A 71,365-nucleotide genomic window follows, 5' to 3' on the forward strand; every position below is an offset into this window, starting at 1 on the left:
AATATTTCCAACTTTTGTGTGTTTGATGCTGCATGCTATTGACTAGACAAGATCAAGTGCAATTAGTAGCTTTTCTCTCTTTTTCATCTTTTCTTTGGTGGAATTGCTTTTCGTTTCCACTAATCAGCCTGAGTGGATGCAAGATAACACCTTTCTCTATAGCTCAGATTGCAAAGTCGTCTTCATGAAAGTTTTTCCTTATCTTGTGAACTACAACATATCCAAATTTGAGATCCATCGGAGTAGTACAACTTCAGAAATTCAAGTATGATGAGTAACTGTTCATCAATGTTCTGTTAATCCGTCAGACTTGTTGTGAGCTTCGAAACTCCATTTTCTCTTGTTCAGATCAACATACTTTCTTCATCGAAGTTGTTCCCTAACTTGTGAACTACAACATATCCAAATTTGAGGTCCCTCGGAGCAGTATAACTCCAGAAATCTAGGTATGATGAGTGACTGTTTATCATTTGTCTGTCAACCCGTCAGATTTGTTGTGAGCTTTGAAACTCTATTTTCTCTTGCTCAGATCAGCATGCTTTCTTCATTGAAGTTTTTCCTCAGCTTGTGAACTACAACATATCCAAATTTGAGATCCCTCGGAGCAGTATGACTCCAGAAATCCAGGTATGATGAATGACTGGTTATTATTTTTCTGTCAACCCGTCAGATTTGTTGTGAGCTTCGAAACTCCATTTTCTCTTGTTCAGATCGGTATACTTTCTTCATTGAAGTTGTTCCTCAGCTCGTGAACTACAACATATCCAAATTTGAGATCCCTCGGAGCAGTATAACTCCAGAAATCCAGGTATGATGAATGACTGGTTATTATTTTTCTGTCAACCCGTCAGATTTGTTGTGAGCTTCGAAACTCCATTTTCTATTGTTCAGATCGGCATGCTTTCTTCATTGAAGTTGTTCCTCATCGTCTCTTTCATAACATATCAAAAATTCAGAATGAACTAATGGTTAAATATTTCCAGATCGTCGAAACATCACAGCAGCTTCGAAATCTGCAAGAATCCGACTGTCATGTTTGGAGCTTCAACACTTTAATTTCCGTCGCTCAAACAGAAATGGTTCCTTCTTGAAAGTTGTTCATATGCTCAAGAACTATAGGGTGTCCAAAATTCAGCTCCATTGGAGAAGAGCAGAGGTTGCAGAAATTTGATAGATGAAAGGAGGCGGAAGAGGGAGAGAGAGAAAAAGTCTCTTGGGTTGGATTTCTATTTTGGGGCAGATTCCAATTTTTGTAGCACCTTCATTATTGATGAATTGCTTGTACTTTTGTCCATTATGAAACTTGGGACTTTGGCTTGTTGTTGGATCTATTATAATATGTTTGGGAACATATATAAGTGAATAAATAAGAAGGAAAATTTTGGGCCCTTGTGGGTGTAAAACAAAAAATGTTTATGTTTACCCAAGTGTTTTTGTACAAGTTCAAGGGCATCTTGGGTTTTGTGAACAAAATTTGTTTATTTGGAGCAAGGTTTTGTGTTGAAGCTTTGTAGGTGAAGCGTTGGTGTTGAAGCTTTCTAGGTGAAGCTTTGATGGTGAAGCTTTGTAGATGAAGCTTTGTAGATGAAGCTTTCTAGGTGAAGCTTTGATGGTGAAGCTTTGTAGATGAAGCTTTCTAGGTGAAGCTTTGATGGTGAAGCTTTGATGGTGAAAGTATGTAGAGGGAGCTTTCTAGGTGAAGATTTTTTAGGTGAAGCTTTGTAGGTGAAGCTTTTTTAAGTGAAGCTTTTCGGGTGAAGTTTTTTTTTTTTGGGTGAAGCTTTGTGGGTGAAGCTTTTTAGGTGAAGCTTTGTGGGTGAAGCTTTGGAGGTGAAGCTTTGGAGGTGAAGCTTTTCGGGTGAAGCTTGTTGGGTGAAGCTTTTTAGGTGAAGCTTTGTGGGTGAAGCTTTTTAGGTGAAGCTTTGTGGGTGAAGCTTTGGAGGTGAAGCTTTTCGGGTGAAGCTTTTTGGGTGAAGCTTTTTAGGTGAAGCTTTGTGGGTGAAGCTTTGGAGGTGAAGCTTTTCGGGTGAAGCTTTTTGGATGAAGCTGTTTTTTTTTTTTTTTTTTTTTTTTTTGGCGCTTGACACGGTCTTCATTTGCTTGTTTTGTAGTGACTGTGGAAGACGGATTGCTTTCTGATTGAGAAGGGTTCTGGCATCGCTTGCTATGAATGTAAAAGAGTGAGGGCTGAGTTGGCTAAATTACCTCTTTATTGAATTCATTGCCAAATGGCCTTCATTACATAGGATGCCGAACGGCTATAGCTCAACACTTGTACATCGTGAGTCTATTTGTAGTAGTACTTCAAGTGATCAGCGTTCCATGGATGGCCAAGGGTCTTGCCATCAGAGCTTCTAAGTGTGTAAGAGCCAGGGCGACTGATGCCAATGACTTCATACGGTCCATCCCAGTTTGGACTAAGTGTGCCTTCACTCGGGACTCTGTTGCAGAGTAATCTTTTCTTTAAGACCCAGTCTCCTATTTTGAAAGAACGAGGCTTGACCCTAGAGTCATAATAGTTGGAGATGCGCTGCTTGTAGGCGACATTCCTCAAGTGAGCTTGGTTTCTGTGTTCCTCGACTAAATCCAAGTTGAGGGTGAGTTGTTTGTCATTTTCACTTTGAATGTAGTTCTGGACTCGGAATGTTGCTTGCTCGAGCTCAACAGGGACAACCGCCTCTGTGCCAAAGGCAAGTGAGAATGGAGTTTCTCCTGTTGAAGTCCGATATGAAGTGCGATATGACCAAAGAACTTGGGGTACAAATTCTGGCCAACAGCCTTTAGCTTTGTCCAAGCTGGTTTTCAAAGTGCGCTTGATTATTTTGTTGATGGCCTCAACTTGTCCATTAGACTGGGGATGAGCTGGAGAGGCAAAGCATAAGTTGATGTTGAACTTAGAGCAGAACAACCTGAACTTCTTGTTGTCAAACTGTCGCCCATTGTCAGTGACTATCGCATTGGGAATGCCGAATCTACAAAGGATGTTCTTCCACACGAAGTCTTCTATCTTTGCCTCAGTAATGGTTGCCAAGGGTTCTACTTCGGCCCACTTTGTGAAGTAGTCCACTGCAACGACTGCGTAACAGACTTTGCCCTTCCCTGCCGGCATTGGGCCGATCAAATCAAGTCCCCACTGGGCGAAGGGCCAAGGGCTGATCATAGGAGTAAGAGGCTCTGGAGGGGAATGAGGAATAGTTGCATATCGTTGACATTTGTCACATGAGCGGGATACTTTGATGGCATCCTGGTGGAGTGTTGGCCAGTAATATCCTTGGCGAAAAGTCTTGTGTGCTAGGGACCGAGATCCAGCATGATCTCCACAGACTCCCTCATGTATTTCCCGAAGGACGATTTCCGCCTCGGCAGGCGTAAGACACCTTAAGTATGGCAGGCTAAAACCTCGCTATTGTGGCGATACCCTTGACGCGGGTTTGACCCACTGCATTGACTGCCTGGGGGCGAGCGCTATTGTGGCGATACCCTTGGTTATCGGGATAGTGTCCCTTACTCTTTTTACTGAAAGGAGAGTGGTGAGGATGGAAATCCTTCCTCTTGCCTTGAAATTGATATGTCTGTTGATTCGGTGAAGCATTATGCAAGGCATGAGGAGGTGCCACTGCTGTTTGGAAAGTCGAGGTCTTCTCATTTAGGTGAATCTGGCTTCCACCTCCCATTTGTTGATAAAGGATGGTTGTAGGGGGTTTCTCCTGATATGTCTTTGCCTCGGCGGAGGCATGGTTATAAGCCTGCGCCATCACCTCAGAGTAAGTCTTCCAAGTATTGGCATTGATCATGTATTTAAAGAAACAATCACGTAGGCCTGCCGTGAAGGCTTTGAGGGCAGTCTTGTCGTCTGCCTCGGCACACCGGGAGTATTCATGGCTGAAGCGGCCAACATACATACGTAATGACTCGTCTGGCTTCTGGCGGATAGTGTACAAGTCATCTGCAGAGTGCAAGCGATCGGTTTGGAAAATGTGTTGGGAAACAAATAGTTTCCTCAATTCCTCAAATGAGTCTACCGTCTCAGGTGTAAGACGACAATACCAATTTAGAGCTCCACTAGAGAGGGTGGAGGGGAAGAGAAGACATCGCTCTTCGTCGGTGTGCATCCGGTATGCCATGGTGGATTCAAAGAGGTTAAGGTGCTCAATCGGGTCCTCTTTTCCAGTATAAAGTTGCAAGCCAAGCTTTTGCTTTGTCTTTGCTTGAAGGGGGGTGTTGAGGATCCTCCTTGTAAGAGGGCCAGGCCTGGGTTGGTTCCAGTCAGGTATTTCAGCCTGACGTTCAGCCTTCAACTTGTTTACTTCCTCAAGAAGTTGTAGGACAAGGGGGTCCTGAGCGGAGTTATGTGTCACTGGAGCTTTCTTTCGTAAATCTCCATCTCCTCTTGGAATTAGGAAGGTTTGATCAAGGGCATGTGATTTTTCCCTGGACTCGCTGTACTGGCTTCCTGGGTATGTCTGTCGGAACACCTCTGAGTCCCCTGTACCCTAATGTCTCTCTGGGACTTGTTGCCCCTTCCCCAAATTGGTGGCCGGCTTGGGCCGTGGCAGGGGACCGAGTCTCTCAGAAATCCTTGGGTCATTAATCTTTGAGCTTATATGGATGGAATTCTCTCGACGTTGCTTCAGGAAATCCCGACAATCGCGAAAGACGGCTTTCGATCCTTCTGCCCCTTCAGCAAAGAGGTGTCTCCCTCCACTTCTCATGGTTCGGGTCGAAGCAACTGGGTTAAGAGAAGCCTCATGTTGATTATCAAGTCGAGGGGTAATCTGTTCCCTATCAGGGATATCTATGTCGAATGCATGTGACCCTCCATGTTGGAGGGCACCCAGTTGATGGTTGACTTCCACGGGGGCAACAAGCTCGCGTGTCTGAGCTTGCCTAGCTTTGTGGAGTGTCTCGAAGAGCTTCTCATATTGCTCCTGGAGGACCTCATTCCTCATTGCTATCTTGTTGTTCTGAGCTTCCAACTCATCGATTTTAGCTTGAAGAATAACTCGTTTTCCTTCCTTCTTTCGTTGTTTCGCACTATGTGCAAGGGGGGTGTCATTCTGTGTGCTGTGGCTTCCTTCGCTTCCCATGCTGGAGAGGGATGCCTGATCAAAAGAAAGTGTACGAATGATAGAAACCAGCTTGACACAGCTGAAGAGAGTAGGAATAAGTGTCGTTTCCCACAGACGGCGCCAAATGTTGATGCACAAAATCAGCGAAGACTTTGGTACAACAGAAAGTGTCAGGTTTTGTGACCTTCGCTTGGTTGCTTGGTTGCTTCAGTCACTAGTGAGGATAAGTACGTAAATGAATAGAGACAGAGAAGCAAACACAGGATGTACGTGGTTCACCCAGATTGGCTACGTCCACGGAGTAGAGGAGTTCTTATTAGTAGTGAAGGGCTTACACAAGTACAAAGGATCAAGCTCTCAATTTAGTGAGTTCTTGTGAATGATTTAACACAAAATGGCATTAGGCAATATTGTGGGGGAATGACCCCTATTTATAGAAAAACTTGTAGCTTTGTCACATTGACATGTGTCATGTTATGATTGGTTCTTGATGTTGACACGTGCTGCGCTCTGATTGGCTTCTAATCTTGACACGTGTCGAGTAGTGATTGGCCTCCTGGTCGGAGGGGAACTTTTCTGGGTCCTTGACAGTATAGCGTTGGCCGGTGCTCGGTAGTTTCGGGATTGGTCAAGTATGGTACAAACATACACTATCTCGGGGGCCCAATCGAGAGTGTGCACTGCCTGAATGCTCAACTTGTGGCTGCTTTCCAAGACGCTGCTTAAGAGGCTCTTCGTCTGCCCTTGTTCTACTTCGGGATATTTCATCGTGGACTCATTGGATCTCAGTGCGTTGCAAAAGTTGATTCACCAAGGTTGTTTGTTGTGCAAGGGCGCTCGTCAATTCTATGACTTGTCGGGACAAGTTTTGTTCGCCATTCGGATTGGAAGAACTTGGATTGAATGCACCTCCTTGAACAATAGAAGGGTGGTTGACTCCAAGTGCAAGATTTGAGTTGAGGAATGTCAAATCTGCGAAGAAATGTGGTGAAAACGCCTCAGCCTCGATGATTGGTCTGGATGGTTGAGATTGTCTCGGGCCGACTTGGGCATCTTAGGAAGCCATGAGAGCAGGCTGGGATGTAGGAGTAGGCTGGATCGCTGGAGCAGGTTGGGCTACGGAAGCAGGCTGGATCACGGGAGCAGGCTGCTCAGTGCGTGGTGCATGCGAATGCGAGGCTTGGGCTTGGGTCTATGCAAACTTGGATGGCACGGCTTGGGCCATGGTGGAACCTCGTGGTAGTGGTGCCACTCTGTTTACGACTGTATTTTGCCTCGTGGATCTCCGCAATCACATTTCTTGAGTATTCGAATTTTCACTTGTGGTATTTTCTAAATTTCTAGCAATTATATTTTTCTTATACGTTTTATCAAAGAACCTTTGCAAGTAAAAAAATCTAATAATAAGAACGTATGAAAAATATTCAAATGGACTAGAAAATAGAGAAAAAACCTTTTTGTGCGAGAGTCTTCTACGAGTATGGATTTCAACTCTCAATGAAAGCACCAATTTGTGGATGCAAATTTTCTCCTCCTCGATCTTGGACGATTTTGCACCTACAAAACAACTAGCGCCTTAGGTTAAGGCCAAAAGCCTCACGCGCCCACGATGAATGGGGGGGCTTTGGCCGAAGAACCTCCGATGCCAAAGTTAGAATTTTAGAGAGAAATAGTTTTAGAGTATTTGGGATTTTTTGTAAGAGAATTGGAATGAATATTTGGTGAAAATAGGAGCCTATTTATAGGGCTAGGTTGGTTCACTTTAGAGAGGAATGTGGCCGGCCACTTAGTAGGGTTTTTAGGTTTTGTTTTGGTTTAATTAGGCAATTAATTGGCTAATTAAACATAAAAGGAAATGTTTAGGTGGTTATGGAATTTTATTGGCTAATAAAAAGGAAGAAATGGTGAAAAAGGTAGAAAAAAGTGATGGATTAGGTTTTGAAATGGGGATAGCCGGCCCTCTAGTGACTTTTAGGTTTGAATGGGTGTTTCAATTTAATAATTAAGGGATTGATTAGGTAATTAATTCCTTAATTAGTCAATTTTTAGGAAATATGAAAGGAATATATTATTTAGCTAATTGATTAGCCAAATAATGGAATATAAAACATATTAAATAAATTAGGTTTTGGGAATTACCTTATAGAAAGGATTTGATGAAATAGGCTTTAAATTGTTACCTATTTTGGGCACTTTTGACTTGGTTGAAAGATGATTGCCCACTGCTCGCGCGTAGGAATCCCGGTATGCCTCAAGGGTATTTTTGTCCTCTTTTGTCCAAAAATCCACGTGGCGCCTAGTTAATGAAGCTAGTGACAATATATGTAACAAGGACATTTTCTTATTAGGATCTTTGTGCAGAATCATTGGAGTGTTTTTGTGCAAATACCATACTGAATGTTGTTGTCGATATTGAACTTAAGTTTGTTCTATGGTCGCCTCTTGCTGATTTTTTGGTCTCTTTCACATTGATAGCCATTAGTTATGCCTCTAATCTAGAAATTCATTGCAAATCTACACATATTGACCAAAAAATAAAAAATAAAAAAAATAAAAAAAATAAAAAAATCTTTTTTTTTCGGGTAGCTTTAGTTGTTTTCATGTCGCACATAGAAAGTGTTGGTTGTGGGATTTGCGCACAACTTAGAATCATGATGTAGTCAACTAGGGTTTTAAAATATTTTAAAAGACTTTAGAATCATGATGTAGTCAACTAGGATTTTAAAAGATTTTAAAAGAATCCATTCAAATACAAGGGTAGTCAATTAAAGGATTTTAAAAGACTTTAGAATCTTGATGTAGTCAACTGAGATTTTAAAGGATTTTTATAGAGTCCATGCAAATCTATAGGTATTAAAAAATTCATAGATTTTGAATGATTTCTTTCAATAAGAGATTTTGTAGGATTTGAAAATGGATTATAAGCATAACAAAATCCTACCTCCATCCCTAGGATTTCTTTTCAAACCCCTCACTCTTTCTCTCTCTCTCTCTCCATTCTGTAACTCAATCTTTCTTCCTCACTCTCCATTTTCTTTCAGACATAGAACTTGCCAACCTAATTTCCTTTCACGTTCATCTATAACCGTCCTAGTTGCAAACTTTAATTTTTTGAATTGTACAATATTTTTTGAATTTTTTATTGGGAACTTTAACGAAAAGCTCTCGGTACTATTCACTTTAACGAAAAACCATATTTTTACACTAAAAAGTCAATCATGGTACTATTCACTTTACCCTTTATTTGTCATTTTCATTAGAACTCAAAAATTTTAAGCCATTTTCATTAGTTTTCCTTTTTTTATTTCCTTTATTTTAGACCGTGTAATAGTATTTCTTGTAATGCTTTGATGGGAAGTGTTAATAACCACTAGCAATTCTTCTAATGATTATGTGTTCTATCTGAATGTGTTAATTTTTTACCAAGTTAATTGAACGCTTTGAAATTACTACTAAGAATCTTATTACCAATTCAAGCTTTCTGTTTTTCTTCGTGTAATCATGTTATTGTAAGGGTCAAGCATCTTCCAAAGCCTATTTATATTGGTAACTGTACTTATACTAAATAACACATTATGAACTAATCAATTGTTGAGGAAAAAGGGTTATTTTTTAGACATTTGATTTAAGAAGCACTACTTGTTTTGATTAGTTAAAATTATTTTTCATAAAGAAATCACAATTCAAATGAGAAAAGAAAAGAAAATACATATTTGATTGGTTTATATTTCCATATCAATATACTTATGCTTACGTTTTTTTTTTTCTTCAGATTGTACACTGAGAAAAGAATTTATGTTGTAGGAGTCAAAAAAGAAATCCTAAGGAATCCATAATAATCTGTCAAAATCCATATAGAATTGTAGAATATATTAAAATCCTTTGAAATCTGTCACTTAAAAAAGTCCATTAAAATCCTCTGAAATCCAAATTGACTACACCCCCCTTAGTTGTTTTCATGTCGCACATAGAAAGTGTTGGTTGTGGGATTTTCACACAACTTTTCCTGCATGAGTGATGAACTCTTGTTAATTTGAAAGTGCCTTAGCAAAGCTTTGGATAAGCTCTTAAGCTCTCTTACAAATTTGGTTGATTTCAAGCGTGCCACTGTTGGCCAAGAACAACAGATTGTTTGTCTAATAGGTCATTTGCTTTCGCCACAAGTAAACTGGCCTTCTTATCAAAAGATTGTTCTTATGGAGGGGTTAAGTCCATATTTAAGTTCTTTTTTATGCCTTGATGATAATGACTTTATATTTTTTTTTTGTATAGAATGCCAACACACTGACCACAAACTTATCAAAGATGATCCAAACCAGTTTGCAATCCTGGTAAGAAAGTAAAGACAGGAAGCCGAGTAAAGAATAAGTGAAAACTGAAAGAGAAGTGCTTGTGAATACTTAAGAAATGTTAACCAAAAGGACATTAAATAACATGAAATGATAAAAACTTGAAAGTAAATGATAAATCCAAGACATCGGGCAAAGTTTAAACCTATTAAAGTAAGTTCAGATGCATATCAGGCCAATTGTTCCAAATATAAGGATTATTTTGAGAAGGGAATTTAATACAGAAAAATCGATCTACAAAGGGAAGTAGCAGAACTATAAATACAAATGAATGTTTGAACTACAAAGGGAATAAGTAAAAAGTAGGTTGCAGAGTTTTTAGAAGTCTTTTTGTAAGATTAGTTGAGTGCTCTCTTTCTTCAATGCCTCTGCCGTCTTTTTATAGAAATTGCGCCTTTCTTTCAAAGTAAGTTCTTAGTTCAGGTCCAAGTGGTTGATGTGATTTTGTCCGAGGATGAGCTTCCCACTTGGATACTTGAGCTTTGATGCCCTTGTATTTACGATTTTGTTATCGGACGGGTACTTGATGAACCACCCAAACATGCCACGTCAAAAGTACTTTAAAACTTTGGGTTGATTACTGTTGATCTGTGTCAAAATTAAATACCCAATAGGCAAACCAAGCGAATTTGGAGAACCGTGATTTCGAAGGTGCGGACGGAGCTTTACAGACGGTATCTTTCTCACATTAAGTGTTGTGCTTGTATGATATTTGACATATGAATAACAATCGTAGTTTCTGTTTCTCTTTAAGAATATTCTCCGCAATTGGAAGCAAGCTTATGAGTGCCGAAAAGTCAACACTTATGATTGATTTGCATCAAGTAGGGATGGCTCAAATAGGGTTCCGTGTGCTAAATTGTAATCATATTGTGTGTGATTAGTAATTTAGGCATCATTCTTAGTGCTAAGAGTATTTTAAGAAGGCAGAGTACTTGTTACTGCAAGAGGAACAACGGGAAAAGGTCTTTGTGCCTCGTGGATGAATTTGGTAAAGGTATTCCTTCAGAAGCTTGGTGGAACCATAAACTACTTGGTTTCACATGATGACCCCCAAAGGGTTGCAGTGCTGTACAATGAGAATGTATCATCTATGGGTCAGCAATACTTACCAGGTTTTAATCCCAAAACTGAATATGTGGTTCAGATTATAGAGTAAAACTGCCTCTACGAAACCATGAGATGGAATGCGGCAATTCCATACTACGCCGGAATAACATTTTACTTTGTTTTTTCTTTCTTCTTCATTTAAATGCAGATTGTAGTGGACAAGATGCTGGCATTTGATCTTCACAAACGCGACATAAGTTTTTTCTGATAAGAACATGAATCAGAAATACATTATTTAAACCCGAAAGTTGTATCTTTATCCTTTTTTTTTTTCAAGAAACTTTTTGCTTTGCTTTGCAGAAAATTTTCCCAAGAATGAGTGCAGGAAGATTAAGAGAAAGGTTGAATCATTGGGCCATTTACTTCTTTTATCACATTTTCTCCTATTTATATAACTCAAATTGATCGATTTTGATATTATGTGAAGCGGATGATGCTGGAATATAATCGTTTCCTTTGCTTTTCGAAATCTGTCATGGTGCTTTGCTTCTTTTGTGATGGTACAGACAGAATTTCATTGATTCACTCTTTAATGCACATGAACTTAATTATCCCAAGTATAACCTCCTAAGAAGGCCAATCTATGCACTATTAGACACGCTAGTTACACGGTGACTATTATATCGAGCAGCCCGAGTTTTTATAGAGCAATTAACTCCTTCACAGTCATTGGGGATGAGTATTCTGAAGGGCCATCAAAAAGTTTATCCGTTATGATGCCATGAGTTGCCTGTGTAGGATGGTAAAAATCCCAGAAGACATGGTCCCTCCTGTTGGAGCACAAAGATGAAATTGGTGTGCAAGGACCCTTGGCATTACGCTTCCCAATCCCACAGCATGCAGCTCCAACCTCTGTAAATCCTGAAATCGAATAATAAATTTTTGGTTTGTCAGTTAACTTCAAATTCTTCCTTTAGTTCTTACAAAGGTGGGAAAATATCTAGCTTATCATGAACCGCATATGTTCAAATTGACGGTTTGACGACACATGCTAGACGGAATGGCCATAGATTGTTTGCGCTTATAAAGAAGAAAATGAACATATGAGTACCGTAAGAAGCGGGGTTTTGAACGATGTTAGTCAAGACAGTGTAAGTGTCAAAGAGGGTGTAGCTTATGCCCAACGCCGGTTTCAATTGCTGCAACATGGACTTAAGGGCTTCGTTGTACATGACAGACAATGAGTTTGCACCATCATTGCACTCTCCTGTACTTGAATTCCTTTGCGACGGACAGCATCCAACCGGCCCAGTCCCGATGACTACAAATTTTTGCGCTCCTAGAGCATGTATTCTCTGCCGAACAACAAACAAAGCAAGAAACACGTTGAGCATTGAAGTGCAACAGAAGTTTCACCATGCAAACATGGAGCTAAGGTAATGCGTGCTTGTTACCTGTAATTGTTCCTTTAGATTCGACACCATCAAATCCGCGTACTGCTGAGGTGTGTATTCATTTTGGAGTTTGGGTTTTTTAACGTAGTCGAATATGTCATTGCTTCCAATCACAATTAAAAACAGAGATTTTGAAAGATGGTCATTGGCGCCCTTGGATCCTAATTGTAGCCCAATGTTTTGATGCACTTCTGAGTAGTAGTTTACTTGGTATGACAAAGGTATCGACTGACGCTGTGACAACAAGAGCAATATATATAGGTCAGGCATTAATCGTTGGACAAAGCTATTCTATTTGTCCTTCACAACTCAAGTCACATCATAAAGCGTTATATTCAAAAAAGATATATTTTTAGTGATAAACATATTAGATTTCTCATGTTTAGATTCTCTTAGCATAGCTTCTTGTTTAAAAGTAAAATTATAATGCACACTACCATATAATATTACTATTCTATTCAAATTATAACGTAAATAGTAACACCGTGTCACAATGTTCTTACTACATAAAAATTTCTCCTGATTTTGCGGACTTCACTTTGAACCACATAAGGTGTTGGTATAGAATAACACCCAACTTTTCTTTTAAAAGCTTTTCACTAACTTTCACAAATAGGGTTAAATGGATCCCACCCAGCTAATATAAAAAAAGGAATTGGGTTCTAAAGCATTTTTAGTGGAACGGAATATACTACAAGTGCTGAAGAAAGAGTGATTTTTCTTTTGAAAGAGTGCTGAAAACATTTCACTTACATATTGTTCATCTGAGCCGTTGAAGATTCCAGCTCCTCCGGAGGCGAAGCTAACTCCGTTGACGAAGGATGCTTTTTGCTTGTTGGACTTGGAAACAAGCGACAGATATGGTGGCGATGTTGGTAACCCGACTTTCTCAGCTGCCAAACAAAATATAACAAGATTGTATACTACATACCGTAAGTGCCTCTCGTTCTCTCAACATGCATAATGTCACTAGTCATAATTATAAGCTGAAATAATATTAAACCTACCAATAAAATCTGCAGAGTTTTTTCCATTGCCAAACCTCCCAGTTGCTACTTTGTCAGGATAATCAACCCCATTATGAGGAAAATTTGCCTTGACGACAGAGATTTTTAGGTAATCGTTGTTACCAACGTCGATTAACGAGTCTCCAAACACATATATGGCCGGAACCATCTGAGCTTCTGAGAGAGTGACGAAGAAACCAAAAGTGACGAGAGAGAAGACGACGACGAAGAAAGCCTTAGGCAAAACATTAGTGTGACATTTAGCCATGGTTATGGACAAACTGTGTGCAAAAGCTCCCTCAAAATTTGGTATGCTATGTTTTTGTGTGATAGTTTTGAGGGAAATGAACAAATCGGTGTCCTCTTATAGGGGGGATAAGTTGATGAGTTACGTATGAAGGAGACATTTTTGCCGTGTGGGCTCGATCAGACTTTATAATTTGTTCTTCAACTCTTGTTTGTCTCTTCCCAAAAGATCAAACTTTTGTCATTGGAATTTACTTTTATTAATACAAGTAATGTCTTTTGAATAACTAATCCTTTTTTTCTTAATTTAATTGTTAGAACATCTCGTTACCAGTTTCATTAATCATGATCGTCTATCACCATTGATCATTCTCATCATTCCTTGATTGTTCTTTTGGTTAACTACCAATTTCTCCGTTGATTTATGTTGGAGTTTTGAGCTCCCTTAAGTCCCACATTGGGGAACTCAAGGGAACTTGAGGTCCTTATATTAATTTAGTCTCCTTTATTAGTGATTAGATGTTTGACCATTTGAAATGAGAATTGAGGTTTGGGCCACTAATTGTGTGGGTTAAGTTTGATGATTATACCATAATATTAATATAAATTAATATCAAGTAATCAAGACAAGGCCTGCCCTTGGAGCACCTGGGGCCTATGAATTAAAATTAATCTGATCAATTAGTTTTAATTTTGAATTAAGTTTTAATTAAATTAATTAAAAACGTTTTGATTAATAGACACAACTCTTTGGAAAGAGTTGTACACCTTCAGATACATCCAAAAGGTATTTGAAGAGGTATGAAAGAGCCTATATAACTAGAGTCCTCAGTTCCATCGAAAATTATCTTTTCTTCCTCCTTTTATTCCGTACAAAATTCCCAAAGAGTTAACACACAAAACAATTCGCTAGAATTCTATAATCTAGTGCAGGTTGTAGAATTAGGTAGTTGTATCCTGGTCGAGCAGACGTTGTAGAACCACAAGCATAAGAGTGGGACGGAAATACTGTTCGAAGGACATAACTTTTTCGCTAGCCTCTACCTGTTGTAATCCAGTTAGTACCATTTTAATTCTTGTATTTGTTTATGTAATTTCATTATGTATAGCAAGTATTTTTAGTTAATAAAGTATTAGAATTTTAAGTTCTATTATTTCTGTTATTTTTATTTATTTCTGAATTGTTCTCCAACAATTTATTCGTTGATTTTGCTATTTTACGTACCCTTCTTAGTTACATAATCATTGCATAAATATTGATTTTTTCTTCCTGAAAGAATAAACATCTAATTCCACCAAATTATTCTCGTTTTTTTTAACAACTATATATTTTCAAGGGTGTAGGAAATAAATTGGTTACGAATTCGCCATCCACAATATACGAATTCTACCGGATTATTCTCGATTATAATTTATCATCCTTAGAATTAACATTAATCACATCTTTTTTTGTTGCTAAAATTACATTCTTCTCTTTCCCATTTCAAAGAAGCAAAAAAGGAAGGAAAAAACATCATAGAATATGTAAAAAAAATGAAGAAGAAAAAGGGAAAAGGATATAGAGAAGAAGAAAGAGACATCCTTCACAGTTCATAACACATATCTCTATCCTTGTCTGCTGCCAGGGTCTAAAATCTACTGATTGCTGCGTGGATGAACCGTCCCGAGTCCCACACTCCACATTCCACGCACCATCAAACTTTCCTTTATCTTCTTCTTTCGCTATTCTTCCATATTTGAACGCTTGTTTGTATTTTTGTGCATTTCAATTTTATTTGATGACCCAAAACAATTGTTTACAGATTTCTCATATGTTGCAATCTTGCATGTTTGTGGTATTTTATAATTGATAGAGTTATGATGTGCCTAAATTATAAAATACAAAATGTTGCTCTCCTCGACTAGACGGACTGGCAATTTGGCAGTGGGATGGGGATGGTCGATATTTGGTGTGTCAATATCACACTCTTAATTCAGTTCGGAATGGTTTACCATTTTCTGGTGTATATTTTTAAGCATGAGATGGTAACAGATATTTTAATCTCTTATACAAACATATCTATTGTTTTCATTTGATGTATTCTCTAATGACAAAAAAATTAAGATGCACATGTGAGAAGCTATAAAAAAAAATGTGAAAATCATCTCCCTCAAACAAAACCATCACCAACACAAAATGTTAAATATTTTTCTTTAGACGGATTTCACCGCCACATGGTTACATAGCATCTTGGTCCAATAAGTCATGTAAAAAGAAAATTTTCTATGACATTGTATTATAGCACAAGAGAGGTCGCACTTGGTGCGATGGCAAGTGCCTTCGCTCATGAGCGGTAGGTCTCGGGTTCGAGACTTGGGAGCAGCCTCTCCATAAATGGGGGTAAGGCTAGCCGACATTCACCTCTCCCAGACCCTGCGTAAAGCGGGAGCCTTGTGTACTGGGTACGACCTTTTATTGTATTATAGCACAAGAACGTTACGACAATGTTGAACTTATTCTATATAAGTCCTTCACAAAATAAGTAAATTAAGAAATATGTAATCCATCGATGTAGCGGCCAATGTGTCAATATCACACTTGTTCGGTTGGGAATGGGTTTGCCATTATCCGGTGTATTGGGAAATTTGGCCAAATCCATGGACGGATTTTTTGGGTTCTTGTTTGTCCTTAAATTCATCTTTAACTGTTCTTTTAACTCCTTCACTTCAGTTATTAGTTAATTATTTATTTTCTTCTCTTGCATTGATTAATTAATTATTCACCTAATCCAACTTTTAAACTGACTAAACAAAGTGCATAATTGTAAGACGAGCCATCATCTCCCATCATCTTACAGATGCTATTTATTCACAAACCAATTAGGCTCCATTTGGCAACTCGGATTGTATTAATTATTTATGTCGGATAAGATAAATAATCGTCGGATACTATTGGCTAAAATAATCGGCTGTTTTTTGCAATATCAGACTAATGACCGTATTATTTATCTTATGTTTGGTAAGAGTGCAGAATATATCGTTATACTAAAATTTAAAAAAAAAATTATGTTATTATATCTAAAAAAAGCTAAATATTTCTCAAATATTATCTTCAAAATACAGCCATTGATACTACTTACCAGAAACATAAAATTAGATATTGAATAAAAAGCAGCAGCCATGGAGGTTTGACCCGATCTGACAGCCGACAACTCGTCGGCCATGCAGAAGCAGCGTCAACGCCACTCTTAACGACTCAGAAAATTTAAAACAAAAACCCCAAAATTAGAATCAAATAAAAAAGCCCCCAAAATTAGAACAAAACCTAATTTCAAATGAACATTGCCCAGACGAAATCTTTCCTAATCTTTAAAGGGAGTTTTAACGAAAAGCCCGTGGTACTATTCACTTTAACGAAAAACCACATTTTTACACTAAAAAGTCAAACCTGGTACTATTCATTTTACCCTTTATTTTGTCCTTATCGTTAAAACTCAAAGTTTTCAAGCCCTTTTCATTAGTTTTCTTATCTTTTTTTTAAACCCTATCATCGATTCCCAGTCAACATTCTAAAACCCAGTTGAAAAATACCCAAATCACAAAAAGCTTACCTAAATCCCACTTAATTTCAAACACCCAAATGACCAAATCTCCCAAATATCACCAACTAATGATTTGAATGTTGTGAGACGAGAGAGAAGCAATGGTCGGTGTGACTGGTCTTTCTGTCTTTGTAGGCGTCTCCAATTATCAGACAGAGAGCGCAAATGAAGAGAGAACAGAGCCAGCGAGAGAAGAAAACAGGGAGAAGAGAGCTAGCGAGAGAAGGAGACGGGGAGAATGGCGAAGGAAGGTGAGAGAGAGAGAGAGGCAAGTTCGCGCAAGAGAGAGCAAAAAGAACCCGACTAATAATCCAGGCCTTTTGGACAGTTTTATTACAAGGGTGTACGGCGTATAAAACAAGTGGATCGTATTAAATTAATCCGTTCTAGTTTAATACGGGATGGCGTCAAACGATTGAGTCCGTATTATTAGTCTTATCTGGTCACTTATATGACCTGTCAAACGAAACCTTATTGTAAATATGAGGATGACACTGGTTGATTACCAATTGGAATAGTAAGTGTCCGAATTCAAACCCCTCTAGAGTTAAAAAAAAACATATGTATACATATTTTTGAGAGAACATATATGTATACATTGGTCTATAGTCATGTCGACACGTCGATCCAACAATTTGGACTCCACAAGAAGATGACTTGGATAGGGTGGATATTGACCACTAACCCATCATCTAGGGAGGCCACGGATGGTTCAATATACATGACTTTTCTTGTGTGTGCCATTTTGTTGATCTTTTGGATGTCAATTTTACAACTATGTTGTTTGTCAATCGACATATTTTTAGTACAAGCTTATTACACTAAATTACAAACTATGTATAGCGAGGAGGGTTTTTAGTGAAAGGGTAAATATATTATTAAAAAAAATACATTACAAACAAAGAGGTCCAAAACAACTAAGTGCAACAAACAAAACGGACCCCATAAACACACACAACAAAGGCCAAAACACACCTAACAAAGCCTAAAGTAAACAAAGTAGCCCAGTACACACAAACCATAAAACAGAAAAACCTAAGCAAAAACAACTAATGTAGCTTCTCCATCCCGCCGTCAAAATTCCACATGTCAAGCTGAAGCCAACGCCTAGCACCAGCACCTGCCATGTCACCATCCTGAATCTCGCACTTGAGGAAGAAAAAGGCCACACCATCATCCACATACCACCAAAACGATCAATGCCAAGGAACAGAGGAAGCTCACGGGAATAAAGATCCCACGAGCGACAACGCCAACAAGGGCAAACATCGGGAAGAGCCAACAAGGGTGGTGGTGCAAACACCCGAGCCAAAGCTCTACACACCCTCCCGTAGAAATGAGACAAATCGTGGTAAAATGAGGCCAAATCGAAGTGAGGATTTGTGGAAAAATAACAGAGCCTATTGTTGAAGCTGGTAGAGAGAAAATGATTGAATGAGATGGAAGAAATAGGTGATCTGGATTCGGGGGTCAATATGGTGAAATTATAGGCACAAAAAGTGGTAGAATGAAGAAAGCTTGAAGGATAGGTTGGTACGGGAACGAAAATTGGGTAGGGCTTTTGCCCAAAAACAGTAAGCACAAGGGAAAAAAAAGAAAACAAAAGGAAAACCAAGAATTGCCACCGACCTTGGCCATAGCTAGGGCCGATGGCAAAGTAGAGAGTCAGAAACAAAAGGCACTCACATCGGAGGTGAGAATAGCTCTCACTAGAGGAGAAAAAGGCTCTCACTGGACGAGAGATAGAGAAGAAACAAAGTGTTAGTCTTGAATTCTCACAACATTAGCGATGAGGGTTTGACTAACACAATGGCTTAACTAAAAAAATCTTATTCACCTTGAGATCTAGTCCACCCCTTACTTTGTCAATCCACATTTTATTTATTTCAAAATTGTTAAAGGGGTTTTTATCACAAATGGTCCCTGAGATTAATCAAACTTGTTGATGCACAAAATCAGTAGGGACTTTGGTACAACAGAAAATGTTAAGTTTGTGACCTTCGCTAGATTGCTCCGGTCACTAGTGTGGATAAGTATGTAAATGGATAGAGACAGGGAAGCAAACACAAGATGTTCGTGGTTCACCCAGATTGGTTACGTCCACGGAGTAGAGGAGTTCTCATTAATTGTGAAGGGTTTACACAAGTACATAGGTTCAAGCTCTCCTTTAGTAAATACAAGTGAATGATTTAGTACAAATGACATTAGGAAATATTGTGGGAGAATAATCTCCTTTTATAGAAGAGTTTCTAGTTTTGTTCTGACATTGACATGTGTCGTGTTATGATTGGCTTCTGATGTTGACACGTGTCACGCTGTGATTGGCTTCTGATGTCGACACATGTCGCACTGTGATTGGCCTCCTGGTTTAAGGGAAACTCTTCTAGGTCCTTAATGGTATAACGTTGACCGGTGCTCAGTAGTTTCGAGATTGGTCAAGTATGGTACAAACAGTGTTCCCCTAAGTTCCCGAGTGAGGGAAGCTCCTCGGTTAGGGACTTGCAAGATCCAAGCCGCTGAGTAATCACGAAACTTTTAAGTACCGACGTGTGGTATCGTCTTCACTTGCCTTATATGTCTCATAGGTAGATGTGGCATTTTCTCTAGAAGTACTCTTCCTCCATCCAGAGGTGGTATCTTTAACCGATGGAGATGCACAAGGTAATGTATCAATTTTACTTGAAGCTTACTTGTAGTTTCAGGCTTGGTCAAGCGCGATACAAACCATGTAGTAGGAGTCCCCCAAGTCGTCGAGCTAAGAGATCTGCCGAAAGAGGTGACAGACAAGGTAAGCAATCAGAGCTTCAAGCAATCAGTCCCATATCAGAAGTTTGATTTCGAGTTCCGGCTGATTGTTCTCATTCTCCCTATCTTGCAGGCAGCATGAAAGATAAAGAGAAGAAAAAGGAGAAGATATGATATGAGATACTTTTGCTTTTGAAGAAGTAACTTTCCACATGTTTATTCTTAAACTGGGCTGAAAGGCTTTCTAATTCGTCCAGAGTATAAGGCCGACTCAAGAATTTAAGAGTCAAAACAAGTCCATCAAATCTAGAGTACGTTCGACCCTGATGATATGGAATACTTTTGCTGTTGACAAAGTAGTGGATGTATCAACACGTGTTCTGTTACACTTGTCTCCATATGCTTCCTTGTATCCTTCTCACTTGCCCTATCTGTTCCTCAGGCAGATGTGGTATCTTTTCTGGAAGCATAAGATGTTGAAGATGAGTACTCGAGAGCAATGTCAGGTAAGTAATCAGGCAAGGGGTTCCAGGCAGTCGGTTCCTGACTGGAAGCTTGATCCCAAGTACTGACTGATTGCTCTCTTTCTCTTTGTCTTACAGGTAAGAACAAGGCCAAAGGAAAAGACAGGGAAAAAACATGATATGAGATACTCTTACTTTTAACCCTGATGATATGAGATACTTTTGCTTTGGTGTGGCTTGTTTGCAAAGGTATTATCGGGGGAAAATAAGCTGAGTAATTCGAGAGACTTTGCTGAGAGTGCCCTCTCGGATGTGAAGAAAAGTTGAGCATTTTTTTTATTTGCAGGTCTGCCTGGCTGTGGAGGATGAAGGTCGACATATATAGGAATTATCCCAAAAGTGAATGGTAACGCTATTCCTTTACCCTTCTCGGTCATAGCAATGTAGTAGGAGCTGCAAGATTCACATGTTTTAACTTTGTCAGAGCACTTTGAAAAAATGGTATGTGGTATCTGGAAAGCTGATGCTGCGTGTGAAGAATGCAGACAAGCTTTATCCAAGGAAATATGGTTCTCGAAGTTCGGAGAGCGGTGCCTTTTCGATTTTTAAACAAGCAATCATGTCGGGGATATGGCTCTCGTGATTCGGAGAACGGTGCCTCTTCGATTTTTTAGAAAGCAATCCTGTTGGGAGTCTAGCTCTTGAGATTCGGATAGTGGTGCCTTTTCGATTTTTAAGCAAGTAATTCTGTTGGGAGTCTGGCTCTCGAGATTCAAAGAGCGATGCCTCTTCGATTTTTGAGCAAGTAATCCTGTTGGGACTCTGGCTCTCGAGATTCGGAGGGCGGTGCCTATTCAATTTTTGAGCAAGTAATCCTATTGGGAGTCTGGCTCTCGAGATTCGGAGAGCGGTGCCCCTTCGATATTGGAGCAAGCAATCTTGTTGGGAGTGTTTTCTCGAATGTGAGTAAAGGTTAGGCATTTTTGCCAGTCTGCCTTGCCACGGAGCACGGATGTCGACACACATAGAGACTTTCCAGTTATCAAGTAGTGGTGTTGTTCCTTTACCTTTGTGGGTAATAGTAGGGTAGCTGGACATGTGTCTAAACTTTGTCAGAGATCTTTGGCAAAGTTATCTGTGGTACCTGATGAGCTGATGTTGCGTGTGAGGATTGTCGACATATTTTACTCAGGAAAATCTGCTTCTCGAAATCCGGAGAGTGGTGCTTCTTCGATTTTTGAACCAACGGCCCTGTTGCCCTTTCTTTTATAAGGGCACCAATTGTGTGCAAAAAGTACGTTCAGAGAGTTATTGCTTGCAGGAATTTTCCCCTTATTTTTGTACTTCAGAGATTTATTACACCTCATTTCTCTTTCATCATTTATGAGAATGTCTAGCCCATCCGATCGTCGTTTTGACTTGAACTTTGGTGAAGAGGCAGCCATGCCTTCTCAAGACAACATATGGCGCCCATTCTTCTTATCCCCTACTGGTCCTCTTACTGTTAGGGACTTTGTGATGAAGAATGATATGACCGCTGTGGTGGTGGCCATGAACCTTCTCACTCCCAAAGATAACAGACTACTTTCCAAACGGTCTGATGAGTTGGCTGTTAAGGATTCTCTGGCTCTCAGTGTTCAGTGTGTAGGTTCCGTGTCTAATATGGCCCAACGCCTATTTGCTTGAACCCGCCAATTTGAATCATTGCCGGCTGAAGTGATAAGTCTCAAACAGGAGATCAGAGGGCTCAAGCATGAGAATAAACAGTTGCACATGCTCGCACATGACTATGCTACAAACATGAAGAGGAAGCTCGACCAGCTGCAGGAATATGATGGTCAGATTTTACTTGATCATCAGAGGTTTGTGGGTTTGTTCCAAAGGCATTTATTGCCTTCGTCTTCTGGGGCTGTACCACGTAATGAAGCTCCAAATGATCAACCTTCGGTGCCTCCTCCTTCTGGGGTTCTGCCCAGTACTGAGACTCCGAATAATCACCCTCTGGTGCCTCCTCTTTCTGGGGCTCTGCCGACTCTGAGACTTCTCCTGAGTAACCTTTGTGAAGGCTCCCTCTTGTTTGTTTATTTTGATTCATGTATATGTACATATTTGTAACTTATCAGAGATATCAATAAACAAGCTTTGCTTCATTTCAACGTATTGTATTAAATACACCAAGGCCTTCTTCACTAAGTTCTTTGAATTTTTTTCTTTTGTTGAAGCTTATATGTTGAAGCTTTGTGAGTGAAGCATGTATGTTGAGGTAGTGCTCCCTTAATTTCCCGAGTGAGGAAAACTTCTCGGTTGGAGACTTGAAAAATCAAAGTCACTGAGTGGTCATGAGACTTCCGAGTATCAAGGTGCAGTAGCTTATGGTAGGAATCCCCCAAGTCTCCGGTCGAGGGAGTTGACGAATGAGGCATTTCCTTTCTAAGTGGTAGCCCAAAACTCCTTCTTCATATATATTTGTTATGAAAGTTGTTAGGCCCAAAGAAGATGAGGCCTAGGCAATTTTTTTTTTAATTTCCAAATTTCCGAATTTCCGAATATATATATGTATATATAAGCTTTGTAGGTGAAGCTTTAAGGTTGAAGCTTTGTTGGGTACCATGAATTGATTTTGCTTCACACAATCTTGATCAAGATAGTGTGAAGCTTTTGAGAATTTGTAGTTGTCCTCCATTGATGAAGCTTTGTTGAATTTCCTTTTTTTTTTTTTTTTGGGAAAATTAGAAATTTGTTGAATTTCCCAATTTCAATTTTTTTTTTTTTTGGAAACTAGAAATTTGAAAATGTGGGAGAGACAACATATACAAATTTTGCTTCCACACTGTTGAGCAAGAGATTGTGATGTAAGCCACACCTTGTAGTAGTCGAAGGTTTGGATGAACCATATAAATTGAATTTGCTTCGAACAGTCTTGATCAAGAGTGTGTGAAGCTTTCTACAAGTTGTAGTTGCCCTTCATTGATGAAACTTTTGTTGGCACCATAAATTGGTTTTGCTTCACACTGTCTTGATCAAGAGTGTGTGAAGCTTTTGAGAATTGTGGTTGCCCTCCATTGACGAAGCTCTTGTTGACACCATAAATTGGTTTTGCTTCACATTGTCTTGATCAAGGGTGTGTGAAGCTTTTGAGAATTGTGGTTGAACTCCTTTGATGAAGCTCTTGTTGGCACCATAAATTGGTTTTGCTTCACACTGTCTTGATCAAGAGTGTGTGAAGCTTTTGAGAATTGTGGTTGCCTTCCATTGATGAAGCTCTTGTTGGCACCATAAATTGGTTTTGCTTCACACTGTCTTGATCAAAAGTGTGTGAAGCTTTTGAGAATTGTGGTTAAACTCTTTTAATGAAGCTCTTGTTGGCACCATAAATTGGTTTTGCTTCACACTGTCTTGATCAAGAGTGTGTGAAGCTTTTGAGAATTGTGGTTGCCCTCCATTGATGAAGCTCTTGTTGGCACCATAAATTGGTTTTGCTTCACATTGTCCTGATCAAGAGTGTGTGAAGCTTTCTATGAGTTGTAGTGTTTGCATTGTTACAGAGGAGAAATGTCTGAAGCAGATGCAAGAGGGCTGAATAGCTTGATCTTCGTATGCCATGCACTGAAGTTGTTGTTGGCTTGCAATAAGACTTTGTTGGTGACTATAACTCTTGTTAGGCATAAGTGCTCCCCTAGTTGAGTTGTCAAGCTTGAGTGTTTTTTATTATTTGTGAATGCTAGGAGTTCACATGTATAAGTTGTAACACTCGTCTTCTGGTAGGTGGAATGAATGGTGAGTTGCTTTCATCACTTGGTTGGTGGTACGAAAGTGAGTTCCTTTATCACCTTTCATCACATTTCATCATCTGGTTGGTGGCACGAAGATGAGTTCCTTCTTCACCTGGTTGGTGGCATGAATGGGAAGTTGCCAAATGATATTATAGTACGGGTTGTACATTTCATCACCTGACTGGTTGCATGAAGGAGAGTACGGGTTGTACATTTCATCACCTGGTTGGTGGCATGAAGATGAGTTCCTTCTTCACCTGGTTGGTGGCATGAATGAGAGTATGTGTTGTACATTTCATCACCTGGTTGGTGGCATGAAGATGAGTTCTTTCTTCACATTTCATCACCTGGTTGGTGAGAATAAGGGCAAGGTGTCGAGGCACATTGTAGCAAGTGTCGAATGACACAAAGCATGTTGAACCCTTTTGAAGCACAGTTGGCTTATGTATGAATGTGTTGAAATGTATGATTGAACGAATATACTGTGAAGCTGTTCGTTTATTTGTATAGTCTTGTTGACATATGCTTAGACTTTGTTTCATATTGGAAACATTCATGTTGAAGCTTTGAACCCGAGTGTTTCATTGCTAGGAATGTAAGAGGATTAGGGCCGAGTTGTCTAAATCACCTCTTTATTGAATTCATGCCAAATAGTCTTCGTTACATAGGATGCCGAACGGCTGAAGCTTAACACTTGTACAATGTGAGTTTACTTGTAATAGTATTTCAAGTGATCAGCGTTCCATGAATGGCCAAGGGTCTTTCCATCAGAGCTTTTAAGCTTGTAAGAGTCAGGGTGACTGATGCCAACAACTTCAAACTGTCCATCCTAGTTTGGACTAAGTGTTCCTTCACTCAAGACTCTGTCGCAGAGTAATCTTTTCTTCAATACCTAGTCCCCTACTTTGAAAGAACGACGTTTGACCCTTGAGTCATAGTAGTTGGAGATGCGCTGCTTGTAGGCGACATTCCTCAAGTGAGCCTGGTTTCTGTGTTCCTCGACTAGATCTAAGTTGAGGGTAAGTTGTTTGTCATTTTCGCTTTGCACATAGTTCTGGACTCAGAACGTTGCTTGCTCCAGCTCAACTGGGACAACTGCCTCTGTACTAAAGGTAAGTGAGAATGAGGTTTCTCCTATTGATGTCCGATACGAAGTGCGGTATGACCAAACAACTTGGGGTACAAATTCTGGCCAACAACCTTTAACCTTGTCCAAGCTGGTTTTCAAAGTTCGCTTGATTATTTTGTTAATGGCTTCGACTTGTCCATTAGACTGGGGATGAGCTGGAGAGGCAAAACATAAGTTGATGTTGAACTTAAAGCAGAACATCCTAAACTTATTGTTGTCGAACTGTCCCCCGTTGTTAGTGACTATTGCATTGGGAATGCCGAATCTACAAAGGATGTTCTTCCATACGAAGTCTTTTATTTTTACCTCAGTAATGGTTGCCAAGGGTTCTACTTCAGCCCACTTTGTGAAGTAGTCAACTGCAACGATTGCATAACGGACCTTCCCCTTCTCTGCAGGCATTGGGCCGATCAAATCAAGTTCCTTTTGGGCGAATGGCCAATGGCTGATCATAGGAGTGAGCGGCTCGAGAGGGGAGTGAAGAATAGTTGCGTAGCGTTGACACTTAGCACATAAGCGAGATATTCTGATGGCATCTTGGTAGAGTGTTAGCCAGTAATAACCTTGGTGAAAAGCCTTGTGTGCTGGGGATCGAGATCCAGCATGATCTCCGCAGACTCCTTCATGTATTTCCCGAATGACAATTTCTACCTCTGCGGGCGTAAGGCATCTTAGGTATGGTAGGTTAAAACCCCGCTTGTAGAGTTGGTCATTAATGATCAAGTAACGGGTAGCCTTGTATCGAATCTGCTTAGTTTGGACTTTGTCATTTGGAAGGGTGCCATGAGCAAGGAATCTATAAATTAGGGTAATCCAACTATCCCCTTGTTGTAAGTTGCACACTTCCGCAGCCATGGTGCTTGGTGCTGCCAACAATTCGACCTGAATTTTTCTCCCAGTCTTGTCTTCCACCACTGAGGCAAGGCGAGCCAAAGCATCTACATGACTGTTTGCCGCTCGAGAAATTTGGGTGATCTGGTAGTGGAAGTGCTTGAGCAACAATTGTGTTTGTGTCAGATATGCTGCTATGGAGCTATCATTAACGTCAAAGTTGTTGGTGACCTGGTTAACCACCAATTGGGAGTCACTGAAGATATCAATTTGTTTAACCCCAAAATGTTTGGCCAAGCGTAAGCCTGCTATGAGGGCTTCATATTCGGCCTCATTGTTCGACGCCTTGAATTTGAAACGAAAAGCATACTCCATCGCCACTTTGTCAGGGGCCATATAGACTAGTCCTGCTCCACAACCCTATTGGTTGGACGAGCCATCAACATATAGACTCCATGCTAGGGCTGTTAGTTTTATTTTCTGAGTTTCTTATGGTAATGAAACCACTTCTTTAGGCGTAGAAACAATGTCAACAAGATATGTGAAGTCAGCGATGAAGTCTGCCACTGCTTGGCCCTTCTCAGCTGGCTTTAATTGGTAGGAGATGTCAAACTCACCCAATGTTATCGCCCATTTTATCATTCTCCCCGAAGTGTCAGGACTTTGGAGTATCTGTCGAAGAGGATGATTGGTAAGCATGATAATGGAGTGTGCTTGGAAGTAAGGGCAAAGTTTTCAAGCAGACATGACCAATGCTAGAGCCAATTTCTCAATGTTGGAATATCATGTCTCTGCATCTTGTAAGGCCTTGCTAGCGTAGTAGACAGGCCGTTCGACATTACCATCATTTCGAATGAGAACGGAACTTACTGCTGAAGCTGATACCGACAGATAGATAATGAGAGTGTCACCAACCTCAGGTTTGGAGAGCAGAGAGGCTTTACTCATGTAGTATTTGAGGTTCTTGAATGCCTCAGCACATTCATCAGTCCATGTAATATACATCTTACTTCCCTTAAGTGCTTTGAAGAAATGAGCACATCTGTCTGTGGCCTTAGAGATGAACCTAGTTAAGGCTACCACCTTGCTAGTAAGGCTCTGGATGTCTTTTAAAGTTACTGATTCCTTCATGTCGAGGATTGCTTTGATCTTCTCGGGATTAGCCTCAATGCCTCGTTGGCTTATCATGAAGCCTAAGAATTTACTAGAGCCTACGCCGAAGGCACATTTGTTGGGGTTTAACCTCATTCGATACCTCTTCAAAATGGTGAAAGTTTCAGATAGGTTAGCTATGTGTTGGTCAACATGTTTGCTCTTGACTAGCATATCATCAACGTAAACTTCCATGCTCTTCCCAATCTGTTCGACGAACATTGAATTGACTAGTCTCTGATAAGTCACTCTTGCATTCTTTAGGCCGAAGGGCATGACTTTATAACAATATAGTCCCCTGTCAGTAGTAAAGGTTGTGTGTTCTTGGTCCGGAGGGTTTATGAGGATTTAGTGTTATCCTAAGTAAGCATCCATGAAGCTCAGGAGTTCACACCCTACCATAGAGTCTATAAGTCTGTCAATGAGAGGAAGAGGAAAGCTATCATTCGGGTATCCTTTGTTTAGGTCGGTGTAGTCGACACACATTATCCACAAGACCTTTTGGAGCAAGAGACTTTCTTTGGTCGGATTTTTCTTAACAATGACCATATTTGCTACCCATGTTGGGTAATTGACTTCTCAGACGAAGCCTATACCTTTGAGTTTTTCAACTTCTGCCTTCATTACTTCGTATCGTTCAGGGTCATAAGATCTTCGCTTCTATTTCACCGGCTTGGTCTTGGGGTCAATACTCAAGCGATGACATATGATATCGAGAGAGATGCCTGGCATGTCCTCGTATGACCAGGCGAAGATCTCAGTGTTCTCTTGTAAAAAAGAGATCAATGTCAACCGAATGGGTGGTGACAAGGTGGTGCCAATCTTCACCATGCGATCTGGATAATATTTTGATATAGAAACCTTCTCCAGCTCTTCAACGGGTTGTGCTTGCTGGGTGAAAGAGTCATCTCGAGGATCGTCGGGTTGACTGCTGCTACCATGAAGATCCAAGTTGGCTTCGTCCGGGCTTGTCTTTATGACTTGGTCATGTATAGAAAAAGGTTTCCTTGGGCACATGCAGGTGTTGTTGCTTGACTGAAGTGTTGTAACATGACCGTGCACTAAGTTGATCTCCTCTGATGTAACCATTGCCATAGGGGGATGTAAATTTCATCAACAACATATGTGTGGATACCATGGCCTTGAGATCATTGATGCATGTGCGTCCAAAGATGACATTGTATGTCGTTGGGCAATCAACTACCAGGAAGTTAGTGGTAATGGTAGCTGTGTAAGAGCCTGTACCAATGGTGAAAGGTAAGTGTATGCTCCCTATAGGTTGCACGATATCACCGAAGAAGCTTATCAGAGGAGAAATCAAGCGATCGAGCAAGTGTTCAGCTACATTAAGTGCCCTGAAAGCTTCAGCAAACAAGATATTGACTGAATCCCCCGGGTCTACCAGGATTCGTCTTACTTCAAAGTTGGTTATGTGAGCCTCCACGATCAGTGGATCGTTGTGAAGGTAGATGATACCTCTTTCTTCTTCAGGGTAGAAACATATTGGATCCCAGTTAGGCTTTTGATACTTGCCACCCCTGATGTCCTCCACGTGAAACACTTGGTGGCCAGGCCTTAAAGCTCGTTCATTGTTTTTCATGGCCCTATTGGAAGATTCAGATATGGGTGTGCCGCCCCTTATGGAATATATCACATTCACTTGGCGTTGGTTACGGTTATCCCTTGAAGGGTGAAGGAGGAATCGATCAATTTTTCATTCACGCGCCAAAGCTTCAATATAATCATGAAGGGTGATACACTTCTCGCCGTCATGGCCGTTATGCTCATGGTAGCAACAAAACGTGCCCGTGTTCTTCGTGGGCTTGTAACCCAACTGCCTCAATATTAGGTATGATATGCTGGGGTAAATGGCCATGTATGTGGCGTTCAAAGGCGTGTATGTCTCATACCTTGGGGTAAGGCTTGTCCTGACACATGCTTGGCCCACTGTGTTGACTGCTTGGGGGCGGGCATTATCGTGGCGATACCCTTGGTTATCACGATAGTGTCCCTTACTCCTTTTACTAAAATGGGACTGGTGAGGATGGAAATCTTTCCTTTTGCCCTGAGATTGATATGTTTATTGACTTGGCGAAGTATTAAGTAAGGCAGGAGGAGGCACCACTTCCGTTTGGAAGGTCGAGGTCTTCTTATTTGGTTGGATCTGGCTTCCACTCCCTACTTGCTGATAAGGGGTGGTTGTGGGGGGGTTTCCCTTGATATGTCCTTGTCTCAACGGAGGCATGGTTGTAAGCCTGCGCCATCACCTTAGAGTAAGTTTTCCAAGTGTTGGCATTGATCTTGTACTTGAATAAACATTCACGTAGGCCTGCCATGAAGGCTTTAAGGGCAGTCTTGTCGTCTACCTCGGCATAACGGGAATACTCATAGCTGAAACGCCCAGCATACATACGTAATGACTCGTCTGGCTTCTAGCGAATAATGTACAAGTCATCCGCAGAGTGCAAGCGATCGGTCTGAAAAAATGTGTTGAGAAAGAAACAGTTTCCTCAATTCTTCAAATGAGTTTACCGTCTCAGGTGGAAGACGACAATACCAGTTTAGAGCTCCGCTAGAGAGGGTGGAAGGGAAGAGAAGACATCGCTCTTTATCAGTGTGCATTCGATATGCCATGGTGGACTCAAAGAGGTTAAGGTGTTCAATCGGGTCCTCCTTTCTAGTATATAGTTGCAAGCCAAGCTTCTGCTTTATCTTTGCTTTGAGGGGGTGTCGAGGATCCTCCTTGTAAGAGGGTCAGGCCTAGTTTGGTTCTAATCAGGTATCTCAACTTGTCGTTCGGCCTTCAACTTATTTACTTCCTTAAGAAGCTGTAGGATAAGAGGGTCCTATGTGGAGTCATGTACCATTGGATGATCTCATTCTTCATCGTTATCTTGTTGTTCTGAGCCTCCAACTCATCGACTTTAGCCTGAAGAGCAAACTCTTTTTGTTCCTTCTTTCATTGTTTCGAACCAGGTGCAAGAGGGTGTCATTCTGTGTGTTGTGGCTTCCTTCGCTCCCCATGTTGGAAATGGATGCCTGGTCAAAAGAGAGTGTGCGAATAGTGGAAACCAGCTTAAAAAAGCTGAAGATAGTGGGAATAAGTGTCGTTCCCACATACGACGCCAAATGTTGATGCACAAAATCAGTGGGGACTTTGGTACAACAGAAAATGTTAAGTTTGTGACCTTCGCTAGATTGCTCCGGTCACTAGTGTGGATAAGTATGTAAATGGATAGAGACAGGGAAGCAATCACAAGATGTACGTGGTTCATCCAGATTGGCTACGTCCACGGAGTAGAGGAGTTCTCATTAATTGTGAAGGGTTTACACAAGTACTTAGGTTCAAGCTCTCCTTTAGTAAATACAAGTGAATGATTTAGTACAAATGACATTAGGAAATATTGTGGGAGAATGATCTTCTTTTATAGAAGAGTTTCTAGCTTTGTTCTGACATTGACACGTGTCGTGTTGTGATTGGCTTCTGATGTTGACACATGTCGCGCTGTGATTGGCTTCTGATGTCGACACGTGTCGCACTGTGATTGACCTCCTGGTTAGAGGGAAACTCTTCTAGGTCCTTGACGGTATAACGTTGACCAGTGCTCAATAGTTTCGGGATTGGTCAAGTATGGTACAAACAAAACTCATCATTTTGGTCCCTCACTTTCAAAATCAATCAATGTCGTCCTTGACATTCACTACCTCACACCAATTTGGTCATTCCGTTAAGATTCCGTCAACTATTATGTTAGTTTGTATGTGGGACCCATAAATTCAATGAAATGGTGACACGTGGATTACACAAAATAAGTGTTTTTATCGCAAATGGTCCTGACATTGATCTAACTCCTCACTTTGGTCTCTGAGTTTCAAAAATCGATAAATTTGGTACCTGGCTTTCAATACCGCGCGTCAATTTAACCATTTTGTTAAAGTTTCGTCAAATTTTTATCCCACTGATCCAAGCATAATAAAAGAAAAAATGTCATCGTCGTTTTCATCAGGGTATGCTAAAAAAGAAAAGGAAGGCACACACCACTAAAGTACTTAGCCTCCTGAAGTCACTCCTCATTCTCTCTAGTCGATTATAATCCTATCAAATATGAATTGAATTTGGATTCAATTTTATCGAATTTAGATTGAATTTTTTTTTCAAATTGGGGTTGTGAGATGTGAGAAAATACCAAAACGGAATACTAGTTCGTTAGTTCACTCTTAAAAATAATAGTTTCTTATACTTAATCCACATGGAGCCATATGATTGGATTAATGAGACCACATCAGCACATAAATAAAAAATATGGATGAAATTCTAACGAAATGACTAAATTGATGTGCATAGTGAAAATTAGAGACCAAATTTATTGATTTTTAAAACTCATGGACCAAAATGAGGAGTTGGATCAAAGTTAGGGACCATTTGCGATAAAAACCTTTATTTTGTGTAAATCCACAAGTCACAATTTCATTAAATTTGTGGATCCCACATACAAACTAATTGAATAGTTGACGAAATCTTAACGGAATGAACAAATTGATGTGGAATAGTGAATGTCAGGGATGACATTGATTGATTTTGAAAGTGAGGGACCAAAATGATGAGTTTGATAAATCTAAGGGACCATTTATGATAAAAATTGTTGTTAAAAGGGTAAATTGCCAAAATGGTACCTGAGATTTGCGTAACTCATCACTTTGGTCCCTGAGATTCCAAATCGATAAAAGTGGTCCCTGAGATTGTCCACCATCCATCATTTTGGCCATTCCGTTAAAAACTCCGTTAAGTGTTCCGGAGCTTTTAGCCGGAAGTTTGGGCAATTTTCAAAACTTCATAACTCAGTCGTTTCTTAACCAAATTCGACCCATAATAGATCAAAATGAAGTTAGGAAAGTGTAGAATACGATTATACCTATTTTGAAGCCCAATGGTTACCAGCGATTGCCTGAAAATAGCCTCAAAGTTGACTGGTCCAAGTGAAAACTTGAAAACTCGCCCAAAACTGGGTAAACTTTAAACGTTCATAACTTCTTCAATACTCAACGAAATCAAGTGCTTCAAAAACAAAGATCATACTTATCGACCAGAAAAAGAGAATGGTACCTTTTTTGATGGCTAACTCGCCATGGTTTGGCCGGAAAACGACTCGAAAGTGACTGTTTTGGTCTCGAGTTAGCCACTTTAGAGCCATTTTCCGGCCAAACCACGGCCAGTTAGCTGTCAAAAAATGTATCATTCTCTTCGTCTTGTCGAGACGTATGATATTTATGTTTGAATCACTTGATTTCGTTAAGTATTGAAGAAGTTATGAACGTTTAAAGTTTACCTAGTTTCCGGCGAGTTTTCAAATTTTCACTCGGACCAGTCAACTTTGAGGTTATTTTCCGGCCATATCCGGGAACCATTAGGCTTTGAAATAGGTATAATCTTATTCTACATTTTCTTATCTTCATTTTGATATATTATGGGTCAAATTTGGTTAAGAAACGATTGAGTTATGAAGGTTTGAAAATTGTCCAAACTTCAGACCAAGAGCTCCGGGACACTTAACGGAGTTTTTAACGGAATGACCAAAATGATGGATGGTGGACAATCTCAGGGACCACTTTTATCGATTTGGAATCTCATAGACCAAAGTGATGAGTTATGCAAATCTCAAAGAGCATTTTAACGATTTACCCTTCTTAAAATAGGATAGGCTGATACGAGAAAGTTTTCGATGTTGCACATGAATACATCTCGTCTATCATCCCAAGATCGGCCCTGGCATGAAGCACGTGGAGCTCCGGACAGGATCCTCTTGTCAACCCCAGCGACCTCCAATAAAAAGGAGGCAAATCATGTAAATAGGTGTGAATCCATTCTTTTTTGGGCCTCTTGGTGTTAATATATCTAGATTCTAGTGTCGTGTATGAAACCCACACTTGTTATCTTAGTTGTGGTTTTTGTTTTTGGGCTAGAAAATGGCCTTTTAACTGCATTTGGGTTTATCTTATTTTGCTCTTTGAAATTTAAAGTGTCTCACTTAACCTCTTGAGTGCCAAGTTGAATTAACATTGTACATGTGGCAGTGACACGGCTACAACTCTGCGAATTACTGGTCCCCACCTTTGCCATGTCAAAAGATTTTAACATATTTTTTTACTGCGTCAATACAATGGGATAATCAAGTGAGACAGAAAGTTGACATTCAAGGGATTGAGTGTGACTTTTTGAGTTTCTGGGGGCAAAACAAGAATAAGTTGAGTTTCGGGAGAAGGTGTAAATAAGCCTTGTATTTACAACGTAACCATCATAATTCCTTTTTGTGATAAAAACACCCCTATTACTATACAAAGTTGAGGTATAAAGAGTAGCCCAATTATTTATAAGCTCTTGCAAAATTTGGTCAACCACCGATTCAGAATTGTGTCCTTCATATTCTCCCCAATACAATCAAGAGATTCAAACTTGATATTTTATTTGAAAAAAAAGAAAATCAGTGACACAATAAAGACTAGATTTTCATTCTTGATTACTCAATTTCTTCCGTTTATTTTCAGATACTCATATAACTCTTTAATCTACAAGTCATTATATGTAGTTTCATATTAAAATACATTATTTACTAAGCAAAATACAACAAAATTCAAAAATCCAATCCAATGGTCTCCTTTTATTGTTTGTCTAAGCCACATTAATAATGGGACATGCCTTGATAATGAATTTTCCTATAAAATTTGCACGAGTATTTGTGGTAAATAAACACAAGCACCAACCATTATGATAGGTTAATATTTTTCTAGCTATGCTTAGTAGGATATTTTGCAAATAGACCTTGTCACAATATATTCCCAGGGACATCAATGAAAACAAACTATTTATAAGGTTACGTATGACGAAGTTCACAAAGCATATATTTACAGCTATTGTATATAGGACGAGGATTCTTTTTATGGGATCCGGAGATCAATCAATTGTATTTGTTCATCGTATATCATGTGATCAGTTTTTGTTAAATACTATTTATATTCAATTTTATAAAAGATTCAAAATGATTTCTAACCGCACGATGTATAATAAACGAACACGATTGATTGATCATCTGAACTCCCACAAAGAGAATCTGAAGAGGATTATATTCCTTGTATATATATGTGGGAGGTGAGTTGAGTTACTCAGAAGCAACATAAACTCTTATTACAGAACTTCAAGTCTGCGATCAGAAAACAAAGTGAAACGAAAAAAGAACTTAGTCATAAAATGGCTAATATGTTGCTCATCATGAAGTTAATTTTCAATTTGAAAATCATTGTTTGTCATCATGTCATTGGTGACTGCAAGTAAAATATGAGTTTGTAAAGATTTTAACTCAATCAAAGCTCTCCTTTCTCCATCTTATCATCTCTCATTGTCTCTTATCTTTCTCTCCTCGCCATCCTTTTCTTTTCTTTGCTCTTTCTCTCACTCACTCTCTCTCTCTCTCTCTCTCGCGTCCAATTTCTGCCTCTCTTCTCATTATTATCAGGTTCAGACTCCACAACACTGTTCCTCCGAACAATCCCATCAACTCATCGGTGGACGTCGTCTCGATTTTGACACAATGTTGAAGGAGAAGCTCCACTGACACAGCTATTGCATAGAAGAATGGGTCTAAGTCGGTTTCATCTCCGATGCCAAGGAAAGCCTGTTGAGAAAAAAAAAACTTAGAGTACACAACTCTAACACAAGTGTTGGAGAGACAACACAAGTAAACAAATTACTTGTATTACACACACAAAATATTACAACACTCAAACTCTCAAGGACACAACTTTAGAAGCTATGACACTCGCTCACTTTCTAGAGACAAACTCTAGATCACTCACACTCCTCACAAGACTACTCTTACTTCTCACTCTCACTTGGTTGCCTACTTTTTCTTCTTACAAGCTTACAACACCACACCCATATTTATAGGCATGGTTGCCGACTTTACTAGCACTTTCTAGTGCATATTCATGCACGTACTACACCGACATACAAGCCCTTCTTAGTAGCCAACTTTATTACTTAGCTAAGAATGCCCATCTAGATTATTCTTTAGTATTTTAGATTACTCTAGAATTTGGTTTGTTAACCAGCTTCTTATTCTAGAGTTATGTAGGAATTTCTTCACAAATAAACTAGGCTTAATTAAATATGGGCCTTTTGGGCTGGTGTTGATTCTTCAACACTCCCCCTCAACACCAGCTCATTCTTTTCTCCATACCGAGTTGATAACGTTTTACCTCCCTTGGCTTTGGCACTAGGTTCCAAGTTTGATATTGCTCTAGTACAGTGACTTCTTCTCCCAACTTTGAGCCACTTAGGTTCAACTGCTTCTTCTTCTATGGCTACATTGGCGTATTTAGGATTTAGCTTTCGGATTCTTGTTGACCTTCTTAGTTGTGATTGTGGAGTTGATACTTCCACTTCACTAAGTTTATCTTCTTCTGGTTGTTGATATACGCCAGCTTGCCAAGGGTTTTGGGGCACTGCTTGCTCAACACCATCACCATCAAGTGAATCCTCAGACTCATCTGGTCTCGATTGGATTCGAACAGTTTGCTCCCTCATCTTCTGTTGCAGCTTATCTTCAATCTCTCTCGAATCAGGCAATGCCTCCTTTTCTGAGGACCACCAAAAAGATGATTCATCAAACACCACATCTCGTGATGTGTAACACCTTCCAGTCGTAGGATCACAACATTTCCACCATTTTCTTTGGCTGTCGTATCCCACAAAGATACATCGGACTGCCTTCTTGTCAAACTTGCTACGTAAATGACTTGGAACAAATACGTAGCACACATATCCAAATACTCGAAACTAACTGTAGGTTTCATATCCCACAGTTTTTCAAAGGGTGAGACAAATTCTAACCTTGGTTGAGGAAGCCTGTTGATCACATGAGTTGCAGTTCTCATTGCTTCGGCCCAAAACCTTTCTGGTACATTCTTGGCATGCAGTATACTTCGACATATTTCTGCAAGATGCCGGTTCTTTCTTTCCGCTACGCCATTCTGTTGTGGCGTGTTGGCACATGTGAACTAGTGACGTATTCTACATTCTTGTAGATACTGGGAAAACTCATTCGAGGTATATTCTCCATTATCCGTGCGTATGCAACGTATCTTCTTTCCCACTTTTCCTTCAACTGTCTCCTTGAACTCTTTAAATTTTGAAAATGTTTCAGATTTTTCTTTCATAAAGAAAACCCACACATACCTGGAGAAGTCATCAATGAACGTCACCATGTATCACATCCCACTTATCGATGGTTGCTTGACGAGCCCGAACACATCGGAATGAACCAACTCCAATGACTTTTTCGCTTTAAACTTCAACTCTTCGTATGGTAGTTGATGTGCTTTACCATACTGGCATCCTGCACAAACCGTGTATGTTCTCACGTCAAGTTGAGGTATCCCCTTAAGCATTGACTTCTTCATCATCACATTTAGCTTGTGATAGCTAACGTGACCCAATCTCATGTGCCATAAATATGTTGTCTCGTTCTTCCTTGTCTTGTCTACGTATGCAGTTTCTGATGACATTACATAGACTGACTGCAGTCGCCATCCTTCCATTGTTGGCGTCCCTAAGATCTTGAGGTGTCGATACACCTTCATATCTCGTGGACCAAACAAGACATAATTTCCCAATGACGTCAGTTGGGGCACTGAAAGCAAATTTTTCTTCATACCTGGAACATGGTAGACATCTTGAAGCGGCAAATGGTTAGTGTTGTATCGGGGCTCAATTACTGTCTTACCGATGTGAGCAATCGGTAGCCTTGAGTCGTTAGCCGTCACCACTAAGCGGCCTCCTTTGTACTTAGTCAGACTTTGTAACTTTTTCTCATCACCTGTCATATGGTTTGAGCAACCTGAATCCACAATCCAATCATTATGGTAGTCAATAGACTCCGAACTCGCTGCTGTGAGAGTTGACTCTTGCTTCTCCATAGTAACGGATGCTTCAGTGTCCCATTCTTCCTCCAGGGCTAGAGACGCAACAATGTCCCAATCATCTTCACTTTTCTTCTATGAGTTGGCGACATTACTCTCTGCGGGCTTTTTGAACCAGCACTCATTTGCCATGTGGCCCTTCTTTCCACAATTGTAACATTTTCCCTTAAACCTTTTATTATTCTAGGACTGACCATGGTTGCCGTGATACTTCGGAGCTCCCCTGGTCAAGAACTCATTCCTCCTTGATGACCTTTTACCTTGTCACCATTTCTTTTAAATCCACTACCAGCACGCCGCTTAAAGCTGCCTTTACTTTCAGTGTAGAGCGCTTCCTCCTCACCTCTTGACGAGACCCTTCCCATTTGTTTTGCCAAAGCTTCTTGATCGGCAAGCAAATTCTCAAACTCAACAAGTGATGGTTGGGTCGACCATCCTTGTACAGCGGCAACGAAACCTCGATATTCGGGTTTCATGGATAATTATTCTTTTTATCATGGATTCTACAATGGCAGCACTAGGATCTAACTTAGAAATTTCACGGCAAATAGAATTTACCTTGTGGAAATATTCGGCAATCGCCATGTCTCGTTGGGCCACCAATAGCAACTCGTTCTCGAGAAGCTGGAGTCTTGTATCGTTCCTCTTTGAAAAGAGTGTGGCAAAGGTGTCCCATGCTTCTTTTGGTGTTTTGGCCTTCCGTATGTGCTCCAACATGTCATCTTCAACTGTGGCTTTTAAGGCGAACATTGCCTTATCTGCCTTGATCTTCCACTTTCGCAAAATGCCACTGGTGTCTTCTTCCGGCTGCGTAACTTCATTACCGCCGACGACATCCCAAAGATCTTGGCCTTGTAGGTAAGATTCCATACACGTCGCCCATGTGTTGTAATTTTTGTTGTTCAACTTCTTGATTCCTCCAACAACTTGAAGATCTCCCATCATGTCGACAGAACTTCGATAAGCCGAACAAGATTAATGAAGAATCTTGCGAAGTACTAAACTTCTAACGATTCTCAAAAATTTCACTAGAGACGGTCCTTGATCGTACCGCTCTGATACCAATTGTTGAGGAAAAAAAATTTAGAGTACACAACTCTAACATAAGTGTTGGAGAGACAACACAAGTAAACAAATTACTTGTATTACACACACAAAATATTACAACACTCAAACTCTCAAGGACGCAACTTTAGAAGCTATGACACTCACTCACTTTCTAGAGACAAACTCTAGATCACTCACACTCCTCACAAGACTACTCTTACTTCTCACTCTCACTTGGTTGCCTACTTCTTCTTCTTACAAGCTTACAACACCACACCCATATTTATAGGCATGGTTGCCGACTTTAATAGCACTTTCTAGTGCATATTCATGCACATACTGCACCGACATACAAGCCCTTCTTAGTAGCCGACTTTATTACTTGGCTAAGAATGCCCATCTAGATTATTCTTTAGTATTTTAGATTACTCTAGAATTTGGTTTGTTAACCAACTTCTTATTCTAGAGTTATGTAGGAATTTCTTCACAAATAAACTAGGCTTAATTAAATATGGGCATTTTGGGCTGGTGTTGATTCTTCAACAGAGCCCACGCTAGTTTGAATTCAACCAAAGAAATATTATTTTCACAAATTTAACCAAACAAGTTTTCAAAATTTTGAGATTTAAAACCAAAATTATTCTTAAGAGATGTACTTGAAAAATGATTTTAAGGACAATCAAAGTTTTTTAATAGAAACACCTTAAACTTGCTACCAATAACATAATTGAAAGATAAAACCATTCTTCCATGTCATCGGTAGTATACTTGCACGTGTGCATGCATCTTAGTACCCTAGAGATATAATCACATACTTGTATTAGAAGTTACGACTGGTGATAAGGAATTACAGTGCGATGCATACATGTCAACCAGATTAATAAATTAAATGGAAACTAGCTTTTTCACGTTGATTGGGAACGTGTATTGTAAGGGACCAGAAAGCATATAGTCCACAAAGATGCGATGTGCTGCCTCTGTTGGATGAGTTCTGTCCCAGAAGAGATGGTTGCTTCTGTTGCTGCAGTACGTTGCGAATGGTAGGCATGGAGCATCCGCATTAAGCTTCCCAAGACCACAGCAAGCAGCTTTAACCTCAGCAAATCCTGAATAAATTAATGTAATTACTTATTAAGACAGTGAGATATTTTTCTTTTCAAACTGTTAATTTTGATGCGGATTCTTATTTGACAATACATCATCTGGTCTGGCCAGAAAACTTTATCCAATCGATTGAATTTGATATAACGTGCATTAGAAGGAAAATATTTTATGGAATTTCAATTACCGTAAGCTGTTGGATTCTGAATGAAGTTGTGCATGACGCTGTAACCATCAAAGTAGGAGTAGTTTATGCCCTTGAGCTCCGATTTCAAGTTCTTCAACATTGATATAAGAACTTGATTGTACTTAGCTGACAACTGATTAACGTCAGCTTTGCATTCTTGATCGGATCGCTCATTTCTTTCTGACGGGGTGCACCCGATAAGCGCAATTCCAACGATGACAAATTTACGAGCGCCATAATCATATAAACGCTGCAAAAAGACAATTAAATTAAGATAAATGTGATAGTATTAGGCGTTGATATTGAAGGAATTATTGTGTTAATTACCTTCACTTGTTGTTTAAGTGTGAGAACCAGGGAGTTAACATACTGCTGAGGTGTGCTCCTATTACTGGTGGAGGAGTCAAAGTAGGTGTAGATGTCATTGCTTCCAATGATAATGGTGAAGAGACATTTTGATAGATGCTTTTGTGTTTTGAAGGTTCCTATCTGTTGCCCAAGGCATTCCTTCACTGACAAATAATAATCTACTTGTTCTCCCAAAGATATTGACTGGGGCTGCTCAGACAAAGAAAAATAATTAAACTGGTTTAATATTATCAACAATTTAGTGTGTGTGTGTGTGTGTGTGTGTGTGTGTGTGTGTGTGTGTGTGTGTGTGTGTGTGTCTATATATATATAAAGCTGTGTTTTGACATACATATTGTTGATCCTCTTTGAAGATTTTAGCAGCTCCAGAAGCAAAGTTAACACCATTTAGGAAGAGGTTATAGCTCTTGTTCAATTTAGATGCCATAGAAAGATATGGTGGTATGGTAGGTAAGCCCATTTTCTCAGCTGCCAACATTTTAAAATTAAATAATGTTGTCATAATAATGTGTTCTTAATACACATAATACAAAAATAATGCATTAGAAACAAAAAGAAAACTAGACATATTTCAAATTGCGATTGTGCTAGGTTGAAAATTCTTGGGTGTGACTGCCATGGTGTCATAGGCACGCCAATACTATAAGCCTATAATACGTGTTTTATTTATCAATCCAATACCCTAACTAGAAACTATTATACGTGGATTAATAATACTATGCAACTATATTACAGTTCAAAAAGATGACTTGTTCCTGGTAAGAAACCAACTACTGTATTAAAAGTAAAGGTGTGGCAAAAATATATGCACTCTCAAATTTGGTTTGAATTAACTTCTGCACCTTATCAACCAACTACTAATTGCTTCTACAGCTAATAATGTGAGAAGAGCATTTATTATCTAACTGCTATTTTGAAGGGCCTCCTGAGTTTTCGGATGCCGTTTCATTGTTCAGTAACCAGGTCGAGAGTCTGCTCAACCAGGAAACCCAGAAACTGTCACATAAAAAATATATGATCTAATGATTAAAACATTCAGAATATAGGATACTCCGAAGTATACTAGATATCTCGTGATTTTTATGGCACTGGAAAGACCGGACTAGGAAGTCTCAAATTCAAATACTTCCTACGATTTCTTTCCTTAAAAAAGTAGCAGCATTGCCTACACAGAAAGAAATCCCGGACACACATAACAACAAGGTACATCACTACATATAAATTCTGTTGTGAAGCAATTTAGTATACTATGTTGTTAGACTGTGAATCTGAACCGTTAATCCAAATAGTCGAGATATAAATTGACAGTCTGATGAAGTTGCATACTAAATGTTTAACAACTATAACCAAAAACTTGCAATTTAGCAAGGAAATGAAAACTGATATTTTCCTAGCAACAAGCCGTAACAAATTAAGATTACAACTTACCGAGAAGATCTGCAGCATTCTTGCCGTTACAAAATCTGCCGGTTGGCTGTTTGGTCGGAAAGTCGAGGCCATTGTGAGGAAAGTTTGCTTTGGCAAAAGAAAACTGGAGGTAATTGTTGTTGCCCACATCTACCAACGAGTCTCCGAAAACATACATGGCCGGAACCACACGCGCCTCCGTGACAGTGAATCCCAGAAGGTTGGAGGGAGAGAAGAGAAAGGAGATGATCAGACTCATGAGAAGGAAAAGTCTGGAAGCCATGGTTGTAACTGTTGCTCTCACACTCACACTGCCCTCCCACTACATTACGCTAGTAAATATATGACGCGTAAGGAGGTGTGGAGTTTGGTTTATACATAAAGAGCATCAGTAAATGAGGTGTACATGTCTGTTTATGAAATTAAAGTCTATACATATGGATGAGAATTCTTTTTGTGAGGATTCCGAAGATTACTTTAGATGTGTGATATCCACACATCCCTTTTTACTTCTCTCACACCCTTTTAATTTTTAGCCGTCGGATCGGATGAATTAAAGAAAATCAAATGACAGAAATTAATAAGGGGTGTGGGAGAAGTAAAAAGAAGTGTGTGGATAGCACATCCCTTACTTTATTGTGTCTATTTATTGTACATCATTTTTGTCAGGTACTTTTTGAATTCAATTTTAAGTAAAATATTTAAAATAATTTATGGCCGCAGGATAACAGATGAACAAGATGAAGTGATTCTCAGGATCTTCACAAAGAAGATTTGGATAGGATCCTATTTCTATATATACTAGCATATGGGCACACACAAAGTGTGTGAGAAAATTTTTTATTTTGTTTTTGAAATAGAATGATAGAGGAAGAGAGTGATAGAGAATGTGGGAGTAGGAATTTTTTTATTTTTTATTTTTTTTTAATTAGAGATATGTTAGGATTACATGTAGGTGGAGCTTTGAAAAAAAAACAGTAAAATTTGGTTGTGTGAAATTACATTTATGCCTATATTTCTTATTCATGTTATATTTTAATTAGAGGGTTAGACTGGTAATTTCATAGGGTTTTGGTTGACAATGAGTGTTTTATTAATTAGTAGACATAACTGAAATATGAATTTACTTTTGTAATTTAATTTTATTTATTTAAAAACTTTCTTAGTCAACCAAAAGATGATGAAAATAATATTTAGTCTTCATTCACAGCAAAAAAACATTGATAGGCAACAAAACCAGATTTTTTTTATTTTTATTGAAGCCTCACCTATAGGTGATTTTAACATATATCTAAACTACATATTAATAAAATCTTATTTGTCAACCAAGAGAGAGTAAAAAGACTACTTAGTCTTCTATCATAACAAAAAAATGATGGGTAATAATGTAATTTTACAAAATCAAATTTCGCTATTTTTTATTGAAGTTTCACCTACAGGTGATTTTAACATATATCTAATATTAAAAAAATATAAAGTAAAAAACTAAAACCTCTTTTCCCAGTCCTCACTCCCCCTCCCACCACGTTGAATCTGAATCTTCACCGAAATCTCTTTGTGAGGATCCCAAGAATCCGTAAATCATATTCGTTCATCGTACATCGTACAGTCAGAAATTATTTTAAATAATTTTATTTAAAATTAAATAAAAACAATACCTGACAAAAACTAACTGCACAATGTATAATGAACGGATACGATTTACGAATCTCCAGGATCCTCATCCAAAGGATCCGGAGAGGATCCTGTTGGCCCCAAGTGCTCTCTGCCCCCTTCCTATTTTAAAAACAAAACAAAAAAATGTTCACACACACAAAGTACATAAACATATGCTAATTTTTCTCTAAAAAATACCCAATAACTAGCTCCAATTAAGCAAATTCATTAATTAAGTTCCCACTCATCTACCACACTTAGGGCTGGTTTGGTATTGTTGTGCTTTGAAAAAAAACTGTTTCTGCTGTGCTGTGAGAATAAGCAGCTATGAAATAAAGCAGCTGAGTGTTTAGTAAACTTTTTTGTAAAAGTGCTTTTGAAAAAAAAAAAAAGCAGTATTACAGTGTTTGGTAAACTTTTATGTAAAACAAATGTGAAAAAAGCCGATTTTTCAAAGCTAGGATTTGCAGCTTTGTGTTTTTGGCTTTTTATCACCCAAACCTATGAAAAAAAAACTGAAGCTGAATGTTTACCAAACACAAAAAACCTCCTAGCTTTTTTTGATACCTACTTTTTTCAGAATCACTTCAATATCAAACCAGGCCTTAGTGTAGATAACTCGTTTGTTCAACAAATTCATTAATTCAGTTTAACATATAATATCTTTTTAGATGTCTAAAATGGTTCTGATCACATTTTGACTTTGGATTTATAAGATATTTTAGTCAAAAATTAATTTACCCATTTGCATATCTTTGCCTTCACTAAGATGTAGATAAAATAGAACCCCATATCTAATCGGTTTTCTTTGACTGGTTATCTTGGCTCCACTAAGATACAAAATTTTCATTATAGTATAACAATTAGGAATGGTTATTGGCACTCCAAAATTTTCATTTTTCATTCCAAACTTCTATAATTAGAAAGAAAAATAGACTTATGAGGAGTGTAGAATAAGATTTTTATAGTGCTAATAACGGTTCCCTAGCAATTTACATAGAACAGATTCAACGTTAATATAACGTCCTGGTATAGAGTAATACATTTCCATTATAAGTTGTGTTTGCCAATGAAGTTTGGGGATTTGGATCCTCTCCTGAGCTAAGGAGACTAAGTCTCCTGAGCAAATCACACGGATCGTTGGATTTTGATCCAACGGCTACAATTATTATAACTTTTAGAGTGACCCCTGTTTGTAATCATTGGATCAAAATCTAATGGTCCGTGTGATTTGCTCAGGAGGCTCAACCTCCTAAGCTCAGGAGAGGATCCAAATCCGAAGTTTGGTGGGATTTTAAAGTCTCATTGAAGCAACCTCTAGCTACTCGTCAAATGAAATGGCATCCCATATTCCCTATTCGGGATGAAACCTATAAATGTAGTTTGCTTTTACATTTGGTTGAGACGAACCTGCAAAAACATATATCTTATCGACCCTGTTTTTTTTTTTTTTTTTTTCCTTTTTCCCTTTTAAATTTGTATATTCTTAATTACACAAAATCAATCACTTAGTACTATGGTTTAGTGGTATTCTCTTCACTTGTAAGTGAGAGATATTAGGTTTGATTTTCGTCAAAGGCGAATTTGAACCACATTATTGCTGCCTCATTTTAAGTTATCTTTGTTTAATTGCAAACATGAGAAACTAATTTCTTTATAGTTAGATGTAAATTCGAAGTCATGATTATATGTTTTATATGAATTGATTACATCCAGTTATTGTTTCTTGAGTCTTGAATGTGATTTGCTTATATGAGTTATCAAAACTTATTTATGTATGTTGATTGAGAGTCGACACTTAATTTGCATGCATGAATTTGATGCTAGAGTATAAGAGAGTTTCACCTAATCGTTATGAACTTATATTCACAAGTAATGGAGGTTGTTAGTCACGATCGTGTTAAGTGAATCCTCGGCAATATCATGATTTTCATAGTTACGAATGTCTCGTCAATGCTTATGGTTTTCAAAGAACTTAATGACCTTTGATATGTCTCTCTATCATGCTTTTCATAGTTAGGGAACTTGATAAGGATAATTTGGTTGTGATGCATATCCTGTCCAATTCAAGGAGTTTAGGAAAATTTGATGGTTAATTTGTGCTATCACGGTTAACTTGGGGTGTTGTCATTCATAGTCTAAAGGAATAATAAGAAATTGGTTTATATGCATATGTCATGTGTGGAGAATGATCCTCTAACTAGTTTTTCACCCTTGAATTCACCTTAATCTCGTTTTAACTTACTTTGTTTGCTGCAATTTACTTAGTTTTGTCAAATTCGTCCAAAAACCCCCCTCAGTTCTTATTTGGTGTCTTAGTTTGGTTAATTTCGTTCAAATCTGTCCCCATTTAGTATTTTGAGTCAAGTTAGTTTAAAATTCGTCCAAATCACTTGTTAGGTCTAGAATTGAGTCTTTTGTATTGTTTGTTGCTGTTTTGAGTGTTTTGAGTCAGTTTTGAGTCTATAAAGTGTAGTTTAGTGTTTTTGAATCTTATTTGTGTTGATTAGCAACCCTAGTTAATCCCCGGTCTAAAACGATCCCTACTTACATCTTTGCTACAATTGTCATCAATATGGTTTAATTTGTGTGTCAAGTTAATTTTCACATCATAAAGCAAGAACATTGTTAAATTTCATAGGGTGCCAAACCTATATTTATCCGAGATATATATAGGGTTTAGGGCCAACAATATAGAACAATTATTCTTCAATAGTCCAAACTATTCAATAGTACAAGAAATGAACGGACAAGATTGAATTGAGGAAATATTATTTTTGCTTACTTCCTAATAATCTAATGGATATAAAGTCGGACTATCTAATAGTTCGAACTATTGAAGAGTTAACCCTACATAGAATAAGAATTGTCCATGTTGAGTAGTTTTCAGTAGTGCGACATTGTATGTTTGGAAGTTCTTTTAGAAGTCTTTTAGATGTTCAAAAGTACTTCTTACAACGTTTGAAAGAAAAAGTTACAAGTGTTTATAAGTTACAAAGTAGTTAGGTTATGTTGCTTTTTCAGAGAAACACCACTTCACAAAGTATTTTCAAGTGCTTTTCTTCTATTTTTAATAAAAGTTTCAACACTCTTCTAACAAAAGTGCTTCCACTGAAGGCACTATAATTAAGATCCCTTATGATTTTATAAACGAGAGTAATCACTCAAATAAATTAAGCACAACAGCAACAAGCCCCCTCATTAAAGAGAATTCACTAGCGGAAAACAACGTTTCATGTAAGTCTATGTCTTATAATTAAAAATGTATATTATTATTTGTACGAGTCACGTAACAAGTGGGACCACAATTCATGCGTCCTCTGCAATATCCATTCTAAATGTGAATGACGATGGAACTGTTTTGTGACACTTGATCTTCTAATCTACCTACATTGCGCTTCGATGAGATCTAGACGTGGTTCGATGTCATTTAATGATTGATATATTATTAATTAGCAATGCACTGCCATCTGGATGCTTAACAAAACTGAGTAGGATTTTCTTCCCTCATATTATCATCCATTTTCATCCCATCCTCTCACACCTTTCTTTTTGTCTTATTTTCTATATAAAAAAAATTCAAAACAAGATGTAAACGTAGCATAATCGCAACCGTTTAAATAAAAGATGATGGAAAGGCATGCCACATCAAGAAAAAAAAATTCCTACCCAAAAATTTGGAATAATATGAAGAGGATTTCATATTCATACGCAATGCAAGCATCCAGACTCACGCTAGTTCTTATATATATATCAGTGCGTGTATTGGTGCATGCTAACTTGGAGGTTGCTGCTATTTTATATTTAATTTGTCTCTGTCGACCAATCTTTGAGAAAATTCAATGGCATGCCACATCAAGAAAAAAAAAATTCCTACCCAAAAATTTGGAATAATATGAAGAGGATTTCATCTTCATACGCAATGCAAGCATCCAGACCCACACTAGTTCTTGTGTGATTCTTTAGTTTTCGGAAATTTAGAATTTTCAAAATCTCTATGTATTTTAATTTTCACTTAATCTTTTAGAAAAGAGAACTAATTTCACACTCCCATTTTAGCCTTTTACACAGTCCTATTAAATCTAGATCATTGATTTTGCTTGATTTATTTAATCTAATGACTATAAGCAGTGGTGGATCCAGGAAATAATATTAGGGGGGTCCGTAAGACTAGCACACGCAGGGCGAAAAAAATTTTATACTATAAATAGCATGCATATTGTCATTTCATCGAGTCTTGGTAGGCCTAAAGTCATTTGAAAATGCATACTACAGACATGTTAATGTAAGCAAGGGGCAACACTCAAGGTATCCATGGACATTCACCGAAGTTCGGAGGATCAGCACTTAAGGTGTCTATAGACGTTCATCGAAGTTCGGGGGGTCAGCTGACCCCCCTTGCCCCTTAATGGATCCGCCAGTGACCATAAGTAAAGAAAAGTGTGTGAGAAGCTAAAAGGGTAAGTGAAAATTACCTCCATTCGAAAATTCTCAAACAAAAACCTCAATGGCAAAATCGAAAATTCCAATCCAACTTGCATTCTAATAGGGTGTGCCATGTGTGCTCCTTCCTTTGTTTGAGTGCTCCTTTGTTTGCTATGACCGGACTACCGGTTATCTATATATATACAAAAGGAAAAGGTAAAAAAAGGTGAAACTTTAATAATACTCAATTGTCTTCCACTAAGATTTCAAAAAATAAATTTACAGAAAAAACCGTGTAGGGTGGTTAGTAAATTTATTATTTTTCAAAATATTAATAAAAAATAATAATATCTAAACTAAGTAAAATTAAGACAAAAACAGTAATAGAGAGCTAATTATCACATGCGTGAGCGTGTGGCACGAGGCTAGCTAGTGTCTATATGTTGGGCTTTCAAATAGAAAATGCACTAAGTACCATACGCATGGACAGGTGACAAGAGGTTAGTGTCTATATGTTAGGCTTTTAGATAAAAAATGAAAACAACGTGCATGTGTCAGATATATTGTTTCTCGTGAATCACCACTAGTGGTTCCTTTATGACTTGGATCAATAAAAATAATTTGTTGTACAAACGAAAAAAAAACACTCAATTAATTCAACAACGATTGGAATTTCCTCGTTAAGAGAACAGTAGAATGAATCGTCATTACAAAAAGAATGAAGTAGATCCATATTGATTGGTGCTTCCTCTCCCTTTGGTCGACCCAAAGCCCGAGTCTGCAAGAATGGCTATGTAGGTAAGGGGATCATCGCTAAAAACGATTTGAGTTTAGCTTGAAATGTGTCTGTTTGTATCAGTTGTTATTTGTCCGTAGTTATTTAGATATCCCGAGTTATTCCTCGCTGGAACACACAAAACAAACATATGAACTAGGTATAGAGAAATGAAAAAGAGATGTTTCCATTTCATCAAAATCATAAACTTTTTCTACTTTCGTATGATCTACTTCACAGACCTCCCACTTAAAAAAAAAAAAAATTAAAAAAAAAAAAATTAAAAAAAATTAAAATTAAAAAAAAAAAAATTAAAAAAAAAAAAATTAAAAAAAAAAAAAATTAGTCAGAATTCAATAGAGTGGATGCTTTCAATTGTGATTTCATTTGAAACGCTCACTCTTTATCTGCCAAGACCCAAGAGGCTTTCACATATTAAAGAGTAGGGGTGTGCTATCCACACACCTCATTTTACTTCTCACACACCTCTTGATAATTTTTGTATGTTGATCTTCTTCAATTCATCTGATCCGACGGTCGAAAATTAAAAAAGTGTGAGAAGTAAAATGGGATATGTGGATATCACACCCCCAAAGAGTAATGTGTCGGTTTCGTCCTGAAATATTATTTGACCAAAAATTAAGTTCCTAATTTCCCCCCTTTAATTGTCAACTTCACCTCTACCATAAGTAACTGACTTGTACGTGATACACTTTGGAGAATAATTTGGCAGTTTTTAATGAGTTTACTAACTAATTTTTTTCTTCAATATATAGTGTATGGAGTCAACTTTAAAGAATAAATTGTCAACTAGATTCGCTAACCCATATGCAACGATAAGAGCTTATGACCAAGAAAATAATTGTAGTATCCTTTAAAACATGTCATGTGCAATTCAGGCGACTTAAATAAACAAAATAGAATAGCTTCTAATATTATAGCAACGATGAAATAAGCAGTTTTTAATAAATTTTATGGAGTTAATTTTCTAAAAAATATAATTTAAGAACTTAATTTCACTGGGCGTAATAATTTAGCAACTAAATCGGCGGAATACTGCATATTAAAATTTATTTCTTTCCTTAGGTTTATACTATTAAGGCTTTTGATAAGTTCATCGACTGCAACTTTGGGGGAATAGGTAGAAGACGGAATCCACTAGTCAGCTCCAAAAGGATCGTTTTACAAAAGATGAAGCCCCTCTTTTTATTCAGCAAAACATGCAGCAGAGATCGACGAAACGATTGATCTTACCACCATATTTACGGTACATGCCTACTCTGCCTAAGTACACCACAAACACTTCCATTGATATTCAGATAAGTACTGCCTAAATTTGTCTAAGACTAACAAGAACAGTTTCTTGTGCCGGTGCTTTCCCGTAACAGCTATCAGGTGCATCGAGTTCTCACCGGAGAGCATTCACAAAGGCCAACAACGACGCTACATCCCTCTTCTCTGATGGATACTTGACGGGCTTTGACGAGTGCTTGGGGAAGAAGAGTATTGTTGGGAAGCTCCCCAGCTTCAGTTCTTGCTGCGCATATTTCTTCTGTTCCCCATCAGCTCTGAACTTACCCACCTTCACCCCAGTTCCGGCCAGATTCTCTGCTAATTCAACATATGATCCTTCCATTGCCTGCAAACAATGGAGAAACGAAGCAAGTTAGACCGATCAAACTCAACACATTTTCAGCTTTACAAGGTAACCATGTTAATAAAATGTGAATAGTATTCACCTGGCAGAAACGGCACCATGGTGCATAAAGCACAACAAGCCAAGGTTCACTTCGGTTTTCCAGTCTAGCCAAGTTCTCTATCCCAGTCCTGCTCAAGGAAACCAAGTTCTTGCTGTTAAAGATGTCTGGGACATTGGCACTCCCATTTGTTGTTGAGATCCCATTACCATTGCCATTGAGGTGCAGCGCCTCTTTTTCTTTGATATTTCCGTTATGAAGGCCACATTCCTTTGCCTTAGCATCCTCCCACCACCATCTTCCCTCCCTTTCATGCTGCCCTGGCAGCACCGGCCTTGTGCATGGCTCACACCCGATTGAAATGTATCCTTGCGAGTGCAAAGGATTGACAGGTACATTCATGACTTGGAGGAAGTTCCATATGTCATGGCCTTCCACGTTAGCAACAGGATTCCATTTCACCAAGCTGCCAATTCCACCATCAATTCCTTCAAACGATGGGTCCACCTGGACAACCGGAATTTCAGCTCTTGTGCCCGGAGACTGGTCTTTTCTCTGCCCAGTGATCCAGGCACGAAGACCCTTAAGGGCTCGCCTTAAAGGCCTAACCTTCCTTACCCTGCAGCACTCCTGGTGGCCGTCTTCATAGAATGAGAACAGTCCTTTGCCTCGCACCAGTGCTTGAACTTCAACAGCATCAGGAAACATGTATTCGATGTGAATGCCATAGTGCTTCTCAACAGTGTCAAAAAACTGGTACGTCTCTGGGTTAAGCCTCCCAGTATCCAGGCTGAATACCCTGAAGGGCCGACCTGTTAGTTTGGCATACTCGATCAAGGCGACGTCCTCAGCCCCGCTGCACAAATGAACATTAACTAAACTTAATTTTTGTAATCCTAAATGAAATAAACTCAGGTAAACCTCTAGAAACTGTTACCGCTAATTGTTAAGTATGCATTGAAATATTTTCGTAGCCGCTTGTCCTGATTTACTTACGGAAAAATTTAATTCCCCTTCGTTTTAAAAACCTCGAAAGTAAGATGGAAAAGGTTCCATAAAACATTCTGTAAAATAGTATTACAGATAACAAGCCCGTCTAGTTCAGTTGGTGGGTTCGAGCCCCATGCTGAGCGCGCTTCAGTTTTTAGTAATTTAAGTCATTTACCAGAAACAAGAAATTAGTACTAAAGTGGATTTACCTGAAAGCAATGGCAATGTCATTCCCAAATTGGTCAAGAGCCTTCTTCATGATTTGAAGTGGGGAAGCGTTTTCCAACTCTTTTGCCAGTTTTTCGTAATCTTCTCCTACCACATTGTTGTCAACATCTACAATAATTCCGACAATAAATTTACACATCAATTCCTTCACGTCCTCGCTCGAGGAGAAAAATAAAAGATTAATTTCAAGCTTCTCACAATGATACAACGGCTACAAGTTCACACATGTATACCTGGAGATGCCACTTTTGCAGCAAGCGGAACAACTGATTTGCACCTTTTCGATTCTGCGGAAAGGGATTTTGCCGATGATGGTCTCTGGAAAGAGGCCACAGCCGTCGATGCAAACGAAAATTGATCCGACGGATTCACAGAAGATGTCCATTGAGCTGATGGGTTTGAAATAACAAATTTAAAAAAAATGCATTAAATCCCTTTCAAATTCAATTAAACAAATTACAGAGCAGAGAAGAAAACAACACAAAACCCAGAAAAATTAACCTTAATTTCTAAGAATACAATCCCAAGGAATCAAAATTTAAATAAATAATTAAACAAATTGATCATTTGGGTATTCACATTTCTCATTGCATGATCATGAGCACCAATTCAACTCAAATTTCATAACCAAAGTGAAGTCGATGAGATCAGAGTTAACTCAGACAGCCCATTATAAAGAACCGCATACATTGCAGACAATAATAAATATAAATAAATAATTCAACAAAAAAATGTAAAAAAAAAAATAAAAGAGGGAAAGAGAATTACCTTTGGGCTCGTGGGGAGATAGCGAAGCGCGAAGCAATGATTGGGTGGGAGGAGACGGAGCTACGAAAGCCATGAGAGAAATTTGAATGCTTAGAGAGAGAGAGAGAGAGAGTCTGTAATGTGTTGGCGTGGAGAGCACAGGAAAAGCATTAAGATGGGTTAAGGGAAACAGTTGACGAGTGTCACGGTTCATTGAACCTGGACGCGATTTCGTTCATGAAGTTTCTACATTTTTATTTAAAGAATAATACTAAAAATAAAACAAAATAAAATCAGGTTGTGGTGCTAAGCCCAGACCCAACAAGGGTTTTTACTTCAACGTCCATGGGCCTAGGGATTAGCAAGAGCCGAAATCATAACTACAAAATATTTTGTAGACAATTTTTCAGTTATGATTTTGCTACAAATACGATATTCTTCTTCATTTATAAATAGGAAATTGTACTTTCATTTTTTATATACAATTTAGCAAATCATAAAATGTATATGAAAAAATAGAAGTACAATTTTTAATTATGAAAACATCCCTAACTAAAAATATGAGTGCACTCTTTGGAATTCAATTTTCTTTCACTAAAACTCATCATGGTAAATTTTTCTAACAAAAACCTAGTGACTAGGCTTCAACTAAACAATATCCATAATTAAGTTTGACTTGGCAAAATTTGTATCTTTAGATGTCCAAATTACTCCTAATAACATTGACTTTGAGTTTGTTACTTATATTATCTATATTTATTCTACATTATTTCATTAATTACCTATATGAAAACACCCTTATGCTATTTGAAAACATTTCATTGAACGAAATAATGTAGAATAAATATAGATAATAAGTAAAGGATCTAAAGTCAATGTTATTAGGCGTAATTGGCAAATCCAAAGGTACAAATTTTGCCAAGTCAAACTTAATTATTGATATGCTATCTGGAATTTTCCTTTCTTTCCGAGGTGAGAGATTTTCTCTCGGAAACTAAGAGTCTTTCTCACTGTTTGTATGAGACTTTTAAACCTAAGATTTTCCAGTGGCACCAACCCTAGCTTCGACTGCGGTCGGCTATCATGTCCTCTTTTCTCCCATTTCCTTCTTTTTTCCTTGCCTCTACTGTTGTTTCTCCCAAATTTTAACTCTGGTCTGTCCAATTCCTCTACCCAGAGGTTATTCCTCTTTCTGACTCTTCCTTGGTTCGATATGCAACCATGTTTCCTATTGAGATCGTGTGTAAAGTTTCAGTGTTTACACTCAGGTGTTTCCAATACCACCACTTTCTCTTTGTTGTCTGCCAGTTTCGGCAGTGGCACTCATAGGTTTCCACAAGTTTCATATTGGTAGTTAGCTTCTCTTGCTTTGTAGCCGACCATCCCTTGTTTATGGTTGTGCTTAGGTAGCATATCGGGGTTGGAGGTGGAGTATGGTGAGGCAATACTTGGCAGTAGACATGGAATCATTTGGATTGACTGGAAAGCTGATGGTGGAGATGACAGTGGAAGCTTCTCGGCTGGTGTGTATTTTTTTGGGTCGTATTGTTTGTTGGGCTTTCTTTATGTTTGTCTTTAGTCTTAGGCCCTTTTTTTGTTTGTTTATAAGTGTACTTGGGCCTTTGTTTGCTTGTAAGTTTGTGTTGGTTGTTTAATAAAATCTCCCTTTCAAACAAAACAAAAAAAAAAAAAAAACTTAATTATAGATTGTTGAGCAAAAATTGTACACAATATGTAAACAAATAATTCACTCGACACAATTTCACTCTCATTCATTCTTTGAAGAGGGTTTTATTAATTTGAGTTCGACCCATTCTAGGCTATGCGCCTATTAATTACAACCCTTCTTTTGGGAAAGGAATACCCTTTGATTTTAATATGAATAAATCGTAACTTGAGGATTTGGCTACGCACCTATTAATTACAACCCTTCTTTTCCTTTGTTCATTTGTCCATAAGTGCACCTATTTTCTCATTGGACCACAAAGAATGACCTTGCATATAAGACTTGGCTTCCTATGTCTGCTACCTTAGCTTTATTTCTCTGACAGATGTGAATTAGAATGATCCTTTGTCTCTTAACTTTATCCAACATGATAGCACATGCTTTAACTTTTCTTTTGATAAAGTCTCTTACTTTAACTTTAGTCCATCTTCAAAATACTTGTACAAACATCATCAACTTTGCTGGAGCTTTTTACGACTATAAAGGGAGACTTCCTCTTTTCCAATTTCTCATTTTCCTTGGACTCTTATCCCCGATAGGTTTTCATAGAAATTTTAGCCAAAGGCATCCTCTATATCTTGTACCCGTGAGTAGTAAAGAAAACACCAAACAGAATAATTTCTTTCTTCTTGAGTTGCATCTTTGTATATGTTGCTTCCTTGCTGTCTTACTTCTTAGAGACTTAAGCTTAGAACTTTGAAACTGCACTTGACAATCTGGTGAGGGGGTATAGACCATTTAGACTTGGTTGGAACTTCACGAGATGGTCTAGGCCACCCCGAAGAAATTCATGGGAATGAAGGCAACAGCGGGGAGCAGAACTCTTGTGTATTTTTGTTTTCTTCAGATTTAGGCAGAAAGAAAACGTGTGGCTGCTGCTTTTTTTTTTTTTTTTGGATTGCATTGTGTTGTTGGATGTATAGAAAAGTAGTCGGGCTACCATTTAAGAACCCCTCCTTGCACATAAACCTTTTATGGTGGCTAGTTGGCAATTTTCTTGCATAAACTGAAGATTACAGGTTCTATGTAGTTAATTATGCCCCCATTTTTTCATTTTTGTCTACAACACAACATTAAACAAGAGAGATAAATAAATTAACATAACTTGATTCATACCTGGTGATGAATGTTCTTCTTTGGATCTTGATTCGAAAGCACGAATGGTTGAACTTCACTTTTCTGGCAGCACTTCGTTGCTTTCGGTATCTTCTCTCAAAGTTTTTATGTCCCCTTCTTGCTGCAGCCGATGCCTATTTATAGGCATCCTAGGAAGGCTCTAGACTTTTTTACGTGGGGGAGATGGAGGCCATGTTTTTCTTCCACTTTCCCTTAACCTCTCCCACCAACTGTGCAGTTTTTTTTACGTCTCGCAAAAAACATAGGAGACCATGTTGCACGTTTTCTTCCCCCTTTTGTAGGAAGAAATACATATTTTATTTTATGGATGTTGATTTGTATGTAAAGCCTATCCTCATTTTTTGGGTTGGATTACATTTTTGTTTTGCCTTGTAGTTTGACCCAATTTGTATGGATTTTATTTTTTTTATGTTATATATTTTTATTGTTCAACATAGATATTGCTTAGTTGGAGCCTAGTCATTGAGTTTTTGTCAGTAAAATTTACCATGATGGGTTTTAGTCAAGGAATTCCAAGGGGTGTACTTATAGGCTTCGTTTGGTACACTATATTAGACTTCAGATAGGAATAATAGTGCGGGAGACTTGTTTGGTGCAGTTTTGGATTAAATAGTCGAATCCTCTTTGTGAGGATCCCAAGGATCTGTAAAGCATATTTGTTCATCACATATCATGCTGTCAGAAATCATTTTAAATATTTTTATTTAAAATTAAATACAAACAGTACCTAACAAAAAATGACCGCATGATGTACAATGAACAAACACGATTTACGAATTCCCAGAATCCTCACCAAAAAATCCTTAGAGGATCCTATTGGTAAATAGCCAACCGATTAAATATCTCTGGCCCACTCATTTAGTCCGGCTCACACCTGCTAAATAATTAATACTCACCAAAAGTTAAGGATATTTAAGCGGGCCGTTTGCTAATCTAATATAACAAAATCTATCGTTTGATAAAAAAAAGCTAAAGCTAATTTGTGTTCTCTCTTCACTCTCCAACGAATATGCGCCTTCTCCATTCTCTTTTCCAATTCATCGCGAACTCCATCTGCTGTGCTTTGTTCTTCTTCCACCTCGCGAATTTCATCTGTTATACTTGGTTCGTCTTCCTCCTATTTCTCCGCTCTCTTTCTGATCTCTCTGTTTGCCTCTATGTTCTCTTTGTTATGAAATTAGTTGATTTGTCTTTTTCCTTGCAAATTGATGTCTTTTCTTCATCAATTTATATCTTCAATTTATTTAGTAGTATTGTTTTGGTTGGTGAATCGAGGTGGGTTTTGGGAGATTGAAGAAATGAGAAAGTGGGTTCGTGTGGAGGGTGAGATTTGATGCGGGAGAAAGATGGTGAAGAAAGGATGACTTTTTGAGAGGAGAAAATTTTCATTGTGACAGGAGCATGAGTGGAACACCACGTGTTTTTATATAAGTGGTAATAAATTTTATTTTTTAAGTTATTAACTTTTTAACACACAAATTCCACCATTTATATAGTGACACGTGATGTACCACCTCGTGTGCCGATCACACTGAAAAATCTCTCATTTGAGAGAACCTAGGTTTCTTTCCTTCTTTTTTTTAATGTTTATTTTTTCAATTTTGTTGGTGTAATGATGTTTAATTTTTGTTTCTCTTTTGTTTCTTTGATTTTCTTCTTTTTTCCATTTTAACAACAATAATTTTTTAATTTTCTAGAAAATTATTGTAGTTCGACCTATTATACAATGTACAAATAATTCAATATAGAATTAAATGTCCGACTTATTTAGTCAGCATTATTCGATGATTATTTATCATATTCCATTAAAATAGTCAGTACAATCTGAGCTGCCAAATGAGGCTATATTAGACCATATTTTCAGTTACTCTATTATAGTCCATTTACTAATCAGTAATCAAAATAAAATGAATTGAATTAAGGAGGAATTGAATTGAAAGGGGGTTAGAATGGGGAGAAGCCAGAATTGAATTTCTGTCAAAGTTGTTTACTATAATGTTCTAGAATCAGAGTTGAAATGATATAAGCTATTTACTAATTCACCTTAATCGGAATGGAAATGAATAAGATTACTAAAATACCCTGAATCTAAATAATAGAAAAAATCATAACTTTTTAATAAAACTTAAACTCTTTTTATTTTTTAAAGAGTAAAAACCTAATTCAACAAGGAAAAGAAGTTAAAAACTCAAAATAAAATAAAAGGTTTGGGAACCTCCACCGTTCCACCACAACACCTGCTCTCCCTGTCTGCATCCGTAAATTGATTTTGCGATCATCCCCAAGCGCCAGCTCTTGCCCCTCCTGATCTTGTCGGGTTCTATCGGCCTGAAGATTTCTTTTTGTTGGTAAACCATGGACTCCTTGCCTGCAGCCATTCTCAGATTTCTTAACCCTTTGCCGGCCGCTCAATGCTTTATGTTATGCTATCTATAAAAACGTCTGCAATTGAAATTCGATTCGCAGTGGTTATATCACAAGGTTTTTCTTTTATCTATGATCATTTGCATCTCTCTTTCCCCATTCGAATTTGAATTTGGGGCTGTCGGGAGTTTGTTTGTAGAACTGTTGGGGTGGGTTGGTGATAGGTCTTGGCAGTTTGGGAGGTGGTGCGGTGGTTAAGGGTGGGGATGGGTGTGCTTTGGGTGGTTGAATCGTGGGAGGTAGATGGGAGGGGCAGGACAATTTCGGTATAGAAGTTTGATTCCGGCTGTTGGCTTTCTTACAAAATTCAATTACCACCTTCAAGTCAGTATTTGGATTCCGGGTATATCAAGAATCCGATTACTGATTTTAGCTGGAGCCCGCTAATCCTTTCATTCCCAAAATTTGGTAAATGGCGGAATCACTTGGGAAGGAATTCAATTCCCTTTCTTCAACAACCATTCCGGAAAATTCAACAGAGAATTCATTGTATGTTGAATATTTTACTTTTTTTCTCTTTTGATGACGGTACTGAATACTTCAGAGTCGAGAAAATTCAAACAGAGAATTAATTAAGGAAAAGGCATACGTAATCTAGAGACAAATCTATTCCATCCTTTTCACTTTATGTAAAATCAATAGTTCCAAATTAAGTGCATGAACCTCAAAATCTCACATATAAAAGGCCTTTAAAAGGAGATATTTTGATTTTTATATAATAAAAAATTAGTTGTTGACGTACATCATATCAAACTTTAACGATTTGAATAGTTTATTTTTTAAGTTGCACATTTTAAACAATCATTTTAAAATATCAATCAATTCAGAAATATTTGAAACATTTAATTGAGATCAAAGAAATTAACAAATACTTTATTTTATAAGAAGCAATGAATTTCATTATGATAATTAAATAGGTAAATGATTTCAAATTGAATTGAATTTTTGCAATGATGATTTATAAATCGAGACTTACAAAATAGACGGTTCAAATCGTTGAAGTTCGATATAGACTTTTAGTCCCACAACTAAAAGTCTAACGTAAATTGTTATCAACCTAGAGACAAATATCTAGCCAAGTCAAACAGAGGACGGTAGAACTGCTCAACTTTATATAAGTTTCAAATTTTGGCCAAAATCATGGAATTATATACATAGCAATGATATCGACGGCCGAGGATTATTATATATGCAATATATTCTGCCCATTTTTCAATCGATGAAAAGTCAGAAAAACCCATGAGTTTATATATAGAGGACAAGAGCATATCAGAATCTATACAAGTTTTGTAACTATCATTCTCTTACATTAATTCTAACATTTTCCTCAGCGTCCAGAAAAATATATTACGAAGATGGTGATCAAGTACGAGCAGTTGGTCTGTGCTATTCTTTTGTTCCTCTCTTTGGTAAGCTCTCTGTGTTTATGACCTAACTAGTATGCATCTTTGTTTGTAAAATGTACAATGTCAGGATCATCTTTTACATTTTTTTCTCCAGATTATTCTTAAATTCTTCTAATTAGAATCGTTAATCTTGTGGGCTTTGTGGGCTTCATATTTTCTGTTTACTCTCTCTCTCTCTCTCCCCCATCTTCCCTTCCGCCTCACCCTCCTCCAAACCCCAATCACACCATTGTAGCACTCTCCCAACAACCAAAACACAAGAAAGTTTCTAATCCAAATATTTTCAGTTATTCTATTAAAAAAATAGACATGTTTGACACCAGACTTCACATGTTGCTCCTGCTAATGCATCTTCTTGTCGATTGCCACCAAACTTCACGCTTTTCATTTTGGATGCAATTCTTTTTCAGACAAACTCAATTGCCCAACCTCGCCTGCTCCGCCTAGCCCACCTAGACCCTCGCTTAGGTGTCATCAAATGGATTTTCCTACTTATCAAACGATTTGACCTTAATCGGAACGGCTGGCCACTGCCCACAGCCTAGACCGACTTTTAGAACACTGCTAACAAGTAAACACTTTTAACTAAAATTTAATGGAATTGGTTATGAAGGACTATTCCTCCACATTTTATCAAGTTTAAGGATCAAATATAATAAATTTTTAGTTTAGGTACCAAAGCTGCAATTGGATCATAGTTCAAGGACCATTCCTCCTATTTTCTCAAAATACTGATATCTACAATATTAAAAAATTATTTGAGGTATTGTCTTGCTGTGTACATGTGTAACTGTGTATATATAATATATGGTTCAGTTTGTAGCTCGGGCAGTACCCCATGATGATGTGTTAGAATGGATACAGAAAGATAATCGTCGTTTCCTCCGTGCCAATATCCGAGTTGGTGATCTCGATCGCACCATTAAGTACGTAGTTAACTTGGCAAAGTATATTCTTGCATGCATGCATGCAAATTTGTTTTAGGTTACGCTTGTTTAATATATAATTAATTTTTATTTTTTTCTCATAATATTAATTGTCAGGTTTTACACAGAATTTTTTGGAATGAAAGTACTGAGTAGAAAAGATTTCCCAGCAGAAAAATACTCGAATGCAATCGTTGGGTTTGGACCGGAAGAATCTCAGTTTGTGATAGGGCTCACAGACCATCGTATGTTAATTTCTTCACTCCAAAAATTTGTCTAAATCGCTCAATATATATTTGGTAATTTGATCTTCTGGTAAGGAAGCATTGAACTCGAGAGCAGAAACCCTAATATTTTAGGAAGTTTTAACGAAACACTCTCGGTACTGTTCACTTTTAACGAAAAATCATATTTTTACATTTCCTTGATACTATTCACTACACCTTTATTTATCATTTTTCATTAAAACTAAAAAAAAATTGGATTTTTCGTTAGTTTTCCTAATATTTTATGCATGTAAGTACTCATACAATCTTAATTCACAGACAATGCAGAGGACGAGCTAGACATTGGGACAGCCTTTAGTCATTTTGGATTTTCAACCCAAGATGTATGTATCATTTTGTTCATTAAACTTTTGCTTAAGCTTTGAGGAGTACTAACCGTTTGGGTAAAATTTTCGTTTCTGTGAATTAATCAACCTTCAGATTTACAACACGGTTGAAAAAGTTCGAGCTAGTGGTGGTGTGATCACTCGTGAATCTGGGCCGCTCGTAGAAGGGGGAGAGGGAACCATTTTCGCCTTCATGAACGATCCTGACGGCTACAGTTTCGAGCTCCTCCAGAGGCCGCCAACTCCACAACCACTTTCTCATATATGTCTTAATGTTCTTGATTTAGATCGCTCTATTGAGTTCTACAACAAGGTTTAATTGCGTACTTTTTCATAAATATATAAGCCCTTATTTGATCTTAAGCTATGACCATCAAAATGCTTACACAATTGCATTTTTTTGCTGAAACGCCATGCAGTCCTTGGGCATGAACCTACTACAGACGTTTGACTTCCCTCAAGAGCGGGTAAATACATATTTTTATTTTACCACTATAGTTCATTTGTATGGTTTCTTTTATACAACGATATTTTAGGCGAAAATTTAGACTAATTCACGAACCAACTATAAATTGATATCAAGTGAGAATTTAGACTAAGTTAAACAATGAGTCAACCATAAATTGATATCAAATTTGTCACCAAGAATGTCAAATCTATGTCTCATGTATAAAGTTGAGAAAAAAACTACTAAATTACAGTATTGTGACGAAATTATTTTTATACTTTAGAATCTAGGCAAACAAATGTTTTATTAACTATATTTTGTGGTGCAGTATACCGTAGGTATGGTGGGGTACGGATCCAATCTTACTCAAACAGTTGTTATCGAGTTGAAATACAATTATAATGTGACGGCATATAGAAGAGGAAATGGTTATGCACAGGTGAGCTACATATGCATATATACTTTTCTTTCATTCAAAACACAGTCAAATAAATTGCAAAGCGTGTTGTCTTTGACTCTCTATTGACTAATCATCGACAGAATATTTTCGCTCAACACTTTCAAATGATGGTAATGTTTATTATCATATTTATTACTGTTAGATGAGTTAATTTTGAAATACGGGTAATGTATAGACACAAATCTCAAAATTTAAATCAATCCAACAATAAAAAATAGAATGATGGGCAAAAATGTACCCTTAACTGGTAATTTAAATGTCCTGATTATATATAGTTTTTTTTATGATTGTTTTTCAAGGTTGCTTGGCCAAAAAGTCTGTTGACTTGTAAAAAAACAAAAAAACAAAAAACCAAAATCTGTTGATTAGTCAAAAAAATAAAAATCGAAAATGACTTTCTTAACTCATTCTCTACTTTTATTCTCCTTGTTGCTTCAGAAGTCGATAAATATCTTGCTTGTACTAAAGATCGTAAGCGGGACTTGTCGTAAGTTCCCAACTAGCGTCAAAGTCCTTCTGTGAGAGAAGCCCTGTCTTGGTGAGGGCTTTCATCTTGCCCACCTTCTTTGGCGCCAATTTTGGCTTCAGCTGGAGTCGGTAGCCCCTTCTCTCTTCCTCATCCTGTTTTCTCCTCCTTTTCCCTTCTCTGTCAATTCCTCTTTCTTCTCTACTTCTTCCTCTTTTTTTCTTTTTGCTTTTTCCGATGCTTCTTCCTTTTCTCCCCTGCTTTCATTTCCGATCTGGCCATTTCTTCCTACTCCCAGCGGCGTTCCTCCTTGTTCATCTCTGCTCCGATCTGCAGCCACTTCAAAACCGCAATTTGTTGCGGTACTTCGAGATGGTGTGCAGAGTTCCGGTGTTCCCACCGGCTCGGGTGTTCAACACCACCACCTTCTCACTGTCTCTGCCTTTTCTGGCAGTGTTGTTTGTGGGTTGCCACGAACTTCATCCTGATAGTTGGCTTCTTCCTAGCATCCTTTCTTTGTGGCTGTGCTCGGGACGTTCATCGGGGTGAGATGCTGCAATTACTCTGGCGATGCCTGGCTGTGGACGAGGACTTGGTCGGTTCGCGATCGGCGACGATTGGTGTAGAACTTTCTGGTGTTTGTGGTCTTTTGTGCATTTTGGGCTTCAACTTCTGGTTGGCCCTTTGTATTTTGTTTATTGGGCTCGTGTTTTGCTTGTTTATGCGTGTTGTTTGGGGCTTTTTGCTTACGTGTATGTTTTAGTTTGTAATAAAAGTGAAGGAAGCATTTTTCCACACACACACACAAAAAAAAAAAAAAAAAAAGATCGTAAGCTACCAAGGAATTTGGATTTTCTTGCTTTCTTGCTTTATGGCTTGAAGCAAAATCTTGAAACTGTCTTCAATAATACATGATTACATCCCATTCGAATTGTCAACTTATACTGTCTAGAAACCGGATCACGTGAACTCTACAAACACAAAAATCATACTTGCCTCGTCCCTAATTTTCAGGCCAACCAGACACAGGAATCTCACACTCTCTCTCTCTCTCTCTCTCTCTCTCTCTCTCTCTCTCTAGTTGGCCATAGTTTGGAAACCGAACTAAAGAATTTCTGCTGATTAAGAGTCATCATCCCGAACGAGATTAAATCCCATTCTCTTTCTCTCTTTTTTTCCCTCTTGTGTCTAGGGTTTTGTTGAATAACTCCAATTAATAATTAATCCCTTGGTCATTGAGTTCTATGTTCTAATTTTATTTTTTGTTCAAAAATTGTATTTGAAGGTTGCTATTGGCACTAATGATGTGTACAAGAGCGCAGCAGCTGTAAGACGGGTAACCAAGGAAGTTGGAGGGGAAATAATAATACCACCAGGTCCAATCCCAAAAATCGACGCCAAAATCACTGCATTCCTTGATACAGATGGCTTTCAAACGGTAAGGAGCTAGAAAACCACATGAAAACTATGTTCTTTGATAATTTGATTCTTTCATGCTTTCGTTTTGCTACGTATATTGGAAAGTGAAACATGAGTCTATCCTAATCCTAACTCATTGTGTCACGCTGTTACACGACTTGAGTTACCCGTAAAGGCAACCTGAACCTCATTTCATTACATAACCCAAAGAAATGTTCTTTTTGATGGGCGCAAGCTTACAGAAACACTCTTCGTTGTTAACCCTGTAGGTGTTGGTAGACAATGAAGACTACTTGAAAAGAATTGAAGAAAGAGAGATGAAGCAAAATCCTTAGCATTTGCTATTGCTCATGTATTTGTAATTTTTGTGTACTCTGCTCATGTAATTCTAGTTGAATAAAGAAGCCCTGATTCGAATATGTATTTGTTTCTAGTCAATATTCAAATAACAATCCATCCAAGAAAAGAACCAGTAACTATACCTACTATAAGATCGCATTAACTTTCTCCGATTATATGTCTCTGCATCCTTGTTAGGTTTTTCTTTTATGTTCTTTATTGTTTTTAGGTTAATGATTCATTTTGCTCTTACTATAACTGAGCAAACTTGGATTTTGTTCGTACCTTGTAAGTTTTCTTTCAAATCTCCTGCAACAGCTTTTTGAAGCTATCTTCAGTGCGTTCACCGAGAGGTATGATCTTTAATTCCGGACAAAGTGCCAAGACTTCATAAGGATCCATGTGCTTAAAAATTCCCGGGTCGCAGGTTCTTCAATTCATACAAGATTGTTAAGATGGTATCATGATGAGCCATTGCGCGATTGATTTTGGATGGTTCTTTCCGCTGCTCCGTTCAGTGAGAGTTTCTTGATTCTCTCTTTCGATTTCAGATTTCTGTTGTGAAAATTTGGGAATTTTTTTTTTCGGATTTTGATTGTTTGTTTACAATCTTGGATCCATGTTAAAGGCCAATGCCTCGATGAATCATTACATATCTTGTTTTAGTTGTGTTTGTACCATACTTAGGACCTTCGTATTTAGACTTCGTATAAATACTTGGGGGACTCAAGTGTAATTATGTAATAAATGAAGGGGCAAATATGTAATAAGTGAGGAGTCCTTAGTCTATAAAAGGGACTCCTCACCCTCACAATCCGAATGCCTCACTCTCATATTCAAAGCTCTCATCCTCACAGAGAAGCTCTCTCTCTCCCTCACAATCCTCTCACAAACAGAGAAATATAATATCAGTGTCGACGTAGCCCAAACATTGGGGTGAACTACGGTACATCTTGATTTCTTTACTTTCATGTAGATTCACGATCGGATTTACATTGTTCCAAGACCCATCCGGTTTTGTGCATCAACATTTGGCGCGTCTGTGGGAAACGACACAAAAATTACGTCGGTTTTCTTTCAATTTTTCACCTCCATCGTGGATCTGCAAAACCCAAACACAGACAGGAAGTCAAACTGGTCAAGCTATCTATCTGAGAGTTTTCTCAGCTTCTGTGACAATTGCAAAAAGAATCTTGGCCACGGCAAAGATATTTTCATGTACAGTAAAAAGAAAAGCTCCGCTTCCATGGAAGCTGTGGCTGACGACGACGGCTTCAGTAATTTGAAGAAATCAAAAAAGGGCAAAACAAAGTAAGAGACAATAGAAACTTCTGCTCCTTCTTCTTCTACTGCTCCCACAGCTGTCAAACCCATGGAAAGACAAAAGAAACAGAAATGCTCCAAATCTCTCTCATCACTCTCTCTCTAGAAAGTCCCTCTCACTGGAGGAGGTCCAGCGCATTATGGCTGAGTTCAACAAGGACGACGACGATCTCAATCTTCAAATCCCCAAATCTCTAGATCCCTACTTCGAGAAATCAAGCAGCTCCCTATTCTCAATGGCCTCCTCCGCGCAACCCGCTTCAGGTCGGGGTCGAAACTGGACGGAACTGCATCCTCGTCGTCATTCACGTGAACGTCGAACTTCACAGTGTCGTCCGCTACGAACTTGATCCTCTAAATCGCCAACACCTTCTCTTCCATTCCCTTTTCTGCCTTGGTCCTAGACTTCTTTGGCCGTGGCACGATCACGCTGATAACCAAGTCCAGAGTGATCGAGAACTCACTGAGTTCGACGACCCTGTTTGGAGTAGTCTCGGTGGCCGCCGATTCACCAGAATTCCCTGTGATTTTGCTCATCTTTGATCCGCCGTATATTCCTAGCCCTCCGATGAGAATGTCTCGCCTTGCAAATTGTGGGTTGTTTGACAACGCTTTGGATGCAAAGCAAGGATTGGGATTTCGAATGAAGGAAATTTGGGAGTGGGTTTGGAGATGGGAGAGATTGAAGAAATGGGTCGGCTAGGAATTGGTGTGGAATGCAAGGGCAGTGAGAAAGAAGCCATGAATGATAGCTCGACGATAACAGCGTCTTCAAACACCAACAGCTCAATCTGATCGTCCCTCAAATCGTGGCCCTGTTCTAGCTTGATGCCCGTGTCCTTTGTTCCTCCACCACATCCTAGATAATTCCCAAAATCCATCTCTACCCTCTAGAGAGAGAAACAACCATCACAAAGGAGAGAGAGACTCAGAGTCTCAGAGACACAAACACACAGAGATTAAAAGCTTCAGAGTTTTCAGATCAAATCCAAGTTTGCAAATGTTATTTTTCCAACCCAGAAAACCATCTGAGAAGTTAGTTAGCAGCTGCTAAAACACTGTAATTTTTGGAGCAATCGAGCTGATCAGGAGCAAAAATGGGATGCTTCTATTCGAGGGTAGAACGGGAAGAAATGGTGTCGAGATGCAGATCGAGAAAGCGGTACATGAAGCAGCTGGTGAAAGCACGACAAGCTTGGTCGGCGGCTCACACAATATACCTCAACTCTCTCCACAGCACTGGCTTTTCTCTGCTCCAGTTTTCAAATGTCGAAACTACCTTCCTAGGTCTGTGACGTGGGAAGAGTACAATGCGAAGCTCAGATCTCTCTCTCTGTGCAAAAATCATCCCACCATATTGACAAAGTAAGCTTCAACCTCACTAACCTCCTAGGTCCCACTTTGCCATCCCGATATTTGATGATGGGTATATATAGTGGGAGCAATGAGTTTTGGGAATCAAATCAAAGTGGTGCCAGCACTGATTCTAGCTACCAGAGAATGATGAAACTTTCATGACATAACCCACTACTTGATCAGTCTCAGACATCATTGCAAACCATCAGACAACTCAACCACTCCCACAAAAGAAGAAGAAAAAGGATGTTTGGAGAAAAGCAGAAAGAAAAGCATAAAGTAAAAGCAGAAAGCAAAAAAAGATAAAAAGAAGCAGACGTAATTGCAGTGGTGATGGCATGCAGAAAAAGAAATTATGGGCGTGACCCATTAAGTAAAGGGTCGGATTTATTTTTGAATGATGTGATTTATTTTTCTTATCTTTCAGAAACATCTGTATAACCCCATCAGAGGGTAATAATAATAATTAAAATTTTAAAAAAAAAAGGCAAGCCCAAAATGATAGGCTGGAGTATTATGTGGAGGGCGAAGACCTATATGCCCAAAAGAGCCAGGCCCTCTATTATCACCAACCAGGTGATCAAAAGTACGTCTAGTACTACAAAAAAAAATTCGGCAGCCTGCCACTATTATCACCAACCAGGTGATCAAAAGTACGCCGAGTACTTCAAAATTATTCAGCAGCCTGCCACTATTATCACCCACTAGGTGATCAAAAGTATGTCCAGTACTCCAAAATTATACATGAGCATCACTCATGTCAATCATACATAAACATTCATGAGCATCACTCATGTCAATCATACATAAACATTCATGACCATCATTCATGTCAACATTCATGAGCATCACTCGTGTCAACATTCATGAGCATCACTCATATCAACATCCATGAGCATCACTCATGTCAATCAACATAAACATTCATGAGCATCACTCATGTCAATCAGCTTCGAAAGCTTCATTTACACAGTTCCAGCTTCGAGAGCTCCAGCTTCAAAAGCTTCATTTACAAAAGCTTCAGCTTCAAAAGCTTCACTTGCAAAGCTTCACCTACAAAGCTTCAGTGCAGAGTATACAAATACCGCATCAGAACAACCGCCACTTCGGCCCATACATGGATTCAATTTGAAATCTCTAGCCAACATACTCTATTGACTGAAGACTTGGGGGACTTCACTATGTACCATATATTGGGCTTCCACAACTAGGGCTCATGAAAAATACTTAAGGGACTTAACCCATTATTTATGTATTGAGGAGCGAGCCCTTATTCTATAAAAGGGACTCTCTCACTTTCATTAAAGAGCACCGATTATTCATGTACTGAGGAGCGAGCCCTTATTTATAAAAGAGACTCCCTTACCTTCATTAGAGAGCATCGCCGCCAGCTGAGCAACTGCATCGCCACGAGCATCACTCTTAACCCATCACTTATGTATTGAGGATCGAACCCTTATTCTATAAAAGGGACTCCCTCACCATCATTAGAGAACATCGCCGCCTGCTGAGCAACCGCCTCGCCGCGAGCATCAACTCTAGCCCACCATTTTTGTATTGAGGAGCAATCCCTTATTCTATAAAAGGGACTCCCTCACCTTCAACGCCACAAGCCGAGCTAACCAAGGCAACATAAGCCACAAGCAGAGCAGCCTCGCAACATGTGCTACTTCTGGTTTAGCATCATTTCAGATTGGGCACCGCCTCATATCGAGTATCAGTTCTAGATGACATCTAGTTACTTCGGCCCACACATGGACTGAATTTTAAGTCTCCAGCCAAAATACTCTCTTGACTGAAGACTTGGGGGACTACTGTTTGTACCATACTTAGGGCATCCGTATTTAGACCTAGTATAAATACTCTCAGGACTCAAGTGTAATTATGTAATAAATAAAGGGGTAAATATGTAATAAGTGAGGAGCCCTTAGTCTATAAAAGGGACTTCTCACCCTCACAATCTGAATGACTCACTCTCATATTCAGAGCTCTTATCCTCATAGAGAAGCTCTCTATCACTCTCCCTTACAATCCTCTCACAAACAGAGAAATACAATATCAGTGTGGACGTAGCCCAAACATTGGGGTGAACCACAATACATCTTGTGTTCTTTACTTTCATGCAGATTCACGGTCAGATTTACGTTGTTCCAAGACCCCTCCGTTTTTGTGCATCAACAAGTTGAAGATTTGATTGTTATCTTGAAGGCTAATGCCAATTATTCTCATAGTGGTTGGCGAATTAAGGTTGATAACCAATTGTTCATCACAATTGTAGATTCTTATTGTTAATTTCTGCAATTTAGGAGATTTTTCTGCAATTTTATATCTAGATTTTTCTGCTTATATTTCAGTGTTGGGCTCTATTTGTTTTGGTTCTTTGGCCCTCGGTTAGAAATTAATATTTTAATTAATAGTGTCAGACCATTTTTCTTACCATCTTAACCAAATGGTCAGATGGCCATAGGCCAAACATAGCCCTATGACAAAAAATCATCTCCAACCGAGGGGGCCAAAGGGATAATGGCCAAACATAATTTATTATTTTAATTAAATTAATATGGTTACTTAAATTAAACTACCTCAATAATTTTACGTCTGTGAGTAACTTTCCAGATTTCTTGTCGATATGTAATCTCAATATTTTTTCTGATTAGATTTCGAGTGCCACATGGCAAGATGTAATTGATTGTGGGAATTTTTTTTATAAGATTTTTATCTGCTTCTAATGTCCATAAAGATGGTGGATATTGGCCTATAATTCACACACTTTCAGCTTTGCCCTCTCCAATATCTCTTTCAATTCAAGTTTGCAATGAATTCCAACTTTAGATCCTCTTCGAATTCCAACTAGGGGTTCTTTTCTAATTCTAAATTGGAAGATAAATGGGTGCAGATGAAGCAAGAAGATGAGGAGTTCGATGAAGAAGATGAAGCATGGCGCAATACATCATATATGGCAGCTATGGCTGGGGTCATGGCTTGTCAGGCAACTGAAGAACAACCTCAATGGGGTGGCTCTATTGCTGGTCGTGTTTACAAGCCACGAAATAAAGAGATGCCACATCAGAATCTGATGAAAAACTATTTCAACCCTCACTCGATGTACAACAAAGAGGATTTCAGACGTCGTTTTCGGATGAGGCGTCATGTCTTCAAGTGTGTACTTCATGATGTCCAGTATGTCAATCCATTCTTTCGACAGAAAATGGACAGAGCAGGCCGCCATAATTTCTCACCGCATCCAAAAGGTTATTATTGTACTCCGAATGTTGGCCTATGCTTCCCCAGCTGATGTGATGGATGATATATATGGTATGTCTGAGTTTACATACCTTGATACTCTTGCTGAATTATGTGAAACAGTTGTTCAGCTTTACAAAAATAAGTACCTCCGTCAACTAAATCAAGCAGATCTAGAGCGGCTCATTCGCAAAGTTGAGTTGATGCGATGGATGATACATATGGTATGTCTAAGTTTACATGCCTTGATACTTTTGCTGAATTATGTGAAACAATTGTTCAGTTTTACAAAAATAAGTACCTTCGTCAACCAAATCAAGCAGATCTAGGGCGGCTCATTCGTAAAGTTGAAGATCGTGGCTTTCCGGGCATGATAGGGTCAATACATTGCATGCATTAGCAGTGGAAGAACTATCCCATTGGATGGCAATGAGGCTTTAACAGAAGATCGAGAAAGCTAACAATTGTGTTAGAGGCGATTGCATCATTTGACATGGATCTGGCATGCTTTCTTTGGAGTCCCAGGATCCCAAAATGATATTACAGTTCTTGGTCGTTCACCTCTCTTCAATAATCTGACAGAGGGTAAATCACCTCAACTTGACAACTACGTCAACTTGCATCAATACAATATAGGGTATTACTTAGCAGATAACATCTACCCAAAGTGGGCGACATTTGTCCAAGCAATTGCAAACCCTGGGAATGATGCCGAAAAATGGTTTACCTTACACCAAGAGGCATATCGGAAAAATGTTGAGAGAGCTTTCAGTATTCTACAAGTACAGTAGAAGATCATTATGGAACTAGCAAAATGGTGGAGTCGAGAAAATTTGGACTTCATCATGATGTCTTGCATCATATTACATTACATGATTGTGGAGGATGAGCAAGATGGGTATATTGAAGGATAGTCTGATGACGACCAAGAGGATCCACATAGGTCAAGAATGGCTCATGCAAAAATATATGATGGGCCTAATTTGCATTTGAATCCAAGAACTGGTAATATCTTTTTGAATGAGTACATGAGACATCATAGGATGATACGGTCCCATGCCACAAACAAGTACCTACAACAGGATCTTGTTGCACATCTTTGGGCCAAAAGAAGCATGAAGTAGGCGTTTAAGTTTTATGTTGTTAAATGTTTTTAAAAGTGTTATTTAAGTTTCATGTTTTTAAATGTTTTTTTTATGTTGTTTAATGTTACTTAATATTATTTAATGTTGTTTAATATTGTTTACAGTTGTTTCATGTTACTTAATATTATTTAATGTTGTTTAATGGCTTAGGAAGTTATAGGAAAATATAAAAAAAAAATGAAAAAAAAATGTAAAAAAAATACTTAAATAAAAATTCAAATATAACGGCTAGCTGACGTCAGCAACTAGCCGTTGGTTTTAAACGTTTGGCTCGGCCCAAGGCTGGCTGGGTTAGACTAGTCGGTTGGCCCTTTTCTCCTTTTTTGGCCCGGTGGGGCCCACAAGCCCTTTGGCCTAGCCCTCGGTTGGAGACGGCTTTCGTGTCATTTCAGACTATTTTTTGCTCTATGATCTTCTGGCCGGATCGGTTGGAGATGGCCTTACCTATCTTGTTTTTAATTAAAGATTTGATTGTTATCTTGAAGGCCAATGCCAATTATTCTCATAGTGGTTGAAGAATTAAGGTCGATAACCAATTATTCATCAAGATTGTAGATTCTTATTGTTAATTTCTGCGATTTGGGAGATGTTTCTGCAATTTTACATGTAGGTTTTTTTGCTCATATTTCTGTGTTGCGTCAATTTCTACTCAAGCATGATGATTGACTCGGTTAAACTTGAAAATCTTTTGGGAATGATGACAATTCCATCAAGTGGAATTTTCAATTTTGCTCTGTTTTTCGTGGCTATGATTTGTTTGATCATTTTAATAGTGAGTCTCCTTGTCCTCCCAAGTTTGTTCTTACTCCTGAATTGGGGGTTTCCATTGAAATTAGTACTGCATATAAAGCATGGATTAAAATTGATATGGCTCATTTGAGTCTTCTTATTGCCACTTTGAGTGATGATGCCATGGAACATGTTGTTGGTTGTAAAACTACTCATGAATCTTGGACTACCTTACAAGATAGGTATATGTTTGTCTCTAGTGCTAGTGTGAATCATTTAAAGGCTGAGTTACTCACTATTTAGAAAGGAAGTGATAATGTTGATAAGTATTTGTTAAGGCTAAAGACAATTAAAGACAAACTCATTGCAGTTGGTGAAAATATCACGCATATTGATTTGGTTATTACTGCATTGAGTGGTTTGCCTGTTGATTTTGATATGATTAGAACTGATAGGAGCATATTTATGCTACTTAGTTAGTTTGTTTTCTTGCATTTTCATAGTTAGTTTCTACTTATTATAGTGTTTTAAGCTATTTTCGTGTGTTTGTAGGTTCAAATGACAAAGTTGGCAATAAAGTGTATTTTGGAGCATTTTAGAGCAGTTTTAGGCTGGAATGGATAGCTTACATATGGAGCACAAGGAATGGACGAATTTGAAGTTCAAGAGAGGCTAGGAATGTGCTAAAGAGTTGAGGAAATTAATTCAAGACATTGAAGATAAGGAATTAGCTCAAAAGAATGAGATATTATCC

At 38.4% G+C, this 71,365-nt stretch overlaps 4 protein-coding genes and 2 long non-coding RNA genes across 6 annotated transcripts; 3 read left to right on the forward strand and 3 right to left on the reverse strand.

Annotated features, from left to right (window-relative positions):
- The first annotated feature begins 584 nt into the window (after window positions 1-584).
- Window positions 585-1,180, forward strand: LOC139194495 (uncharacterized). Its single transcript, XR_011579396.1, has 3 exons — window positions 585-627; window positions 711-808; window positions 984-1,180. It is a non-coding gene; the product is annotated as an uncharacterized lncRNA (long non-coding RNA).
- Window positions 1,181-10,962: 9,782 nt separating this feature from the next.
- On the reverse strand, window positions 10,963-13,197 carry LOC103407952 (GDSL esterase/lipase At5g55050-like). The gene is made up of 5 exons (XM_008346827.4): window positions 12,930-13,197; window positions 12,676-12,815; window positions 11,923-12,156; window positions 11,580-11,823; window positions 10,963-11,389 (listed from the first exon to the last, which is right to left on the reverse strand). Exons 1-5 carry the CDS (start codon window positions 13,195-13,197, stop codon window positions 11,169-11,171), a joined length of 1,107 nt encoding a protein of 368 aa, XP_008345049.3. The 3' UTR covers window positions 10,963-11,168.
- Window positions 12,724-13,462, forward strand: LOC139194496 (uncharacterized). Its single transcript, XR_011579397.1, has 2 exons — window positions 12,724-12,854; window positions 12,945-13,462. It is a non-coding gene; the product is annotated as an uncharacterized lncRNA (long non-coding RNA).
- A 25,044-nt stretch (window positions 13,463-38,506) lies between these two features.
- On the reverse strand, window positions 38,507-41,328 carry LOC103428544 (GDSL esterase/lipase At5g55050-like). The gene is made up of 5 exons (XM_008366659.4): window positions 40,955-41,328; window positions 39,858-39,994; window positions 39,485-39,715; window positions 39,158-39,407; window positions 38,507-38,975 (listed from the first exon to the last, which is right to left on the reverse strand). Exons 1-5 carry the CDS (start codon window positions 41,214-41,216, stop codon window positions 38,755-38,757), a joined length of 1,101 nt encoding a protein of 366 aa, XP_008364881.3. The 5' UTR covers window positions 41,217-41,328; the 3' UTR covers window positions 38,507-38,754.
- Window positions 41,329-48,927: 7,599 nt separating this feature from the next.
- Window positions 48,928-51,622, reverse strand: LOC103428883 (5'-adenylylsulfate reductase 3, chloroplastic-like). The gene is made up of 5 exons (XM_070819207.1): window positions 51,473-51,622; window positions 50,938-51,093; window positions 50,686-50,812; window positions 49,529-50,342; window positions 48,928-49,428 (listed from the first exon to the last, which is right to left on the reverse strand). Exons 1-5 carry the CDS (start codon window positions 51,543-51,545, stop codon window positions 49,198-49,200), a joined length of 1,401 nt encoding a protein of 466 aa, XP_070675308.1. The 5' UTR covers window positions 51,546-51,622; the 3' UTR covers window positions 48,928-49,197.
- Window positions 51,623-57,987: 6,365 nt separating this feature from the next.
- LOC103428562 (lactoylglutathione lyase GLX1-like) lies at window positions 57,988-62,895 on the forward strand. The gene is made up of 9 exons (XM_017330618.3): window positions 57,988-58,147; window positions 58,961-59,070; window positions 59,188-59,315; window positions 59,616-59,680; window positions 59,778-59,996; window positions 60,103-60,150; window positions 60,460-60,570; window positions 62,343-62,495; window positions 62,746-62,895. Exons 1-9 carry the CDS (start codon window positions 58,094-58,096, stop codon window positions 62,809-62,811), a joined length of 954 nt encoding a protein of 317 aa, XP_017186107.3. The 5' UTR covers window positions 57,988-58,093; the 3' UTR covers window positions 62,812-62,895.
- Window positions 62,896-71,365: the final 8,470 nt, after the last annotated feature.

Source organism: Malus domestica, chromosome 03 (genome assembly GCF_042453785.1).
Source record: "Malus domestica chromosome 03, GDT2T_hap1".
Classification (NCBI taxonomy): Eukaryota; Viridiplantae; Streptophyta; class Magnoliopsida; order Rosales; family Rosaceae; genus Malus; species Malus domestica.

Coding starts and splice junctions, on each gene's coding strand:
- LOC103407952 (XM_008346827.4), bottom strand. CDS start 13,197: ATGGCTAAATGTCACACTAATGTTTTGCCTAAGGCTTTCTTCGTCGTC. Junction 12,157..12,675: donor ACGGCTCAGATGAACAATAT/GTAAGTGAAATG, acceptor TTGTTGTCACAG/CGTCAGTCGATACCTTTGTC. Junction 11,824..11,922: donor ATCTAAAGGAACAATTACAG/GTAACAAGCACG, acceptor GTTGTTCGGCAG/AGAATACATGCTCTAGGAGC.
- LOC103428544 (XM_008366659.4), bottom strand. CDS start 41,216: ATGGCTTCCAGACTTTTCCTTCTCATGAGTCTGATCATCTCCTTTCTC. Junction 39,716..39,857: donor TCAAAGAGGATCAACAATAT/GTATGTCAAAAC, acceptor TTGTCTGAGCAG/CCCCAGTCAATATCTTTGGG. Junction 38,976..39,157: donor TCAGAATCCAACAGCTTACG/GTAATTGAAATT, acceptor TAATTTATTCAG/GATTTGCTGAGGTTAAAGCT.
- LOC103428883 (XM_070819207.1), bottom strand. CDS start 51,545: ATGGCTTTCGTAGCTCCGTCTCCTCCCACCCAATCATTGCTTCGCGCT. Junction 50,813..50,937: donor TGCAAAAGTGGCATCTCCAG/GTATACATGTGT, acceptor GAATTATTGTAG/ATGTTGACAACAATGTGGTA. Junction 49,429..49,528: donor CATGGTGCCGTTTCTGCCAG/GTGAATACTATT, acceptor CATTGTTTGCAG/GCAATGGAAGGATCATATGT.
- LOC103428562 (XM_017330618.3), top strand. CDS start 58,094: ATGGTGATCAAGTACGAGCAGTTGGTCTGTGCTATTCTTTTGTTCCTC. Junction 58,148..58,960: donor TTCTTTTGTTCCTCTCTTTG/GTAAGCTCTCTG, acceptor TATATGGTTCAG/TTTGTAGCTCGGGCAGTACC. Junction 59,316..59,615: donor GATAGGGCTCACAGACCATC/GTATGTTAATTT, acceptor CTTAATTCACAG/ACAATGCAGAGGACGAGCTA.